This window comes from Episyrphus balteatus, chromosome 4 (genome assembly GCF_945859705.1).
Source record: "Episyrphus balteatus chromosome 4, idEpiBalt1.1, whole genome shotgun sequence".
Classification (NCBI taxonomy): domain Eukaryota; kingdom Metazoa; phylum Arthropoda; class Insecta; order Diptera; family Syrphidae; genus Episyrphus; species Episyrphus balteatus.
In genome coordinates this window covers 14,919,147-14,980,094 of record NC_079137.1, presented here as the reverse complement: position 1 = coordinate 14,980,094, position 60,948 = coordinate 14,919,147, and the positions used below count along the sequence as shown (strand labels likewise).

At 30.4% G+C, this 60,948-nt stretch overlaps 1 protein-coding gene across 2 annotated transcripts; it reads right to left on the bottom strand.

Moving 5' to 3' along the window:
• Positions 1–5,330: 5,330 nt before the first annotated feature.
• Positions 5,331–45,387, bottom strand: LOC129919732 (uncharacterized). Of its 2 annotated transcripts, none has more exons than XM_056000717.1 (19): positions 45,275–45,387; positions 41,805–41,910; positions 41,647–41,737; positions 41,214–41,575; positions 40,279–41,156; positions 40,111–40,214; positions 21,041–21,150; positions 20,694–20,859; positions 19,099–19,318; positions 18,492–18,755; positions 18,261–18,372; positions 8,468–8,660; positions 8,196–8,404; positions 8,007–8,137; positions 7,745–7,926; positions 7,289–7,512; positions 6,506–6,809; positions 6,223–6,438; positions 5,331–6,141 (listed from the first exon to the last, which is right to left on the bottom strand). In XM_056000717.1, the coding sequence occupies exons 1-19, from the start codon at positions 45,307–45,309 to the stop codon at positions 5,534–5,536; spliced, it is 4,515 nt and encodes a 1,504-aa protein (XP_055856692.1). In that variant the 5' UTR covers positions 45,310–45,387; the 3' UTR covers positions 5,331–5,533. The 2 variants fall into 2 exon arrangements, with proteins under 2 accessions (XP_055856692.1, XP_055856693.1); XM_056000718.1 differs by having other exon boundaries at positions 18,492–18,749; positions 45,275–45,386.
• Between the last annotated feature and the right edge of the window lie 15,561 nt (positions 45,388–60,948).

Sequence of the window (60,948 nt, the reverse complement as noted above, 5' to 3'; positions counted from 1 at the left end):
ACGAATGGAAATATAAATCTACTAATAGTATTCGTACAATGTACGCTTGATTTTCTACGAATACTAATAAAATATTCGTAAAAGTACTAATAAACGTCCATTTTACGAATAATATTCGTGGCTGAAAACCACGAATAAAATTCGTAGAATGTACGCAGTTATTAGTACTATTTACACATGAAATTTTTTGAGTGTACTCATCAGGGTTCGGACTTTACTTCGATCGAAGTAGATTTACTTCGATTTTGGGAAAAAAAAAAATCTACTTCACTACTTCTCTTTTTCAGGATCTACTTCTATTTCTTGATTGAAAAATATTTTTCAAATAATAAATTTAGAGAAAGGGATTTAACTTCAATTTTAAATCTGGTCGAGGCATTCAGAAATAAAGCTCAACTGAAATCTCAAATGATGAATGGAGGTCAATTATTCTTAGAATTCAAGATATAAATAAAGTTTATCAAAGTTATTTTGACTGATTTTGGAGAATTCCTGATCAAAAATTTGTTAGATTATGCTGAATTAACCGTTTTACCCTAAAGCACCGTTACAACCACTAAATGAGAAAGGTTTTTTGGAAAAGATCATAATAAAAAAAAGTAAAGAAAAATAATTTTTTTAGAATAAATTTTTGTAAATAAATATTCTGAAAGTTTAATTTTGAAATCTACTTCGGAAATTTGGGATTTACTTCACTTTTTTTCAAATTTGCTTCGAAATTTTGAAACTGAAGTCCGAACCCTGGTACTCATGCTCTTCTTCCCAAATAGATATTGAATTCGTTGAAAGGGCGTTCCATTGAAAATCGCTAGTAAACTACTACTAGTACTTTGCCACCTCCCAAAGGAACAGCAGGGCTTGTGAATCAGGCATTAGTGTTGTAAAAAGTTCATTGAGTGCATTTTTACCGCTTCTAGTGCAACACCATTGCACTTTTACTTGAACATTTTATGGAAAAAGTACATTGAATGCATTTTTAACAAAATATAATATATAAAAACCGTTACAAACTGTCCGAATACATAAATTTTTGAAATTTTGTCTTTCAACTTCTTAAATAAAAGAAAACACATTTTTTTTCTTAAAATTCGTTAGAATTTTTAATTTATACATTTATTTAATCAAGGAACATTATACAAAAACATTAAAATTATTTTATAATAAATCAAAGCACTTTATTTACAGTACCTACACTATATCCTGTGCTAGCATTCTTTGCTGACCATATTTTTGTTTGTGATTAACATTCTGACTCTGAACTGTCCAAAGCACTTGATTAAGGTCGCTTTCGATCAATAAATATCTATTTTATGTTTCATTTAAATGAAGTGAATTAATCTATGTGAAATTTAAGTTGTAAGTTCCCAACTATAAATTTTGCTTCTATAAAGCCTTACAGATAATATTTTATCTTGTTCTAAACTTAACAGTAGCAAAATCGTCAGTTGAGTTTGCAAGTCCACCTTTGCTGACAAAAACTGAAATTTTAAATATGGAAGAATGAATGAATGAGTGTAAACACACTTCAAACGTCAGAATAGGAGATATAAAATTTTAAAAAAGACCTCAAGCTCACATAGAAATATATATTTAAAAAAATGACAAGTTTCAACCAAAGGCCCTTTGAAGGAATTTAAAGTTATTTGAAAAAGATTAGGGTTTCAATTTGATATAAGAAAAAGTGTGGACCTTAGTAAAACAGGCACTGTAATTTAAGTGATAATTTTCTTTATTATAAAAATGTCAACTTTAATCAAGAGCTTCGGAGTTTCTCTTATTTTTAATCTTTTACTATATTTTTTGAAGAAGACTTTTCCAAGAATTTTGAAAAAAATTAATAAGAGGATATAAAAAAAAAAAAAAAAAAAATTAGAGAACATTTCAATATACAAATACATTTATATGCACATAAAGGCGGTCAACAAAATCACTTAACAATCTAAACAGAAAATAATATCAAAAACTTTATAAGAATATTTTTAAAATTAATCAAACAAAAAAAAATATAAAAAGAATATAACATTTCAACTTTTTTATTAAAGCAACAGTTAAGACGATTGATTTATGTTTTATGTACCTACGAGTATATACAAATTTATTTATTTATTTCTGAAGTTTCCGCAGTTAAAAAATAATTCTATCTAAATCTTTTTTTATTTAATAAAACAACCGACTTAACTTTTGCTGAATTAAAGTTGGTATTATGTTCAAACTCAAAAGATGTAATAATTTTTCTTGAAAATGTTTGAACAAAAAAATCAAATGAGATATAAATTTTGATCTGAAGATTTATGTATAAGGAAACTGAATACAAATTTTAAGGTTAGGTGCTCAAGTAGCAATAATTTGTTGCCAGCAACTTTATGTTGTTTTTTTTAAAGGACACTATATATAACCAGCGGACGAGCAAGATCCTTTTATAGATACCTCTTTTGTCAAATGATGATAAGTAGTTTAGAAAATATGTTATACTTAGCTCCTCCCCAAAACTTCTAAGCATGGCTTAGGAACAAGACTTTAATGTCCAGTATGACAAAAACCCAAGGATATCAGGAATTTGAAGACCTTCAACGGAAAAGTATTTGCTTTTAAGAATAGAGGTTAATCTATCAAATTAGACCTTATCAGTGCAACATCAAGTCGAAAAAGACTATATCATTGATTGCGGAGAAGAAGACTTTATCGCTGAAGTGTTGAATCCGTACTGATATATAGATTTATTTCATGAAAGTGCATTCCCAATAAGGTGGAAACGTATGTAAAAGATGTCTACTTAACATCTTCAATCATTTCTAGGCCAATCAATAAAGAAATTAAAAGGAGAACGGATGAAACGTTTCTACGAAGACGTAAATTAAATTGGACACATGCTGCGAAAAGGCCAGGCAAATACAGTAGAACCCGCTCACTTAAGAATGAAGACCATAAGAAGTTCTTGGAGTAGAACAGTCGAAAAAGAGTCAACTTGTGAAGAACTAAATGGAGCTGAAGTACATCTTCGGACCCCTAAGTACCCCCAGGGATCACTCTTAAACTTAAAAGTTGTTACGACATAGGTTAGAAAGTATCAAATTTGATGACAAGACTTTGCAAATGATACACGACAAACCGAAATCGAATAATTTTCAGCTGCCCGGTGAGCATTCATACACAAAATGTGCCCGAAATAAGTTTCTTTTCTCATTAGAATGTTATTTTTAATTTAAAAAATCTTTTCGACAGCACAAAAAAGTGGCTGCAACAAAAATTGCCAAGAAAGCGGCTGTCTTTAAATATTCACACTCGCATGTCAGTTGCGTTAAAATGTTGGTTAAATTTGATCCCTTGATCAGTTTTTGACGCCCTTCCATTCATAAAACAGTTTTGAGTAATTAGCGAAACGAGTCACCAAAAAATATTCATCAAACTAAAATAAACTCAAAATAAAAAAAAGGCTTCCAGCAATTTTTCATAGCCGAAATGCCGATCCTGAAAACATAACTTAAATTATAGTAAAACTCTATATGCATCTCTTTGTGTTAGAGGCTTCTTGAATGTTAAAAGAAAGGGGTCTAACTTAACGATTTTTAAACACAATTGACAGGACTTGATTGAGTTTTCCTTGGAATAAGTTGATTATTCCTTAAGCTCTACAAATAGGTTATTCATTTATGGAAAAATGTGAGTAAATACCTACTCAAAGTAATAGTATCAACAATAACAACATGTCAAACGTACAATTAGACCTTATCTTTGTAAATTCGGTCTAAAACAATATAAAGTCCGTCTAATTTATAGAATTGAAAATATTTTTGTATAAAAGCGAGTATTTTTAGACGATTTTAATAACTAACAAGATAAATAGATAGTTTTTTTTTATGTATACAGGGTGTCCCACAGTCACCGCCCCAAATGAAAACCATGGATTCTTGAGGTCATTTTAAGTCGAAAAACTTAAGAGGTAATTTTCTCGTTTTCGTCCCGTTTTCGAGTTACCACGGTTTTTATGATTTTTGCTCTCTTGTCCTTTAACTGGCCTTATCTTTGCCAAACTGCGTTTGATTTGAATGATTTTTTTTGCAACCAATCAAGAATTTATTGCAATTTAAGTTCGTCTCAAAACATTTTTTTCTGCGGACAACCGTTTCTCCACAATTTTGCATCAAACACAATTTTCTTCGTTTTTTAAGTTGTTTTTTACACTTTCATATCATTTAAGTCAAAAAAACACGTTAATTAGTATTAATTTTTTGTGCTTTTTATTAAACCCCAGTTTATTTTCATAAAAAAAAAATAGGTTTTATTTCATAAAAAAGGCTACTGAAAGTAATTAAAAAAAATAAACAAACTTAGTGTATTAAAAAAAAATAGTTTTTCAATACAAAATTAATTTAAATGAATTAAAACTTTTTCTGAGCTTTATCTATTTGTTCTTTTCTTAACCACAATTGCTCAGAAAAAGTTTTTAATTCATTTAAATTAATTTTTTATTAAAAAATTATTTTTTTTTCATTCACTCAGTTTGTTCATTTTTTTTTTTAATTACTTTCAGTAGCCTTTTTTATGAAATAAAACTTAATTTTTTATGAAAATAAACTGGGCTTTAAAAAAAAGCACAAAAAATTTATACTCATTAACGTGTTTTTTTGACTTAAATGATATGAAAGTGTAAAAAACAACTTAAAAAACGAAGAAAATTGTGTTTGATGCAAAATTGTGGAGAAACGGTTGTCCGCAGAAAAAAATGTTTTGAGACGAACTTAAATTGCAATAAATTCTTGATTGGTTGCAAAAAAAATCTCCCAAATCAAACGTAGTTTGGCAAAGATAAGGCCAGTTAAAGGACAAGAGAGCAAAAATCATAAAAACCGTGGTAACTCGAAAACGGGACGAAAACGAGAAAATTACCTCTTAAGTTTTTCGACTTAAAATGACCTCAGGAATCCATGGTTTTCATTTGGGGCGGTGACTGTGGGACACCCTGTATATAAATACAGACAAGACACTTAAAATTTTGAGCTTAATTTTATAACATGTACTTTTATAGGCCAAGAACTTGGTAGATGAAGTATGAAGATGAAACAAATCTCCCCAAGTGGAACACTAGACCAAAATTTATCCCACAGAAAAGCAAGAGAGATCAAATTGTTTAAGTGATTTTTGTTGAGAAACGCCAAACATACACAAAGTACAAATATTTACATTCTGACCAACAACGTTAAGTTTAATTATTGTTTTTTTTTTTTTTTTTTTTTTTTTATTTTTTGTATTCCATGATTAGATATTTTTAAAAACACCAAAGGATTAAATACGTCACACAGCCTTCATTTTTTCAAAAGACGTCCTTGAAATTGTTTTTTTTTTTTTGGCATTGATAACATTTTAACATTTAAAAAACACAAAAGAATAAATTTGTTTTAAAATAAAAATAATATAAGAAATAGATTTGTGTTTCAAATTCATTGCCTTTTCAATTCAAATCATCATCATCGTCATGTTCAACTTGTTGTAACTTATCGGTCTCATCATCGAAACTAACATTCTTAACCTCATCTCATCCACCTCGATAAACTGTCACATTACCATCGCCACTACATTTCGAGTCTTGACTTCTTATTTGATTTCTGTATTCATCCAATTCTTGCATTCGATAAGTACCAAGGTTAACTTGAATCATCAGAGTTTCCATGATACGTTCGTTCTTCAGTGATTTTGATGGCAGCACAACAGTCAGCAGTTCACTTGGAGAAATACGACACAAGTTCAAGTCTCTTGTTAGCCTTTCCATGATACACTCGAATTCAAATTGTGTATCTTTGTTGGGGAGCATCTTCATTTTGTCAACTTTACTTTGAGCCCATGCTAGCATGGCTTCAAATTTACGAATTTCTGGGGTCTGAAGGTCTCGACACATGATCATTTGAACCATTGATTCTGATAGATTTAAATAGTCGGCTTGCCGGAAGAGGGCGTGTGCTTTATTCTCGACGAAGGTTAGGATCATGTTGACTAGTTCTGAGGCAGAGGTGTAACGCCAGTAGTAGTTTTCTAGGGAAATGAGCATAGGGCAGACGACTTCGATTCGTAGAAATTGCTTACAATGATGGAAGCAGGCTTGAAGTAATTCGGGGAGATCATAATGTTCAGCAGCGCAGAGGAGACCTATGGAAAAATACAAAATTGAACAAAATATAAGAAACCAACTCTCCAAACAACTACCAATATAACTTTTAGAGAACCCACCTGGTATTGAAACACAAGTTAGTGGACATGTCCCCGTATGCAAATAATCCAATAACACTCTAAACGTTTCTGGATCAAACTCAATTATGCTAAATTCTGTCTGGGCTAACTTTGCTCTGTCTACTTTTTGTGCGTCTGCGCAAACTGATAGCCTTGGAACGGCAAGTTGATTGTTTCCAGGCTTATCTTTGCCATCTTTATCTTTACTTTCGCGATCTGTAAACAAAATTTTAAAAGTCAAAAGTTATAAGTTTTATTGAAAAATGTTATCCTAATTTCTTACTCGAACAATCCTGTGAAGAAATCCACTTCTTTTTGTCTTCAGGATTTAATGAAGTGTTTTTATTTCGTATTGATCGACCCCAGCCAGCGGTAATTGTTCCGAGGCGTGAAAATGCTCGCTTCACCATTGGCGATGAGGGTACACTTTTAGGCCGGGCTGACTCAATATCCGGAACAGTGAGATAATTATTACTTTTGGGTTTCTGATTTTGTGGTGAAACTAATGATGGAGCGGGTCGGGCAAAAATTTCAGCAACAGGAATTTGTGGAGAACCAAAACCAGTTTGAATTCCATAGAGCATTTCCTAAAGGGAAATCAAATTTTGATTAAATTTAGATAGAAGGGTCAAGGCTTAAAATTAAATTTTGTAATTCTTTGCGGTGTAATTTCAGTTTTTGTATTTCTTATGAGAATCGGTTGAAATTGGACGATTTTTGAACGAAATCACCTCGTTAGTATTTAAAAAACATATTTTTTTTAAATACTAATACAATTAACATGTTCTGGATATTTCGAAGATAAAAATTAATTTTTAAAGTTCTTATACGTATCTCAAAAAACGTGACTTTATAAATTTTGTTGGCTTCGGATTTGAATTTAAAATATTAAAATCTTTTAGAAAAAATTATTTTGGCTAACGAAAAATTAAAACTTAAAACATTTAAAAAACAATTATAAAACAAACTTATTTTTTTATAAGCGTTTTAAAAATACATATATATATACTTTATGCCTTACTGATAACTTAAAATATAAATTTGTTGAGACATTTAAAAACCTTACCTGAAAAACTCGACTCCGCACTCCAAGTATCGCTCGGACTCCAATAAATCTAGCTTTCTGCTTTGATTGACCAACCAAAAAGACGACATCGAAGAGATGAGCGTTCTGGAGACACAATGGCTCTTCGTTGAGAAAAACGCGTGTAAAGTCTTTAGCTAGTTGATCATAGTCTTCAAATTGATCTCGCACTGAGTCAAGTAGTGGTGATGATGGTCGCATATGGCCTTTGTTAAAATTTTTTATAACAAATACAAATTAGTGATATTAAAAAATTATTAGTTTTAAATATGATGATGAAAATTAAGTTTAGAGCAAATTTTCGACACGTTTTCAGCTTGAGCTAAGGTACTGCCATGTGGAGTCACGTTTTCTAGGCAACTACATATTATTCTTTAGAATTTGATATAAGTATTGTAAAAGAATTTATCAAGTTATAACTCAGGAGCAATTTCTTACCGATGGGCCTCCATGAACCCCTTCGATACGGTTTAGGTATTTGACCAGTTTCCGCATGATTCGAAAGGTTCATAACCAAATCTTCCAACATCTGCGATCGTGTTCTCTCCTGCATGCGGGCAAACTTTGGAGCTGAATACGAGGCACGCTCACCGTTGACAATTTTTGTCAATAACCATTCTCTAAAAAAAAAAAAAAAATAATTTAAAACCAAATTTTGTTGGCATCAGAAAGTTTAAAGAAAAAAATCGTTTAAGCTTACCGAAACATGGGTCCTTTCTCAAAAACAGATTGTTCCCACAAATAAGGCTTATAGGCACCAACTTCATCTCTTGTCACTACAGAAACTTCATACCTGGTGGGCTTGTGTTTAATCCTTGCAGATACTCGAACCTAATTCAATTTAAAGTTTATAAACGTAATGCCACAAGCTTACAGCTTAGCTAGTTACCAAAATAAATGTATGTAGAAAATGACTTTTTATGCAAGCAGGACTAAAACGTGTATTGTCAGCTTCCAGGAATACAACACAAACAATATCGTTACCGATATGACGTTTGCGTTGTAGCTTTTGTGGATCATGCTTTTCATAGGGCAGTAATGTTGACACATGAAACATTATTTCAATATTACGCCAGTTTGTGTAAACTGAATAAAGTCCTACAAAAATATATTTAGATATTTGTAAATGGTTTGACCTTCATAAAAAAAGTTCAAATTTACCTGTTAAATCATGGACAGTATCAAGGCCACCTTTGTACTTATCGAAACCGCGAAGTCTACACCTATCACCTAATAGCTGTAGAAATTCTTCAAATAACGATGAATTTTCATTATTGTCTAATATCTGCTCCTCAGTATATTGATCTTCTTTAACAAAGATTACACCAACTTTAAGTTCAGATTTAATAAAAACCTTTAGAGAAATAAATCAAGAACATTTATTTAATTATGACTGAATTGAAAATTCTTGTCTGATAAAGTATTAGTAATTAGCCACAGTTCACGTTTCATGCAACTTGAACTTTCAATTTTGCCTATCCAAAACTGAAATACTAATTGATTCAGCTCCTTAACTTTTAGGTAGTTTTTTGAGATCTCAGAAAATTGTATCCAAAATCTTGGATGGAACGCAAGCTTATCACCTTACGGTTGATAATTTGTTTACTTATTGGATCCAAAAACAAAATCAACGTTTGGATAAAATTTAATTTTTTAAGCAATGATTTTTCAATCGTGAGTTAGATTTATCAGAGGAATAAATGTCAATACCAAAAAACTTTTATTCCTAGGAAAAAGCTCTATCTGAGGTTTATCTGACTATTGAAAAATTGGCTTTAAATCTCAAAATTTCGTTTGTAGCGTAATTTAATGAACACAAAATTTTTTTATCACAAGAAAGCTTACTCCTATTAGGGCAAGTTTATTGTGAGATGTGTCACTTATGATTGCAAAATCGGCCATTTAAGTGCTACATATTAAACTTATTAAATTGTGAAGCTTGCTTGAACTTCCAGTTTATACATTATTATATTAGAGTTAGAGAATAAAACATTCCAGTTTGGTCGAAAAGTTACGCATACGCCACAGTGACTACAAACTGATCGATTTTTTACTTAAATGACCTGCATAGGCAATTTTCTCAAAATTGAGAATATTTGTGTTACTAATTTCGTTTTTTAACCACCCGGCTATTTGTGATTTGTTTTTTTTTTTATATAATTTTTAAAATCGGGACTAAATACTCGTCAGTTATGTCAAAAATAAGTTTCAAATAAAAAACTTTCAACAAAAAATAGACAGCTCCATTCATATGCAAATCCGAAATGGTAACGGAGTTACGAATACCAGAGTTACGGGCGACAGAATTACGAGCGTCAAAGTTACGCGAAACCGAAGTTACGAAAAACTAGAGTTACGAATTCTAAAGTTATGTTAAGCTATGACATGTGATTTTTGGGTTGGCAACAATTGCGAGGAACGATATGGAATTATGGAAACATAAATAAGAGAATATCGATACGTAGGTGCAATATTAGTTGGACAAATAAGAAGTTAATTTCAATTATGTCCCCCAAACTTACATAGGGTAAGGTGGTATAAGAGTGCGCATTTTAGACAAAACACCAAATAAAACAATAACAAACAGAATTTAACTACTTATTTTATATATAGTTTTAAGTTTATAGTCAAAGCAACGAAAAAAAACTTAAAACTGGTAACAAAAATGTATCAATTCAATAGTTATAAACAAAATACCACATTAGGTCATTTGCACACTCTTATACACACTATTGTGTAAGAGTGCGCGGCTTAGTTTGTAAGAGTGCTAGTCTAAGAGCCAGCGACCTAAAGTTTGCAGGTAATTGCTTAGTATTCACCCCTATGAAATATGTTTAAGGACATCCCCAGGCATGTTACTGCAAAAAAAAAAGTCTCGTGAGACGTGGCAAAAACGGTCTGCCAAGCACTTGAATGTGAAAAAAATATTAAATTAAGAACTCGACCTTAAAACAAAAAAAAATATTTAAAGAGAACGGCAACACTTACAAAACTAAACGATACCTTTTTTTAAAGGTAAAAAGTTATACTACTTTTTGGTTTTTATATAAATGTTTTTTGATGAATAGTTTTTGAAACAAAAAATTTCAAACACAAAATTTTGAAAAAAAATTCAAAAAAAGTTCAAACAGTTTTTTTTTTTCATAAAATTTACCCAATCAAGTATTATTTTTTTTTTGTTTTAATTTCTCTTATATATTTTGAGTCAAACACCGAAAACTAAAAGTCAAAATCTCTTTTACTTTTCGAGAAAACTGAAAATTACCAAACCTTCTATTTTTTCACCAACGCCAAAATTACGGCTATTAATTATGTCTTTCAGAAAGGAAGTAAGATGTTCACGGGTTTTATTGCAGGAATCGTTCAATGGGTTATAAAAAAGATAAAACCGCGGAGTGCTATTAAATGAGAGGGTGGGAACTGGAGATAGGGGTGCAAAAGCCCCCATTTTGGTTTTTTCAATATATCACGTAAACAAAGCATAATTTTGAGATATTGTTCTTAATAAGTTTTGTAGAGAATAAAATTTCCTATAATAATAATGTTTTTTAAAAATTTATAAAAAAAATTTTCTTAACAAAACAGTCAAAACAAACAAAAAAAAAATCAAACAAAATCAATTTTTTTCTTTTTTTTACTTTTTTGGTTGTGTCTCTTATTTGGGCTGAGATAGACATTAACATTGCTCTAATAAAACATAGAAGATTAAATTTTCTTTGAAATGCTGGTCTCATCAAATTTTTTCATTGAAAATTAACCAAAATATGGCCATTTGAACATATCTTTTTTTCGCAGATTTAGTTTTTCTCAAGTAAAAAAGAAAAATTTGAGGGGAAAGTACTATAACTTAGCAACCAAGAATTGATAGCGGTTTTTTGTAGAAGGGTTAAATACAATCATTTTTTACTATGGGAGGGGGTGTCTATCTTCCCCCGTTTAGGCGGAAGGGGTTATTAAAAAAAAGAAAAATACTTAAAATCAAAAAAATTTATTAAAAAACAACGGTAACACTTACAGTTATGAACGATACTTTTTTCAAAAGCTAAAATTATACACTTAATTTAAATTTTTAAGTTAAGTTATTTAAATCAGTTGTTTTCAAAATAAATGAATGAGCCTGGTAAAGAAAGTAGTTTTTGCATTTTTTAATTTTTTAAGGAAAACAAGAAGGCATAGGAACATAATGATTTTCAGTTTTTGATAAGAAATCAATTGAGGTTGTTTACTTTATGGATAAACTTCGTATTGAAACCCAAAGTCATTCTTAAAACAGTAATCAACGTGTTTTTTAAACTTTTTTTTCTAAAATTTTGACTTTGAAATCGTTTATTTCGAAATAGTCGGTTTAAATAACTTAACTTAAAAATTTAAATTTAGTGTATAATGTTAGCTTTTGAAAAAAGTATCGTTCATAACTGTAAGTGTTACCGTTGTTTTTTAATTAATTTTTTTGATTTTAAGTATTTTTCTTTTTTTTAATAACCCCTTCCGCCTAAACGGGGGAAGATAGACACCCCCTCCCATAGTAAAAAATGATTGTATTTAACCCTTCTACAAAAAACCGCTATCAATTCTTGGTTGCTAAGTTATAGTACTTTCCCCTCAAATTTTTCTTTTTTACTTGAGAAAAACTGAATCTGCGAAAAAAAGATAGGTTCAAATGGCCATATTTTGGTTAATTTTCAATGAAAAAATTTGATGAGACCAGCATTTCAAAGAAAATTTAATCTTCTATGTTTTATTAGAGCAATGTTAATGTCTATCTCAGCCCAAATAAGAGACACAACCAAAAAAGTAAAAAAAAGAAAAAAATTGATTTTGTTTGATTTTTTTTTTGTTTGTTTTGACTGTTTTGTTAAGAAAATTTTTTTTATAAATTTTTAAAAAACATTATTATTATAGGAAATTTTATTCTCTACAAAACTTATTAAGAACAATATCTCAAAATTATGCTTTGTTTACGAGATATATTGAAAAAACCAAAATGGGGGCTTTTGCACCCCTATCTCCAGTTCCCACCCTCTCATTTAATAGCACTCCGCGGTTTTATCTTTTTTATAACCCATTGAACGATTCCTGCAATAAAACCCGTGAACATCTTACTTCCTTTCTGAAAGACATAATTAATAGCCGTAATTTTGGCGTTGGTGAAAAAATAGAAGGTTTGGTAATTTTCAGTTTTCTCGAAAAGTAAAAGAGATTTTGACTTTTATTTTTCGGTGTTTGACTCAAAATATATAAGAGAAATTAAAACAAAAAAAAAATAATACTTGATTGGGTAAATTTTATGAAAAAAAAAAACTGTTTGAACTTTTTTTGAATTTTTTTTCAAAATTTTGTGTTTGAAATTTTTTGTTTCAAAAACTATTCATCAAAAAACATTTATATAAAAACCAAAAAGTAGTATAACTTTTTACCTTTAAAAAAAGGTATCGTTTAGTTTTGTAAGTGTTGCCGTTCTCTTTAAATATTTTTTTTTTTGATTTAAGGTCGAGTTCTTAATTTAAAATTTTTTTCACATTCAAGTGCTTGGCAGACCGTTTTTGCCACGTCTCACGAGACTTTTTTTTTTGCAGTAACATGCCTGGGGATGTCCTTAAACATATTTCATAGGGGTGAATACTAAGCAATTACCTGCAAACTTTAGGTCGCTGGCTCTCGGTCTATGCGCAGCTGCGTACAGGTGTAAGTTCGTACAATAGTCGCAAATAAAACTGCCTATCTTTAAATAATCAGAGTATTTTTCAACCCATCACTCCTTGCATGAGGAACAATCAATTTAGTCTTCGATTAATGGTTCCGAGAAAATTTCAATATTTCCTAGTTACTTTCATTCGCTTGTTTTTTGTAAAACCTAGTATTTGGTTTCTTTTTGGTTGGAATTGCTTTTTCTAGCTGCTGTTTGCTGGTATATGGACAAATGCCAGTTATTTTGAAGCCTTGGATAGCATTTACTGCTCTTTTAACCCGCGCACTCTTATACATCATCATGGTGCGCACTCTTACGGCTCGCGTACACCAAATCCGTCATCGGCCGAATTATAGTCGGGCGTTGTCGGCCGAACTCGGCCGATAGAACCAAGCACATAGAAAGAAAAGAGAGTGCGTACACCACTGAAAGTGACATCGTCCGTTGACGTACGTTGACGCCCGATAATAACCGATCAACCGGCATAATCCGAACTTGTTTGGATTTTTCGTCCGTTGTCGGGTTGATTTATACATAGATATTGCTAAAAGCCTTTTCTTTGCAAAAATTGGCGGTATGAATTTTCAAAAATATAAATTTCTTGAAAATATTCCATTGAATACAATTATTATATTCACTTCAAGTTTCACAAAGTCAGAATACAGACCGGCAGCGACGTCCTAGACCGGAAGCAGTGTATGCAGACGATCGTCCGAGAAAGTCGTCCGAGTAGTTCCGACCCGATGTCGGCCGATAATTCGGTTTTAGTGTACGCGAACGGTTACACGTCCAGACATGTAATCGAAGAATATATATGTATTTCACAATGCACTTTATGAACAATCTTACGTGTTCCTTAAATGTTTCTTTTTGTCGACTTTTCAATGTCACATACTTTGTTTATTGTTATTTTTTGTTGTTAAGCGGAAAATTTAATTTGTTTGGCAAGAAAAATTGGAAAAAAAAGTGCTAAAAAACTTAAACTTAACTAGCACCTCTGTTTACAAACACATTTGCATGAAATTTTGACAGCAGATCAAACTCACTTAGATCTTTCCAAAATAAGTGCATTCAGTCGTATATTCCCTTTCAAATCGTAGAAAATCGCTTTGCGCACTCTTATCAACCGCGCACTCTTATACCATCCTACCCTATGTAAGTATTAAGTATACTTATGCTTTTTTTCTATGTCAACGTTCTTGCGATCTTCTCACAAAAACAAAACCATATATGTATATCTATACCTATCCAATCAAAATTTTACAAGATTAAATAACACCCATTTTCGCTTTACTCATTTAGTTCTGACTAATGAGAAAAATGAAATGGTAACGGAGTTACGAATAACAGAGTTACGCGCGACAGAGTTACGGCCGTCAAAGTTACGCGAAACCGAAGTTACGAAAAACTAGAGTTACGAGTTCTAAAGTTATATTAAGCTATGGCATGTGATTTTTGGGTTGGCAACAATTGCGAGGAACGATATGGAATTATGGAAACATAAATAAGAGAATATCGATACGTAGGTGCAATATTAGTTGGACAAATAAGAAGTTAATTTCAATTATGTCCCCCAAACTTACATAAGTATACTTATTTTTTTTTCTATTTCAACGTTTTTGCGATCTTCTCACATAAAAAAAACCATATATCGTCGGTTAAACCAGAAAAGTGTGTAACTCCATTTTAGCAAATTTTATAGGAGAACAAAAAAACAAAATCGTTTTGAAGGCATTTGTATGAGTTTTCATTTTCTAATTTGCTAATAAAATAAAAACTATGAACTTTAAGGGGATTCCCAGTTTAAGGAACGGTAGATATCAGGTTTGTCTAACAGATGGCATTCAAATCTAATTTTCAGAAAATTTGGAGTTACCACTTTTCTGGTTTCACCGACGATATGTATAATTATACTTATCCAATCAAAATTTTACAAGATTAAATAACACCCATTTTCGCTTTACTCATTTAGTTTTGACCAATGAGAAATATGTTAATCTCTTGTTTGTATTTCCATAATTCCATATCGTTCCTCGCAATTGTTGCCAACCCAAAAATCACATGTCATAGCTTAACATAACTTTAGAATTCGTAACTCTAGTTTTTCGTAACTTCGGTTTCGCGTAACTTTGACGCTCGTAATTCTGTCGCCCGTAACTCTGGTATTCGTAACTTCGTCGGTTTCCCGAGAAAAATGTTAATTTCTTGTTTGTATTTCCATAATTCCATATCGTTCCTCGCAATTGTTGCCAACCCAAAAATTACATGTCATAGCTTAACATAACTTTAGAATTCGTAACTCTAGTTTTTCGTAACTTCGGTTTCGCGTAACTTTGACGCTCGTAACTCTGTCGCCCGTAACTCTGGTATTCGTAACTTCGTCGGTTTCCCTGCAAATCCATTTTTAATAAGTTAGAGCTTAAGGACAACTTTTTCAGCTTTTCAATTTATTGGAACAACCGAATTGCCAACAATTACTAAGAAAACATCCCCCTGTGGCATTAAAAAAAGAATAAAAACAAAACTTAAACTTCTTAGGCCGTGTGCGAATTGCGTTAAAATGTTGGTTAAAATTTCTACCACGATTAAAATTTGACGTTTGGGTAAAAAAGGGATCAAATTTATTTTTTTGCTGTGCGAATTGGGTTAAAATGTATTAAATGGGACTTTTTTCTTGGTACTACTTTGAATAAAATTCCCTCAAGATAAAACAAAATTACCCTCAAAAATGGTTTTTCTTATATTCAATTAACTATTTTTTTTAACAAAACCCAGTTGAAAATATATCAAGTTAAATATTCTGTATGAAAATGTAAGAAATTCTCAATTTCACATACTTTTTTTTTATTTTATCGATAAATTCCCATTTCATTATGATCAAAAAGAAATTTATTAATTCAGTCTTCTAACACTAATTCGTAGTTCACCAGCTGCCAACAAAATAGAAATATAAAAAATAAAAAACAAACAAACAATTAGTAGATTTTCAATTTTTCAAGATGAATATTAATTTGTGGAAGTACTTTGTATTAATACTTTTAACATTTCTTAAAATATCAACGCATTATAACAAAAACAATTTCAAATCTATCTTGATCTTTCTATCTTGAGAAACGTCAAATTTTAACCACTAGTGTCAAATTTTACCCTGCTCCGCATCTGGGTAAATTTTAACCCATTTTATTTACCATGCTAGTGTCAAATTTTAACCAAACGTCATATTTTAACCAACATTTTAACGTAATTCGCACACGGCCTTGCCGTGTAAGGGGATAGCTTTTTTATTGAAGATAAAAGCAATGAAACGTTATTTTTATTTTATTTTGTTTTTAATTCTTCTATGTTTTTTTTCTCCACCCCACACGTCCCGACAAACAATTTTGGTTCTATAAAGCTTTACAGATGCAATTGTTGCTTCTGTAAAGCATTATAGAATTGTTAGTAGGGGTATCTTCAACCTGCTTATACATTCAACTAAAAACTGCACTAACTCAATCTCCTCAATTTATATATGGCCTAAAGTTATCAAAAGTTTGGACGTTTTTTGTACAAAAACATAATAATTAGTCGAGTCAAATTAGACATAAAATTTGTAAAATCTCGGAATCCAGGGAAAGTCGATGCATCTGAAAAACGAGTATAGGGCTGCATTATAAAAGGGTCAAATAAGAAAGTTAAAAAAAAAATTTCACCGCTCTCGATTACAACAGTTTTTATGGACCGTTAACTGTCATTCCGTATGCAAGCGTCAATCGGAATTGCTGTCTCATTTTAGATTTTGATCATACTTTGAAGGGATGTTCTCTAGGACTGTAAGGCAGCAAATCCATTATGATTTAATTTTAAGTTGCGTGGTTTCCCCGCTACCCGCATTCGAACTTTTTCAGAAGGTCATTTTTATGTTATTATAGCTTTGCGTCTACTAAAGATATCTTTTTGTTTGAAACGCCATTTTAAAGCTTAAGAGTAGTAATTTTTGAATATATATTAAAAAATTACGTAATAATTATCCCTGAATTAAAAATAATTTTTGAAAAACTGGTAATTTTGCTGATTTTTCATGGTTTTTGACTGGCTCCAGAACCTTGGCTATTATATGTAGGAAGCTTATACTTACCAAATATTAAATATAGATATTTTTCAACAAAATAAATCTAAAATGATTTCGATGGCTGTACTCCTTATGTAAAAATTTTAAGTGTAAAGTATTGAGTATTTTAAAAAAGCTAATTTTTATACTGTCATTTTCTACGATTTGACTAAACGAAGAAATGTGAAACTTACAGTGTGTTAAGCTAAGAGTACGAACTAAATATACTATTAATTTCATGCTTCTATCTTATGTCAAACATAGTGCAATCATAGCCTTAAGTAGGGGTTTTTTTGGCTTTTTAGCATTTTTGCGAATTTTCAAACAATTGGTACACTAAGAAGATATGAAAATAACACAATTTTATTTAGAGGACTTAAAGTTAAAAGTTTCAACTTAACACACTGTTAGTTTCATGTTTCTATCTTTAGTCAAATCGTAAAAAATCATAGTATAAAAAAATATTTTTCAAAAAACTCAAAACTTTGAACTTAAAATTTTTGCATAAGGAGTACAGCCATCGAGTTCGTTTTAGATTTATTTTGTTGAAAAATATCTATATTTAATATTTGGTAAGTATAAGTTTCCTACATATAATAGCCAAGGTTCTGGAGCCAGTCAAAAACCATGAAAAATTAGCAAAATTACCAGTTTTTCAAAAATTATTTTTAATTCAGGGATAATTATTACGTAATTTTTTAATATATATTCAAAAATTACTACTCTTAAGCTTTAAAATGGCGTTTCAAACAAAATGATATCTTTAGTAGACGCAAAGCTATAATAACATAAAAATGACCTTCTGAAAAAGTTCTAATGCGGGTAGCGGGGAAACCACGCAACTTAAAATTAAATCATCATGGATTTGCTGCCTTACAGTCCTAGAGAACATCCCTACAAAGTTTGATCCAAATCTAAAATGAGACAGCAATTCCGATTGACGCTTGCATACGGAATGACAGTTAACGGTCCATAAAAACTGTTGCAATCGAGAGCGGTGAAATTTTTTTTTTTTAACTTTCTTATTTGACCCTTTTATAATGCAGCCCTATACTCGTTTTTCAGATGCATCGACTTTCCCTGGATTCCGAGGTATAAAGCTAATTTGACTCCACTAAATATAATAAATTTAGCTTTAAAAAAAGTTAGTAAAATTTTTATTCAATTATACTTACTTGATCCAACTTTAAAAGTTCTTCTGGAGTATCTGGTAACTGTCCTAAAGTTAAGGGAGGATTTAAATTTACTTCTTTACCTAATGATCTAACTACTTCTTCACGGTTGTACCTGAAAATGAATTTTTAAAAACAAAATGGCTTTAAATATAAGTATCTCATTTTAATATTTAATAAAAAAAAAAATAACAAGTCAATAAGGGTTTAAATCAAGATCGAATTTCAACTAACCTATCAGCAAAAACACATGAAGCCGGTATCAGTCCATGGACAGTATAGGAACCAGCTCTTACTAATATCCGAAACTGGTCACGCCCATTTAATGTCTCTTGTTTAATAGATAATATCACTGGACCAAGATCCTCGTCGCTTGTAAAATAGTTCCAATGTTCTGTGCCAAAGAAATATTTTTCATATGTCTCCTGTTCAACGGATATTAGCTCAAAAGCTCCCTGCTGATCCCACTGCTCCTCGATAGTTGTCTTTTTCCTAGGACTTAAACATTCGTATAAGGTCGTTCAAAATATTGTGTTCAAATAATAACTTAAATGGAACTCGAGTTTTACTTGAAACTATAGGCAACAACTGACGGATCATAGACGCTTTCGAAAGAAAAGGGTAGCTGGAATTTCTTGTGTTTCGCTATGCGATTAGCCAGCCTTTTCCGTCGAAGAAGTCTATAACTATTATAATGTAACGAGGATTCAATATTTAATGCATTCAAAAGAATATATTTCTTTACAGAATTAAAAATATAGGAAAATAATGAAAAAGTCTTTGAACTCTCCATTTAAAATTAAAAGTGTGTACAAGTTAACTTTTTAAGGAACACACATACCTTGGCGTTGCTTCTGAATCTTCATCGTCTTCGTATAGATCACTGCATTCACGTTCCAAATATGCATCTGATGAACTGCCTACCCTTATATCTTCATGCTCTGAGTCACTTTCGTCCCACAAGGAATTCTGGTTGGGCAATGATATTTTTTGCCTGGAACACTCAATCCAATAACCAGGAGTGGGCATAAGATTGTGAGGGTACTCTTCGCAAAATTCATCTATAAGTTAAAACATATTTATGTTTGAATAACCCAAGCAAAAATTGTCAGCTTAAATTGCTAACTTAAAAATAATTTGTTTTTTTAAGACTGATGAATATTGCAGGATCGTCACTCACTGTAAGATATAACACCAAGCTGTTTTAAAAATACGCCTGTTGTGATTCTTACAGTTAGTGACAATAGCAAGTTAAGTTACAAAAACTAATAAAAATAAGTTCCTTCATATTTTGTATTATAAAGTTTATTACCTAAAGTAAAAGTTGTTTTTGTAAATTTTTGTCTTCTGCCACGTCCATTTTTTAGTACACTCCTGCTCAAATTTAACGCACATCCTATTTATTTTAAAGTAAAGTCCTGCTATTACTTTATGCCACAGCATCATGGTTATTTTCTCAAATGAGACAATAGTGATCTTAAATTAAAGGTATGGAATAATATGTTTGTCGGGAAGATTTGGGGAGAGATTTGCTGAAGTCTGTCTGTTAACCCGCGAGCCTTTTAAAGAAGAGTCATAAAATTTCATGGAGTTAAATCTGCTTTACAACACCTACGGAGTTAGCGAGCCTTTCTAGACCTAAGTTAAGTACCCAAAAATACTTGACTGATGCCCTCGAACAGCATCTGGTTCCAATCACCCCTAGATTTGGTCCACAGTTTAGTCTGATGCACGATAATGCATGCTACAGTAGTTTGAGAATATCTTCAATATTTTAATATTCCAGCTTCGGATTAACCACACAGAAATCTGGATTTGAATTCTATAGAACATGTGTAGGAAATATTGAAAAGATGCATTTGCGACCGAAATTCACCTCCAAGCAGTCTTGATCAACTGAAAACTTCAGTGAAAGAAGTAATAAAACAAAACCTTCAAAAGTTAATTAGTGGAATGGACAAACGACTCCAGGTTGTCATATGCGCTAGAGGAGACTATACCAAGTATTGCATACAATTATGGGAAAGAACCGTCACCCGCTTCCATTTTTTTTTAAATTTTTCTTCTTAAAAATAAAAATTATTTTATAATCAGTTTTCAGACCTTGAATTGTTAAATTTGGTTTATCTTTTTTTTGGTTGATAATACTGTTGCAGTTTAGTATTTTTTCGACTTGCTAAACAATAACAAAACACAAAAAAATGCACCAAAGAATTTTAAAGCCTTTTAAAATAAAATGCAGGGGTATAACTTCAGACGAAAAATGTGTGCGTTAATTTTGAGCAGGAGTTTAGATTTGGAGTAATAGTGAAAAAGGTCTAGCATTTTCTCATTTCTATTTAATTAAATTTTTAAAAAGCACTCGTTCATTCCAACTTTACCAATCACATTTACATTTCTATAATACAAAATTTAAAAATATAAAAATTAACACACCTGAACATGCCTGAGGTGGCAGTGGGAAAATTAATGTTGTTGAGCTCTTGCGCCTGGCTACGGCACATCCAAGTGATTGCGGCTTGAAGCTTCTCAGCTGCTGCATAAAATCTGAACACTCCATTAGGGCAACGTCTGCAAAATGCAAGTCGCAGAGAATATGGTTCTGAAAACATAAAACATAAAATAAATAAAAAATGGCACTTATTTTGAAGTATCATTCAAAGACGATAGGGCTTTGCCAAAAATAAAAGTTTCAAATCAGAATATCAAAATATCAAATGATCATACGTACTCGTATTTAAACGTATACCCCTGTTTTTAAAAATAACTCTTTCGTCGCTTACCTTGAACCTTCTTGCTCGTTTCTGGTTGGGGCCGGTCAAATTCAAACCGCATGAGTTGCATCTGAGACATTCCTCGTGATAATGGTTATTATCATAAAGCGGTGATGGTTCTAAAATTAAAAATAGCAAACACACACATTGTAAAAAATTATGTATATGTACCTAATACATATTATGTATATTATAGAAGTTAACGAAAAGACCCAAAAACAAACTAACTGACATTTCCATTACACGTAGAGAATATAACGCAGGGATAACTTTACTTCTGGTGTTATATTTAACTTTATTTCTGGTATATTTAACTAATTTCTGGTAAATTTAACTATAATATGATTGAATACATAAGCACTACAGTTATCTCTGGTGGTATTTTTTCTCCGTGTAGGTGTTGATCGATTTATTCTCTTCTATTATTTAATATTCAAATATCTTGAGAAATTTAAGTAGAGTGTCAAGGAAGATTCGTAAAACGTTAAAAAAATATTAAACAACAACATGAAAATTTGAATATGTAAGTTGTAAGATACCTACAAAAATCATAAACCTGCCATAATAAAGTAAAAACAAAGTACAAATACTTTGATAAGAAAAATTATGTACTTTTATACGTTAGGCATACGAAAGTGGCAAAAGACTGTTTTTTTTTTTTATTAATTTTAAAATCCATTTTTACCCATAGTTTTGTGCAAATTCATAATTTCTTAGGTCGTAAATTCTGAACTTGAACGAAAATCTGTTGAATTTATGAATAAAATGGAGTAACAATTAAAAACTATTCGTCAGCGATTGGATTACTTAACAAACAGGCCCTCTGATATGAGACCTCAATCTTAAAAATGATATGTGAAAGAAAATTTAAACATTGAATTGTATTAATTATGTGCGTATTATCAAATTTGAGTTGGTCACTACGGTGTATGCGTAACGTTTTTTTTTTAATTCATCCAAAAAAAGGGTAAACTTCAAGGGATTTGATCTTTTTCAGCTTGAGTACACCACCGTTGAACTCATAATTTTTATTTTTATTTGCAATTTATTTGCCATTCGTATCGTATCATGTTTGTTAGCATAGCATATGAGAAGCTTTCTCGTGCGGCAATAGGTATACAATTTGCGTGTTTAATATTGATTAAAAAAAAGTTTACAAGATCAATTTCCTTTTTCCTAAGTTTTTATTTCTATTTTTCATAATTTTGTTCAAAAAAAAACTTAAACTAAAATACCTATGATAAAATAATCTTGCAATGAGTATATTGTGAGCAATTTTTTAAGAAACAAAAAGTCGTTACTTTGTCCACTTAAAAATGGTCGTAAAGTGATAAATCAAAAAGAACATGAAAGCATTCTTTCTAATTGAATTACCCTATAACAAAATATTTACTATTTACAAAATATTTTTTACTTCCGATATACATACATACATACATACAAGACAAGTTTTGAATTCGTATACAAAATTGAACTCGAGATAATAATGAAAAATGACATTACGATAGTAGAGAATGCAAAAAATGTGAGTCTAGATTTTCTCTCAAACTACTAATTCCATTTCAAGGAAATTTTTTATACAAATGCATTTTTATAATGTAATATAAGCCAAAAATATGTATGTAGGTATGTACATATGTATTTAGGAAGGTTCTCGGCACTAGTGTATCCTAAAATTTCGGTTTTAGGTGTTAGGTGAATAACGTTTGTATGAACTCAATTCCTTTAAAAGTTTTATTAAATCAATAATTTAACAAGTCAAATAAAATACTGCAATCAAGTAATTTTGATGAAAAATGTTTGTTTAAAATCATATTTTTTTCAACATTTTACGATATTAAAGGCATTTTTAATAATATCTGGTTTTTCTATTATAGGCGTGTTTTTTCTATTACTCAGTTGCTACTCATTTTTGATTTATTCGCAAAACAATAATAAAAATTACACAAGTAAGTATTTGTTTTTATTGTTTTTCGAATAAAATAAAAAAATGAGTAGCTACTGAGTTGTAGAAAAAACACGCCTTATGTTGTACTTTTTGTTTTAACATTAAATCAAAATAACGCTCAAATTATAACACGTAAATTAGGTATTGTAAATTGAGCTCTAGATATTTTTTTTTTGTATATAAAGGGCATCTTTGCAATTTCAATTTGTTTTTCCAATCTAGTAAATATTACAAAAAAAATGTTAACAAAATCATTTTAGCCTTTAACTGTCATCAAAACAACTCATTATACTAAGAAAATTCAAATATATGTGTTCAAAAGAATCCCCTCACGTTTCAGGGGGGATAGATCCAGGACGATTTTTACTTGTTTCGACCACAACTACTCTAGCCTTGTGTCGCACTTTACGCAAGTCACTCTTTAAGATTTTTGTCGAAATGGGTCTCTATGGTGTATGTGTAACATTTTGTTTTTTCTATTAAAAATTTGATTTTATATTTTCTTGGTCGTTTACAAAAAAAAGAATTTTAGTCCTCTTTGCCATTTTAAATATTTTGGGAAGAAAGACGATAGAAAAAAACATTAAAGCTGAAACACAATCACGCTTTGCCGTCGATTTTGACAACTGCCAAAAGTTCAACCATACGAAATCTGTATAACCTCCCACAATGACGCTTTTCTTACGTACGTTTTTTTTGACAAACGTAAGGAAACGTAAGAAAGCGAGCAAAAGTTCAACCAGTATGAACTTTTGCTCGCTTTCTGACATTTATCAGACATAGTTACAGTCACCCACATAATTATTGCGCCAAATGTGAATAAAAAAAAATAAATTATTGCAAACCTAGGTGTGTTTTTTAATTTCTCTATATAGATTTTGCACAAAAAAATGACATCGAGATATTTTAAATCAAAAAAAAATTTACGTATTAAAAACATAAATAATTTAATGATGTTGTAGACTGAGTTTTATTGTTAAAAAAATTTATTTTGATTGGTTTTGCTTTTATAACTATAGGATTAAAGAATAAACTAATTTCTATGCATTTTTTAAACACATTAATATCCTTTTTCATTTTTCCACAATTAAATCAAGATAAGGCCCAATAATTTTGTGAGTGACTGTGTTTTTTTTTTTTTATTTGACAGCAGTTTTTTTTGTTTCAATCAGCTGTCCAAATCAAAGTGACAGAAGCGCGTTTTGAGGATTTCTCAACGTAACGCGATGACGCGTCTGGCAAAGCGTGATCGTGTTTCTGCTTTTAAGGCTTTGGAAAGAATAAGCTCAACATTAATTAACCGTCCATTTGCCCTATTGAGCTTTTATAAAAAAAGTCAAATATATGAAGAACGTCGCAGGGTAAGTATCTACAAATTTTTCAAAATACGAAACCCGTACATTGGTTTATCGTAATCGTAATCAAGAACGTTGGGAAGTTTTGAGTACAAACTTCAAAAAATCTACGCAGGCAATAATACAAAACTACTCGACCAACTATTTGGAGTATGGTACGATTAAGAATATTTATGGCTCAGGAAAATTGTCCTGGGAGCTTTCTTAAATTTGCTTTACAGGAAAATTCCAAAAATAAATAACAACATGACTAACATTTATAAAATTTCCTTGAAGACAGCTTACAAACTGTTAAATTGCAGTGAGATAAATAAAAGATTTGATCTACTAAAAATGACGTTTCTTCATCTGTTTCTGGCTCAAGGACGTATGGCTTCAAAGTAGGAAATATTTGGTTAAATGACCAGAATATACAGTATGCACCAAACTTCCTTCAAAGACAGAGACATACTAATATCACGAAATTTTCACGAGGATACTTGATGGCCTTCATATTAAACCAAATTAACCATGATGCGATCGACTTTAAAGGATCGTGGATACCCGATCAACCAAGTAGCAATCTAAGGCTCGGATCACTCAACGGTAATAGCTTACATTCAGACGGAGGAAAACACTGACTATAAAAAGTACCCCTACTGATATGCTGGGTTTACTACACCACCTGAAGCGAATTTTAATAAAGAATGCAGAGCTCACCCAGCCGATGTTGAGGTTTATAAATTAATCTTTCAAACAATAACCAGAACTACTAATAGAACAGCTCTTGGGCTCTGCGGTCACAAAAGAAATAAGGAACACTGCTTTTTGTAATTAATTTTTCTTTCTATGGTATACATTAATATTCTATCAAAGATTGAAGACTCAAAGAGTTTAACTTGAAATTCGTATGAAACCAGTGAAGAGATCAAACAAAGACCTACCCTTTCTTTCATTTGTATTTCATTTTTTGTTAAGGTCTGAGGTATAAAAATATAACAACTGACTTGATGACGAACCAATTTCCGATAAGACGAAAACCTGGTGGGTTTCCTTGAGAAAAAAAATCAGTACAATGTACTGTGAAAAATTAAGGAGAAAACTCAACAATTAAAATTCATGAAGAAGGTACATGGACAACGAAGTTCCGACGAGTTTTTAAAATTTTACTCGATTGACAAGGGGCTAGAACTCTTATGTTATAACTTATAAGATTGCACGTAGAAGTTAAAATGATCTCAATCTTTTATATTCCTCCTTCAAGGCAAAAAGCTATCTTCGCAAACATAGGCGGATCCAGGGGGGGGGCACGGGGGCACGTGCCCCCCCCCAGAACTTAAAGTTCATACTTAAAGGAAATCAAACTATAAGAGTTTTAAAAATATATGAATAATAACAGAAAGAACTTGAGTGAAACTCTTGTCTATTTCTGGCTGAAAATGCGAATTTTGTTGATTGTTGCATCCCTTTCCCATGAAAAGCTCCACCTCAAAAATTTGCACTTTTTTCGTTGTTTTTTTTTTTTTTTTTTAACATTAGTGTTTTTAAAATAGCGGAACAAGTCACAAAATTGCATAAACTATATATTATAGAACTGCTGGATATGTAGAACAAACTTGCATTTCAGAAATTTGCCCAAGTTTGCACCCCGAAAATAAAGACCCCTTGAAAAAAACTCCTCAAAAGCGACCCTTACTTATAGATTTTTATAAATGTTATTTTATTGAGAAAATTTCTCCAGGGATACCTCTAAAAATATGTAAAAAAAAAATGTTCCAAATTTCAAAAGAATCGGTGCAGTAGTTTTGAAGTTATGAGGAGCACCGGCGTTGAAAACATTAGTTGTGGGGATAACGATTTAAAGTTTTGAACTCTGGACTAAAAGACTAAAACGTTCCTAAGGGAAGTATTAAAATACTCATAACTTGGTCAATTTGGCTCCAAGAGACCCACAATTTGAACACAATATTCTTGAGGTATAAAACAATTTAACCACTTGTAGCCCCATGTGACATTTCTGTAACAAACCGAAAAAGATTGCATAAAAGCTCTACAAACAATTTTTTTTTTTTTTTCTTTTGAAGCTTCTAATATTATAATCTTATAATCTTTAAGTATTGCTTTATCGAAATAGTACTTCAAATTTCTAATAAATAGCACCAATAGTTTTTAATTGACAGTTAATGTTGAAAGTTGGGCTTTTTTGAAAATAAGCAAATTTGTGTAAAAACTACGAAATTCAGAAAAAAAATAGTTTTTGTTAGTAAACCAAACGGGGTTTTATTTTTGGATTTTAGGAAAGTGCCTAAAAATTAATATTAGATATTTTTTTTGCTTGAATTTTTGCATTTTTATATAAAAATAAATTATTTAAACCTTTTTTTTACTCCCAAAATATCGAAATAACTAAGTAAATAATGACTTTATTGAATTTTTAAAAAATACGTGTTTTATTAAAGATAAAGGCCAATCGATTGACTTATTAATTTTTAAATTTACGACCTTGGGTTACAAAAGGTTAATGCAAATTAAAAAAAACAAAACTGGGTTTCCCGGCAAAAAAGTATGATTCAGTTTTTTTTTGTTATTCTGAGGAACTTTTATATTTATTAGAATGAAGTCTTTAGTATTTGACTAAAAACTACTAGGTCATTAACTAATGGTATAATTATGTCCATAATATTGCAAAATTTTATACAAAATCAATTAAAAAACGTAAAAATTTTTTTTTTCAAAATTTCATCTTTAAAACTTAATTTCTCAAAAACTATTTGGTGAAACAACTTAAGTCATAAAATTAAATAAAGAATAGATTACTAACTTTAATATAGCACAGAATTGTACGTGCATTTTCTGATTTTTTATATTTTTTTTCTTCCGTCTAATCCAGGAGTAAGAGGGTTAGCACTTAAGTGGCTTTTACTGTAACAAGAAAATGAAAATTTTTCCTTCCGAATAACTTTTTGGTCATTTGGTACCTATTTTATGTGGGAAATGTGCCTAAATATTTTTGTCCAGGTTTTAGACCACTGTGGGTCGTTAAAATTTTCTGCTTGTTAGTCAGTCGTATGGTACTTCACTTTATTTCGAACTGTTATTGCTGTTTTTTTTTGCCAATCCGTCCCTTGTGCCCCCCCCAGAAAAAAAATCCTGGATCCGCCCCTGTTCGCAAATGATTTTATCGTAGTAATACAGAATTCCTTGGGTCCGGGTTTGTAGGTCGACGTTTTATATAGTCAAAGATGTTTGCATAAAATGTAAGCCCGTTTGTATTCATTGAATTCCAGCATTAGTTTCTCTAGTTTTGATGACATCACATAGGTATGTACTGGCACGTATTAAAACACTGCACATACACATCTTATTGTCAATGTCATTCCATTATCAACCTTATTGAATTTCACCTGTTATTTTCAACTCATTCGATCTCAATTTTTTTTAAGACAAAGCAATCAAATATCAAGAAATTCCTTTGTTCAAAAAAAAAAAAAAAATGTTTAACATTCAGGATAAAATTGTGAGTTCTTCTTTGGAAATTTTCCATATCGTCGATCGAATTAACAGAAAGAAAAAAACCAACTTCCATTGTATTGAAAATCAAAACAGAAGAAAAAAAATTGATTACCGTAGAGAGGTATTCTACTCACGGTGTGTATAGAAAGTAGCTGCTATTAAACAAGTCGAAATAAGTTATCCTTTCAAATCAATTGTTGCATAGTATGATGATGTGATGGCATCTCTCGTTCTCACTTTACGGATACGCCACACAAACACACACATAAAAGTTATATGAGGACCACGACACCACTCTCACTTTATACAATACACGCTCTTTTAATAATATATCGTTTGTTAGCTTGTCTAAGCATCAGAGGTTACACATTGATATGATGTTCGCATTGTTTAATTGGAAGAAGAGAAAAAACAAAAAAAAAACAAAGATTTTTTTACTTATACACAATTAAATAAAACACCACTTTGCACTTTATTATATTATATTTTGATGATTGCTTTTCGTGACCGTTACAAATCAAATCTGAAATGGACAGAGGACAGGACATCACTCCATTGAGTGCACCACTACTGCCATACAAGGCACTAAAAGCAAACTGTTGAATATGTCAAAAAATAAAGGAGTTTTGGCCAAAAGCACACACACAATCACAAAAGGTTGTACTTATATATCTTTAAGAAAAAAATGAGAACTTTAGGACGAACAAAAAGGAAAACTATCAACTATAGGGAAAAAATAAGTAAAATAAGGATGAAAAAGGATTAAAAAAACACAACATGGACACAAAATAAACGAAAAAAAGCTTTTCCGCTTTTTTTCTTTAATTTTTTTTTAAATTTTTTAATTTGTTTGATGTGGTAGTTTGAAACTTCTTGTTTACAAGAGCAATTTTGTAGTTACGTAGGCACAAAAGGATTCACTAAAAAATATTTAAGGATTTCATGTTTCACTTGAAATTGTAGAAAAATGGTTTCTTTTTTTTTCCTTTGAGAAATAATATAGAAAGTAGAACCACGAAAAAGGACTATAATTACAAAGGAATGTTAACTTTTTTCACTGTTTTTTTTTTTTCATACTCGTTTCATATTTCTGGGGAGTGCTTATTTCTTTTTCACCAAAATATATTTTTTGGTGGTGTCTCACTATGTAATATTATGATGACGTCGCCGTTGTTCTATTCCTTTTGAGTAAGGTTAGAATATTTGAGTGATTTCGATTAAAATTCCCGTTCGACTAAATCGGTTATGCATGCTCTATCCTCTATCTAAAGGAATAATATAGGAGTTTACAAGAATGAACTTTCTTTTTTTTTTCTTTGTGATTTAGATTCTTCAAATGTTTAAAGAATGAATTTGAAGAGAAGAACTTTTGGCTCTAAACTTGTGATGATGTTTCTAGTTGGAAAAAAAAACTGACAATTGTTTATTGCTAAGCTTTTGTTTTATCCTATGAGCCAGTAGTTTGAATGTATGTGTGCGAGTTTGACACCTGCGCATCGCGCAAGGCATTGGTAATAAAGTTTAGAGAGGATTCACGTTTCTGTGTTGATTTTTCGTTTTTTATCATAGAAAAGAAAAAGGATATGGAGTTGCATGCGTGTTGTTAATGGAAATAGTTGAAGGTTATTCAGTTGCAAAATTTTTCAAGGTTTGGTAGGTAAATGCAGAATTTATTAATTTTAGAAATGAACCATTATCTAAAAACGCTGATTTCCAATGAAATTATGTGTGAATACGGACAAAAAAAAGACAAAGTAACTTTACAATCAGTATAAGAAACTTTTTCAAAACTTTAAGAAAATTAAATAATTTACATAATTTTCATTCAATGTTTTAAGCGTTATTTTTCTATTGTCTCTTATGAAAATTATAATTCCTTGACACCGTAGATGTTATTTTTAATTAAAGGCGCTCAAAAGTGTATATCACTAGATAACTTGATACCGCAGTATTTTGAACAATGGATTTTTGAATTTCGTTTAAAATGCAACATTCGTGCCAAAGGACCATGGGCATTTTGGGTCCATTTTCAACATTGCTCAACAGTAATGAAACGTATGTCAAATAAAAGGTCTTGAAGAGTACTTTATTTTACTATTTAGCGGTTAAGTCAAAATCGAGTGCAAACGTGGTGTTTTTGAGCATTTTATAAAAAAGTACTCAAAATGAAACAAAAAATATATGTATTTAAAAAAGTGGCAGCACATACATTTCATTACTGTTGTGCCCATGGTCCTTAATCACTTTTTCATTGATTGTAACTTAGTTTTGGATACACAAGATTTAATTAATGTGTTGCGCCACAAATGTTTTTATTTTCTACTGCGACCGAGTTATTTTACGTATTAAAATGCACTTTTGTGCATTCTTAATTCAAAAGTCTTAAAGCTCTCATTGAAAATATAACCGTAAACAAAACTCCCATCGATCAAAAATGTTCACTAAAGCAAAGTATAGGAATAAAATCGGTAGAAATATGGGTTTCGCATACTGTATGCATACTGTAAGGCCTTGTATGTGCTGCATATCAAATTATATCAAAATTCATATCAAACAATTTCACTGTTCGAAAAAACAACTTTTAGTACATGAAAGATAGAACTTAAGTCCTGTTTTTCGGAAACCCTACACAATAGTGCCTTTTATGGATATTAATATATGGATAATACGAAAAGACTGCCAAGTTTTTTTTTATTCAAAATGGTGGCTATAAATTTGCGGGTAGAATCAGTTTAAAAAATCTAAATAGATATCAAAAAGGTATTCCGTCTTGAGTTTATGTATCACTCATATTCATGTATGTTCATATTCAATGAAATAAAATTGTAAACAAGGTCCAAAAATGCCAAATTAGTACTAAGTACTTAGTACTTTTAGACCTTTTTACTAAGCAATGGATTTTATTTAATTAGGAACAATTTGGAATTAACTATTTATTTTGTTAAATTGACTATTTTGGCGTTCTTTTATTGCCCATTTTTTTAAAGTAAGGAGTAAGGCCGTGTGAGAAATAGGTTAAATATTTAGGATACATTTTTGACACTATCAAGGTGAACAGCTATCACCTGGAGTCGAAACACGGCACACGATTACGATAATACGTTAACGTTTTGACTATTGCTATTTAATCAGTAGAAAAAGAAAGGGACACATAGCAACCATACGTTATCGAACGTATGTCGTAGTTCGACCCCTGCTCTAGCTCTTTAGCTGTGTGAATTGGCATACATTTTTGACGTGACTAATAATAATTAGTTCTTTTTAAGCTGCAACCTGCAAAGCAAAAGAATTAATTACTTTAAAAACATTATTTATAAATCTTTACAATTAACAAAATTTCCCAAACGCGTTGTCCTGTGAATTTAATTTTTGTCAAAAAATTTTTTTTTAACATCAATATAGTGAAATATAAAAAACATGATTTTTCCTTCAATGCACGCACATAGTACTCTTAAAAATCAAAATTTGTTTTTTTTTGTCATATTTTTGGACTAAGGATCCAAAATTTGTTAGAAGTACCATTGTTAATTGAGAAATACACTGAAAAAAACAAATTTTGATTTTTAAGAGGTTGGTAATTTGAAAAAAGGCCAAGGATGGCCTAGCGATAAAAGTGATGGAATTTCTTACCATTGTTAGTTGAAAAAGTACTAAAAAATTACTATTCATCATATCACCTCAGACGCCATTTTATATTTGTTACTTCTGAAAAAAGTTTGGATAGATTATGCTAAGCATGCAGCATTTCTAGGTGCTTATAATATGGCAAACCAAAAAATCAATTACTTTTACACTTGAAAAAGTACTTGTATTTTGTGGTTTTTAAGTGAAATAAAAGTCAAATAAAAAACATTTGAAGCACAAGTTGATTTACCTTATCTAAATGATAAATTTAAACGGTCACTGTGGTGTATGCGTACTATTTTTCTTTTTTTTAGTTGAATAAAAAATAATGCTTCTTTAATTTTTAAACTAAGGTTAGGATGACAAAAATTAAAGTTGGCCTATCCTGGGCTAACAAACAACGGTTTTAAACTAACGATTTTCTTACAGGAATAAAAATCATAATTTTTTCGGTTTGTGATATGAAAAAAAGTTTCTTATTGTATTTCATGAAAAAATAGTGGAATAAAGAAAAAAAGTTGGGCTATCTTACGTTGGTGCAAAACCAAAAATTTTTAAACTGAATTAAAAAATATTTTTCGTTTTGAAAAGTGGTGTTTTGAGGTGGAAAAATAATTCTGGTATAATTTTAGAAAAAATCTTGGGCTATTCTGGACTAACCTTGGGCAATCGAACCAGATAGGTTAAAAAAAAAAGTTAGCATTTGGGGGTGCCAAGTTCACATAGCCTTCTTGTTGTGTAGTCTGGTGATTCTTTCATAGTATACATCAACAAATTGTAAAAAACTTTAAAAATAAAATAGTCCAAAAACATTGAAGTTTTTCAAGGTGCAACTTGGTTTTACAATACTGGTATATGTACTTAAAACCTTTCGAAAAAACCGTACCACGAAAGTATAAATCTATCCTCTTAAGTGCATGATGTAAATTATTCTTAATGTTTGTTCTATCTCGTTCTTCTCACTGAATTTTTTTGAGTGAACAAAGTTGAACGTAACAAAGTAAAAAACATTAGATTCTACCAGAAACGTAGATTTTTGTTTAATCAGTCCCTTATTATTGAATTTTTCAAAGTTTTCCTGAAAATTATTGTATAACTTCATATTGTTGTGCAGCACTGCACAAAAACAATCATTTTTTAAAGCATTATGTGAAAATCACTACACACTTATGTATGTAGGTTTCACAACTGATTTGACCCGAACTATATTCATGGTTTTATGTCCCTAAGGTTTATGTGAACATTTTTAAGGTGCAAAAACATAAAAGCTAACCGTGTCATCGTCGTGTATCGTAGTCGTCGTGTATCTGAGACGAAAAGTTAATTTAATTTTTTTTTCCATTCATATAAAACCGAGAAGCTTATACAAATTTAATAAGCTTTATTTGTGTACCTACAAATTTCTATAACATAGTAATGCTTATGTTATAGAATTTTGTTTAAATTAGTTCCAAGGTTTAACATATTAATTTTTAAATTTATCTTGGTTTACTGATTTTTTTTTATAAATAACAATTTTATTTATGATGTTTTTAACACGAGCGCGTATCTATTTATATAAAGCGTATACACAGTAAGAATTTGATAAAATTCCATGTCATTGCATACTTGCTAAAAAATTGTGTGGAATTTTTGTTAATTCTCAATGATATGAAATTGGGAGATAAATCAAGTTTTATAGAAAGCATTTTAACCTCGTAGTGTGAAGGATTTAGATGACTTTTGATGATTATGCCCTTCACCACATTTTGTGTGTGTCCTTAATTACAAACAATGGATTTGATTAATTTAAAGAAAGGTGGTTAGAAATTCGTATTTTAGTTTGAAAAAAGATTTAAACGGTTGGATAAGGGTCTCGCAGATTGGTCGGGGTTTTTGCTGATGACGGTTTTTCTTTGACCTTTGTTGCTCAGTGCAAATAAAGTTTTAATTTTCACAAGTTTGCTTGGTACTCAAACAGATTATAATTAACTGATACAGTCAAAAAGATGAACCTTTATAATTTTGTGGATTCATAAGGTCATTAAGATTTTTTTAAATCTTTGTGAGGCCTTTGGACATTTTTCAGTATTCTCAGGGTATTCTGTGCAGAAATGCCTTACAAAATTCTCTAGATATGTATGAGAATTGACTTTGATTTGAAACGCAATGTGTTCGTTTAATTTTTGAACTTAGACCAACAACGCAACTGCTTGTCCAGTACCTAAAGTAATTAGTTAGAATCCCTAAATAATAAAGAAAATTAATTAACAAGTGAAAGCTCATTATATGTTCTCTTTATGACGAATCTACAATCTACTCTTTTGGACATGTAAGAAAAAAACAAACAAATAAATAAGTCAAGTTTGTACATACATGTGTAAATATTTTTTTTTACTTCTAGACTGTTTAATTAATAAAAAAAAACATGAATTAAGAGACTTGTCTTCCGCATATAGAATATTTGATATACTATCCATTTGCATAATTATGGTGGATAAGGGCCAAACGTTAGGTTTTACAAGTATTGGTTTTCGAAATTCTCCTTCTTTTACATAGAAATATTTTTCTTAAGTCTAAGAACGAAGGAAGAATTGAGTTATTGATGCTCAAAAATCGTTTGACTTTAGATTTAAATTTTTATTAGATAAACTGTATACACGGATAAAAAAGACATGGATGGTTTAAGTAAAAAAAGATGAAAAATAAAAACTAGAGATCGAAACAAAAAAAAAACAAAAAATACAATGTTATTGCATAAACAAATTGTAAAAAACAATGTTAATTGTAAAATTTTTTTTAAACTTTTGGGTTCACGCAATAGCCTATAAGATATCTAGTATGTAATTTGCACTTAATTTAAAGTATAAATAAGTTTTTTTTACGTTTTTGAGCTAATTGGATGGCGTGGAAAAAAACGCGTTTCGCTTTTAAATTTTTTGAAGTTATACTTCTTATGGGAGGGTGGGTATGAAAATTTACTTTTTGACAAGAATGTCAAAGGGATTATGACGCGATCAGCCTGGGTAGCAGGGCTGTCGTTTCACCTTTAGAGTAGGCAGTACTTTAGTATTTAAAAATGCAGTACGCCGCAGTACGGCAAACATAAAACACACAACACGTTGCAAGTTACATGTTTCATGTGGCAAGTTGCATGTGGCAAGTCGTATGTGGCAAGTTGCATGTGGCAAGTTGTATGTGGGAAGTTGCGTGTGGCAAGTTGCATGTGGTAATTTCCATGTGGCAAGTTGCCAGGGTTGCAAAAAGCTCACATTTCAGCTCAGCTCACAGCTCAGCTCAAATTTAAGCTAGGTACCATAGCTTAGCATATTTGAGCTGAGCTGAAAGTGAGCTGAGCTGAAAGTGAGCGCCCCAACTTCCAACGCCTATATCTCGGAATTTTGAAAAAAAATGAAAAAAATGTTTTGATGCCAAAAGGTAGCGAGGACTCTAACCTACATTTGGGTACAACTCCCATCCCTGTAGGTGCACGCGTTCTCAAACCAGGTGAACTTAAAGGTAAAAAAAAAGTTAAGCCCGATTCTAAAAAAATAGGTATGATGTGGCGGTTTAACATGGAAGATGATTTTTTAAAAATCTGAGAATGTGCAAAGCGTAGGCCCATGACACAAGCTATCATTGGGCATCACTCCCAAAAATTGCTCTCAAGCGGTTTAGCTTCCAGGAGCCTTCAAAGATTCGGGGATTTTTCGAAAAAAAATTTTACCCCAACTTTCAAACGCGATTTTCTCGGAATTTTGAAAAAAATCGAAAAACCGGATTATACCACTATCGGCTAGCTGAGAATATAAGCTTACATATGGCATCACTCCCCTGTCTCTAGATCAAAGCGTTCCAACGCCTATATCGCGGAATTTTGAAGAAAATGAAAATAAAATTTTTGATGCCAAAAGATAGCGGGGACTCTAACCTACATTTGGGTACAACTCCCATTCCTGTAGGTCCACGCGTTCTCAAACCGGGAGAACTTAAAAGTAAAAAAAAATAGGCGCGATTCTGAAAAAAAAGGCATGATGTGGTGGTTTAACATGGAAGGCGATTTTTTAAAAATCTGATAATGTGCAAAGCGTAGGCCCATGACACAAGCTATCATTTGGCATCACTCCCAAAAATTGCTCTAAAGCGGTTTAGCTTCCAGGAGCGTTTAAAGATTCGGGGATTTTTCGAAAAAAAAATTTACCCCAACTTTCAAAACCGATTTTCTCGGAATTTTGAAAAAAGTCGAAAAACCGGATTGTACCGGAATTTTTTTTTTATGATAAAAAAAGAAATATTTTACTAAAAAAATAGAAATATATTTACTATCAAAAACACCAAGAGAAAAGATCACGAAAAATTATCTGTCTTATTTATAAAAATATCTATGTGTTAAAATAATTCCATTAATAACTAGAACCAAACATCTTAAGCTATGGTGTTTTATAAAAGTTTAAAATATCTTCATATTTCATTATACTTTCCAAATAAAAATCAATGTATCCTCTCACCCATCACAGCTCAGCTCAGCTCACTTTACCTTAGCTCACCCAACAGCTCAGCTCAACCATCAGCTCAGCTCACTTTCAGCTCATCTCAAATGAGCTGAGCTATGGTACATATCTCAAAAGTGAGCTAGCTCAAAATTTGAGCTGAGCTGCGAGCTGAGCTCACTTTTGAGCTTTGTAGCAACCCTGCAAGTTGCATATTGCTACTACTAGTGCTGAAGCACACACAATTCTCATAAAATTACCGTATCGCACATTTTATGCGCAATCATTTACTTTCGTTAACCATATATAGTACGTTCTGAACCGCACAACATGAGTAAAGTTCACAGATTAAATTGAAAACTACATGGACGCAAGGAGGATGAAAGAATTAATTTATTGTTCACTTGATAAAAATGTAAAAAACGAAGTGTGGATTAATTAATTTAATAATAGAAATTAAAAATATCAAATGAAATTCATTTATATATGTATACTGAATGAGAAGTATAACTTCAGTCGAGTGTACATGTGTACACACACTCTTTTTTTTTTACAAATATTAAACTTAATCATTGATTAGTTAAGCAAAATAAACTCAGTAAAAAATGCTTGTATTGCAATTGCAGTTTTTGAAGCAGAACTTAGAATTAAAAATATTGCGATTTATGTTTGAATTTTATTTTGGCGAACTTTATTTTTGTTGAATTTAAATTGTAATATCTTTCGTTTTAAGCTTAATTTGTATAAGTCTTTGAATAAATATTTTTTTTTTATTTTCCAATCGCAAGTATCCTATATACATATATCGCCAGGAAAATGGATCTGAACCATTTTAATGCGAATTATTATTTTTTTTTAGAATGCACTGAAAATGGTAGCTCTATTACTTATAATTAAAAATATTGCGATTTGTGTTTGTATTTTATTTTGTTGAATTTAAATTGTAATATCTTTCTTTTTAAGCTCAATTTGTATAAGTCTTTGAAAACTGCAATAACAAAAAAAAAAAAAAACAAGATGTTTAAATAATAAACCAGTGATAAGCCAAAAAATTTTTCATTGTGCTGAAAAATATGTTATGGCATTCTGAGGAGATTAAGAATTCGTTAATCCGTTTTGAAAAAAATGATTTTTCAAAAATAAATATTTTTTTTTATTTTCCAATCGCAAGTATCCTATATCGCAAGTAAAATCGATCTGCACTACCATTTTATTGCGAATTATTTTTAACTTGCTCTATAGGGCAAGTATTGGTTTCGTGTCGAAAAAAAAAATTGAGGTTTTAATCAAAACCAACATTACGATGATGGAGAATTCCGAAAAAGTGGGTCCCGCAATTCCGTCTGTGCGTCTGTGCGTCCATCTGTACACATTTCCACAACCTAAACGGGTGGATGAATTTTCTTCAAATTTGGTACAGATGATTTTTATGGAATTCTCAAAGTTGGTTTGTTTTTGTTTTCTTATATCTCGTTTAGAACGTATACCTCCCATACAAAAAAATACGATATTACGAATTTCTCGAAAACAGCTGTAACGATTTTGATTAAACTTTGTATACGTAATATTTAAAGCAGTGGCAATAAAACTGCATTTTAATTTTTTCTCAAAAAAAGTCAAATAACAGAAAAAATTTTTTTTTCATTTAACAAAATTTTGCCCTAAATATCGGCTCTTCCCCAATATCAATTTTTTTTAAATTTAAATCCAGCTTTTAAAATCTACAAGTAGACTAACATAAAAGTGCTTTGAACTGCAAGAGCAAGTACGTGCGACCCTAGTAGTGCATTTTATTTTTTTTTTAGAATGCACTGAAAATGGTAGCTCATTGCTACATGACATAAAGATTTACCTATACTTATACAAAAAAAAAGGAAACTGTGAGTCCCGTGACACGAAACCACCCATTCTTCTTTGACCATTATTTTTTGAAGACACATTATTTTTGATCGAGCTTAGAAAATACTTATCTATTATAGGATTAATAGAAAAAACTGATTTTTAGAAATAAACTCTTCCCTTCATATCATCTTCTCATCTGACTACACCGAAAAAAAAATTTGATAATAACAGCTATCAAATTAACATTTTTCAGTGACAGTCGTCCAACAATTAAAATATCAATTTTGATATTTTATCATATCATTTTGACATTTTTTAATTTCAGGTGGGATAGTGAAAATTTCACTTTGACAATTAAAATATCATTTTGACATTTTTTTTAGTTTAAGTGGATAGTGAAAATTTCACTTTGACAATTAAAATATCAATGTTGACTAGATTTTACGTTTTAGTTTATTAAAATGAAACCTATTTCTTTCCTTTTCATTTTTATTATTTTAAGAATTTTCTTTCTTTTTTCAAAACATTACTGAAAGGGAATATTCTTTACAAAATAATGGTGATATTATTTTTTCTATTATAGGTGATTATAATTGTTTTGTTATTTTATCCCAAACTATGTGAAGTAAAATCTTAGTGCCGATCAAATTTTCTCAGTAAATCATACATTTTACTTCGAAAAAACACAAAGCGCCTTTAAATTAGTACACTTTAAGAATTTTTTATTTAATATTTTTCAATAATTTGGAATGAGAAATTGATATGAAAAAATGATAATAAAATATCAAAAAAAAATTCCAAAATGTGACATTTAAATATCATCCTGATAATAAAAATGTTGTTTTAACATTTTAAATATCATAAAACACATTTTATAGAGCATTTTTGGCTGATATTTAAAAAATGTTAATTTGATATTTAAAAAATGTTAAATTGATATTGGTTTTTTTTTTTCGGTGTACGGCAAAGCCAAAAAAGTCTTATGTTTCATAACTAATTAACTACTTATCATAAATTGAAAAATGAGATATCGTCAGAAGCATCATGTCCGCTGGGCATTATAGGGTAATATGACTTCAAATGAAATTCGATATGATACTCTCTAGAGGCAAAAGTCAGGAACTTATTTTTTTTTAATTTTCAGTCGTTCCGCGAATACTTTAATTAAAAAACAGGTAATTTAAAGAAAAAATAAGTTCAAACACTAAAATTCGATCATGGAGGTGGAAAAATTCAGGTCCAGGCATTTTCTTTTTAATCAGAATCCCATATACATCATACATGCTTACAAAATCAAGGAAAACCCTTCAAATATTTGTTGTAAATGTGTTTAAAATAAAAATTAACTTAAAAAACAAATATTTGTTCTTAGTTTTTTAACATTAAAGTAATAATCCAGTCAAATAAGGGTTTAACCTCGGAATGAATGTTAATAGAAATTTTTTTTGCATGATAAGTAAGGTCATTCCAAAGCAAGGATTTTCTTAAATCATTGCTAAGTGGTATCAATTTTGCAGATAGAACGTTATTTGGACCATTTTTTTTTTCCTTAAAGAATCACTCCTTAAATTTTCCTTATCTCATTCCGGGACACCCTATATAATATAATATATTTAATTTTTGTGTGTTGAAAAAAAAAATTTCAATTTGTAGAATATAAATTTTAACAGAAAAGAATGAAAAATCTTTTGAAGCAATTTTCTCAAATTTGTACATTACTTTGCACGGGAATTTCTTGTTAACCATTTTATATATTTTTTTCATTACTTACTTACTTATTTTTTTCATAGCTTATCTTCAAATTAATAACTGAAATATTTTAATATTGATATTTAGTGTTCAAACATGTTGTTCATTTATTTTAAATTCACACCCTTGACACTTGAATTAGCTTTGTTTGTCTTTGAAATACTCCATTCTTTGTCTTATTTCAGCAAATCTCTTAAAATACCCTGTACATTTTCTATTACCTCGGAAATGCTTTTTTTTAATAGGAAAATAAAATTTGCTACGAAATCTTTCTTTGTTTAACACTATTGATGTTTATTTTGCGGTTTTCAAAGTTAATCTTCTCCTTAATTTTCTTCCCATAAATCCGAGTTTAACTTTGATGGAAATGTGCGCCTTTGAACTTTCAATAGTTGCGGTTTATGTTATTTTAGTTTAATGAATTCCTTGAACGAATGCAAAACTTTGAAAATCTTTTAAGCTTTTTCCTTTACTTAATTTTAAGTGGGTTTTAACTCTAAAATTATAACTTAACTTGCTTATAATGTCTTAGAAAATCCTACTTGCCTCAAAAGAACAAAATGAATACATATTATTTATTTTCAAAAGAAAAGAACTTACCAGTTTGTGTGCTTGAATCAAAAAAAGTACTCGTAGTCTCAACGGTCATTGTGCCTATGGTTCCATCAATGATTTGTGCTGATGAATCCCGTCTGCCACGATATCTTTTTATAGAAAAAAAAAATAACAATAAACTTGGAACTTTAGACTTATAAGCTTTAGCCTTACCTGCTGCAAACATCATCGCTTTGTGAGCTCTGACGTCGAAAATTCCTGCAACGAATCATTTCCTCTGTAGTTGATTGACGTCGAAATCCTCGGGCAATTAGAATTTCCTCGGTTGTAGATTGACGTCGAATAGCTGGGCGTGAGTTGCCATCAGATGTTGCAGGTGGTCCACGTGCACATGGACTTGGCTCTCGTGAAGAGCAACAACTACTTGAATCTGGAGATCGAGAGGCTCTAACAGCCGATGATGATTGACGACGCAATGTGCGGGTTCTTCGCCGAGGGCTACCTTCACGTTCATGACTACGGTCGGGCGATAGATGTGCCTTCGAGTCCCGACGACCTCTTGAAGCACTATCAGGACTAAGGCTGTCCCGACGAGCCCGCCGTTCACAATCATCAGGTGGATCAGGGCTCAAGGCTGGCTGCGAACCACGACGACTGTTGCCGCCTGGAATGCATGATTCATCAAATGCAGTTGCTTGACGTTGTAAGCGCTGCATTCGTGGTGTCTTCTCGGGGCTAACGACTTTTGAATCACGTCTATTGATGCGACCACATTGAGTTGTAGAATCTCGTCGACCTCGAGGTGCTGTTGGCGATGTTGCTGGAGGAGTCACCGAACTTGTAATGATTGTTGGCGGTGGCAGAGCCTGACATGCTGTGTCAACGTGGTATGGTGTAGAATCAGAGGCTGTGGAGCTTGTCGAAGGACGCTGTTCTTGTCTATAATTTGGAAATTCAGGAGCTGCCAGTGAGTCACGGCGCTTTTTCGTAGCTCCAACTACTTTTGGAGGTGGTGGTGTAGTTGCCCGCCCAACTACGCTGTCTCGTCGATGATTAGATGGATAGCTTTCATTAGATCCTCGACGGGAGTCCTATAAAAATCATATTTTTTGAAAGGCTTGGAAAAACTTAGGCTTTTTGATACTTACATCTTTTGCACTTTCAAATGAAATAACGGGTGTTGGATCCTCCTTCTCTCCGGGGCTTTCACGTCTATTCCAATTTTTTACAAACTCTGATGTATGTGATGAGTCACGACGAGTTCTCATACTCCTGGCGCCAGAATCAGCACTTGATTCACGCCTCTTCTTCAAAGGGGGATTATGGCTGTTGCATGTCCCAGTACCAACATCAGTTGTTGAAGTTCGCCATGGCAAGCTGCGAGCTAGATCAGCTAAGGTTTCACGACGACTTAGAGGTGCTTTTGTAGTTCTCTTCGAACCACCACCACTCCATTCACGAAGGATATCAGTGAGTTGCGCTAATGAACTTCTTCGGCGACGCTGAAGGCCTAATAATAAAGTCAAGATAGGTAGAAATAGTTTAGACGAATTAAGAAAAATGCCTCTAAAAAATAGATACCTGGAGGAGGAGAAGTACTCGGAGGAGTGTTGATTTGAGCTGCTGAATCCCTTCGGCCACCTAAACGTTGACGAATTGTTGACTCTTCAAGCTTTATAAAAGAGGTGATAGTTTAAATGAAAAAGAGTTCAGGGGTTATTTTTTAACCGAAAAATTACCTGTTCTCTGACAAAATCATCCCAACCATTACCACCTTGCCATACCAAACCAACTTGGTATGACAAAATTGGCAAATTGCAAACAAAGCAGATCGATGTTATCGTCCTGCAAAAAGTGTCAATAAATTTGTAAGTAATTGTTTCTAAATTGTTTAACGAGAAAAAAACAATGTTTTTCAAAGCTAAAAAAGCAATTTTCGTAACAGCCAGCAACTAATATGTCTAAGACATAATGTAATGCAGGCATTATAGCAAAGCCTTTTAAATCGTGCAAATCTGTTTGGTGTGCCATTAAATTTTGGTGCCAAATTAATATAATTTGTTGTAATGTGTTGTTTAATTTTTTATTAAAAACTGATATAAGTTTCTGTTAAAGTCTTAAAGCTTACGCCTGTGGTGAGTACACAAATTAAAAACCAAAATTCAAAAAGCCACTTTTGAAAGCATGATGTGTTTAGAGGATGACTATTTTAAACATATTTTTATTTTTAATTAAATAATCATCCTAACTTAAAACCAAACATACCAACATTTACCGTTTTGAATTTTTGATTTCACCAAATTTCCAAATTCATTTTAGTTTGTGCAAAGACCTTATGTATATATAAAAACTTTAAACTTAAATTTTAATTGATATTTTAAGAGTTTCAGAGTAAAACTATAAAGTAATATGATTAAGCTGAATTAATATTAAATCAAGGCCAAGTCTAATCAAGTAAATATATTCTTAAAATTATTAATTATTGCTTAAAATTAATAAAATCATATTTATTTAAAAATATAATAAACTAAATTATAGTTACAATTTTAAAATTGAAACATTATTTTATCCTCAACATTAATCAAACTAAAATTTTTTTTATTGTATCCACTTCAGTCGTAGAAGTTAGAATTTTTTTCTTGTCTAAAGCCTGGTACGCAGCTCGCGCTAAATTTTAGCTCCCATACAAATTATCGAAAAATTTTAGCCGAGCTTAAATGAGTTCCATACAAATCGATAACTTGAATGGGAATTTTATCTCGGCTAAAATTTAGCGCGAGCAGCGTACCAGGATTTTTTTTCACTTCAAATTCTTTGATGTGGTCAGCTTAGAGCAAACTGTATACTACTAAGGCTTAAGGAATAAAAATAGAGATTGACGTATCCCTTCCCACGCTTCTCTCCTATTTCCCTTCTCAATTTTTTAGAACAATTTATTTCAGTTCCTAAAAATAAGTCATAGGGAAAATGTGAGAGCGAAAATATTATTTTTAAAATTTTGAAAATTGTATGTCAAAGATTGTACGCTCTGCAACAAAGTTCCGAAATTCAGTTTTATTTTAATAAAATCTATTTTTTAGTTTTTGAGAAAACTGTAAATTACGAAAGCTACTTTTTTTCACAAACGCCAACATTACAGTGTTTTATATCTACACTTTTTTTTCCTATTTTCTTGACGAAACTATCATAATCTAAGGAATTCAAAATTAATTTTCACACCAAAATTAATGTGATGAAAAATTGTCTTTCCGTGCCAGTTTTGAGTTGAACTAGGCTTGACCGATTTTAACGATTTTGTTGTTGATTATTTTGAAAATATTTCAACATAATTTTCAATAAAAAAATCAATACAAAATATACAATTAAAGTGATTCGACTAAGCGTTTCCTCAAATTGTTATAAGGAGAGAGCGGTACACAGAGGATTTCTTTTTTAAAACAGTAACTAAGAAATTTTGCTAAAAAAATAAATGAATTAATTTTTTTTTTTAATTTTCTTGTTGTTGTTAATTTAAATTGTTATTTATTTCTCTGGAGAGCAACCGCGCAAACAATACCAGTTTGACATTGGCGATTTAGCAAAACTGCTGAGAAAATAAGAAATTGATACACTTAATTTTTTTTAAGAAGAAAATTCTTATTAAAATGATATAAAGATCATTTTGATTTTAACAGTGTTTAAACGGATTCCATTTATTTTTATTAGAAATGTTATTATTTTAAATGAGATGGGATTTTTATTCGAACTGCCTTATTTTTCTCAAACATGTAATGCTAATTGATTTTTTTTTTTATTTAAGTGGTATTCAAAAACCTTATAGAATTTTAAGTCGTACCATCAAGACTGATATTTAAATTGTTATTTTGATTGACTTTGTCTTTAACAAATAGTTTTTAAAAATCTCCCTTATTAATCCTTCCTTAAAGTACCTGGCATAAACAAAAAATCCTGCTCATATTTTGACCATGAGTTACAAGTTACAAATCTAGATACAAAATTATGTTTTCTTTGTAAATGACCCCATTTAAGTTTTAATTTATTTACTAAATGTAATTTTGTTTAGAGGTTAAGTATTTCTGAGTTATCAGTTTCTTAACCAATATATGGCATCGTCTGGGCCTCCAAAGAGATTAGTCTGCCACATTAAATTTAAATCTGCCATTAAAGAACAAAAAATTATATGAAAATCAAATATTCACCTTCCCTTTTACTTAATTCAAAATCGATTTTAGTCAAAACAGAAAAAATCCTTATTTTAAGAGGAATTTTAAATGTGTGTGAATGGAGTTTTTATGTCGAGTTTGGTTTTATTCACTTTTCATTAGCCTTGACATTTGTCAGTCAATTTTATGCTTGTTTATTGGTTTTGTTTTTTTTTTTTTTGAAAAGAGCGATACCTACACTGAGGGAAATAAACAAATTAAAGTGATGGAAAATGGTTTGTTGTAATGATTTATAGAAGGAAATCACTAAAAACTAATTTTTTTCCACGCTGATTTTAAAATCTTCATCTTCAACGCTAAATGATTTCAAATAATATTTAAATCAATAAGGTTTTCATTGACTTTACACGTTATTCTGCTGTCGCGTTTTACCTCAGTGTACATCCAATTAAAGGAAATACAATTGTATTTGATTTCTTCTGTGTGTGCATTAACAGAAAGCATACAAAATTACTTAGCAGAGTTTTTGTGGTCGTTCGAAAATTAATTATATCAGCAGACTTATGCCACAGGTATTAATAAATCTTATACATTGTTATTGTTGGTATGAATTTTACTTTTTCGTGTTTTAAGTAAATTGTCTTTTGTAATCAAATGATATTGGTCACTTCGATTTTCACTTAAAAAAAAAAAAACATAGTAAGGATTGCTTATCAAAAGTTCACATATGTATGTACATAATTGTTACCATAATGTTTGTTGTTAAGGTACCTTTGCTACAACAAAGTAGCTTAGTTGATAAATCACAAAAGTGCAGATTCGAAATAATTTAACTAATGCATAGTGAATAAGAAAATAGAATTTATTGATAGTTCTCAAAACAAATTATACAGCAGGCAAAAAATCTTGGAAACAAAATTTTGAAAAAAGAAATCTAATCGAAACAAATCTCAAACAAAAACTAAAAAGCATACAATCCTTTGCTGATATTCACGTGCATCACAGATGTGCGAATCGCACATTCGATTTCCTTTCAATCAATCTACCTTTTCATTCTGCTATCCATTTGCTGGATTCTCATAACTTCATTTGATATTTACTAAGTATACTGCTGCAGTTTATTAAATTTGAAAAATCTTGTAAATAGATTATTCAAAAGAATCTTTCTAAAAATAAAAAAAATAAAAATAACCAATTACATACCAGTAAATAAATAAAAGTTTATAAATAAATTGGTGTTACGATAGTGAAATTCAAGCTGCACTTCTAATACTCAGTTGAGAGAGAAATGTAACTCTTTTGTTTTTCTTACAACGTGTGAATAAATTTGTGACCTTTTTAGATTCTAGGCTAATAAAATTGCTGGTGGTATTTCTATCTAAACCAATTATTGCAGTGTTTTTTTGGTAGGTATATGTATGTGCCTGTAGATTAATACAATTTGCCACGGTAAACAACAACAAAAGTAAAAGTAAATTAGGACTTGCGGACATGAGCTTTTTTTAGATTTTTGACATAAGTTATAGAATATCCAAACAAAGATAGAAACCAAAAAATTAGCCTATTAGCACTAATTCCAAGATTGTACCAGGATGTTTTTTAGTGCATTCCTGAAATTTCCCCTTTTCTCATAAAATACAATTTTTTCATAAATGTTTTATTTATTGCATTATTTTGACTCTTTATGATAATGGATATTTATTTATTTAATAATTAATATTAAATTTATATACTACAAAAACATAAAAAAAAAAACATTAAATACATATGAAAACCTTCATGCAAAACTTGGTTCCTCTACCATAACTTTTAAGGGTTTTTCGGTAATAAGTTTGCAACTGTTATAATAATATGGGTTGAAAGATGAAAAATAGATATAACTTTGATTTTAGATTTTGGAATCAGCATTAAAAAATACCTTGAAATCATGTCTATTTTATTGCTAATTTTGAAAATCTCCATTTCGCGCTTTGACCTTGAAAATCACGCTTTGCGGACATGAGATTTTTCTAGACTTTTGAGGTAAGTTATAAAATGCTAAAACGAAGGTTTTGAGCAAAAAAATTTCTATTAACATTCATTGCGAGATTTACAACTTTTACCGCATGGCACGGTAGTGCCCAGCCAAGTTCTCTAGCAACTTTGGCACTACACCCTTATTTACAGGAAACAACAACTCAGGCCATTTTCGACCCCCCTCTAACTTCCACACCAAAGACGCCAGAATATTCAAACTCACTACATTTGTTGAACTGGCCGAACCCAAATTCCTCACAAAATTTCAGCTTTCTACGATGAGTAGTTTCTGAGATATAGGACTTCAAAAATCGGGAAAACCGTAACTGACTCACTGACTCACTGACAGATCATCAAAATTATGGAGAACTTCCCGCTATCGTAGAAACTTAAAATTTTACATGGTGATAGGACTTGTATACAAATCGTAGAATCTTGAAATTTGGTAGAATGGTAGAGCTGGTAGTTTATATAAAGGAAAAAATTTAAAATCTGAGAATTTCAGCCAGGGGGCGTGGCAACCGCCCATTTCCGCTGAATTTTCATCAAATATTATAGAGCACTTCTGATTATCGTAGAATCTTGAAATTAGGTAGAATGGTTGAGCTGGTGGTTTATATAAAGGAAACAATTTTATATTTGAGAACTTTAGCCAGCGGGCGTGGTAGCCCATTTTCACTGAATTTTATCAAATTTCTTAGAGCACTTCTGATTATCGTATAATCTTGAAACTTGGTAGAATGGTAAAGCTAGTAAGTAATACCAAATAAAAAATTTAAAATTTGAGAATTTTGGATAGGGGGTGTGGCAACCGCCCATTTCTGCTGAATTTTCATCAAATATTATAGAGCATTTCTAACTGTCGTAGAACCTTAAAATTTGGTAGAATGGTTGACCTGGTAGTTTAAACAAAAAAAATTGAATTTAAGACAAGGGGCGTGGTAACCGCTCATTTTCTCTGAGTGTTCATCAATTATAGAGATTTTAAGTTCTATAGCAATACCTTGCAAAAAGTAGTGAAATCACAACAAAAACATTACTGTTAAAAAAAGAGCCAAGTTCTCCTATGTTGAAGTTATGCTGGCACAAAAAGTACTGAAATGTAAAAGTGTACCAAGTTCTAAAGCTTGCCTTTAAATTTGTATACATAAAATGTTGATTGTGCTCTTGACAATTTTTCTTAAAATTACCGATTTTTAAAGCTAATTGAAAAATTGCCAAGCAAACAATAAACATTTTGTTTATACAAATTTAAAGCCAAGCTTTAGAACTTGGTACACTTTTACATTTCAGTACTTTTTGTGCCAGCATAACTTCAACATATAGGAGAACTTGGCTCTTTTTTTAACAGTGATTTTTTTGTTGTGATTAATATTAGAGTATAACACTTAAAGTATGAATATATTTTACACTATCGATTTCAATACACACGACTGATCGACTCACCTGTGTTCATAAAATACATCATTATTGGTTGTCGTACACACGAAAATACTATCTCTATGCGTTCTCAGAAATACAAAGAAGAGGATCGTATTGAATCTTGACCATTTTTTTGTGACAGAGAAGAGAAAAGAGCATACAAACAGACAAAACCATATTTGGCTTCGTATGTAGTAGAGGGTTAACGTAATGTGACTTTAATTCAGGAATAATGTCTATGTTTACATTGTTTAACTATGTAAACTACATAATCATCCAACATCTTTAAAAAAAATCAATAACGTTAATGTTTAAAATCTATCAATAGATATCCCTACGCATTTAATTTTACGGAAACCTATTCAAAAAAAAAAGAAGAATCAATTCCACCATATTGCCTCTCCTCTGTAACCATCACTTGATCCTAGCAATTAGAATCAGGATAAAAAGTAACGATAAATCTATTCAAATGAGGAGATTAAATAAGTATGTTCAACGAACATTAACATATTTTTTTCCTATACAGTGTCTCAGTGGGTTTATCTTATAGCTCTTTAAAAAAGAGGGTATTTTCTGATTTAACACTTTCATGACCAACTTTATTGTTTTGACGAAAAAACTTTATCTCCTTGCTCACGGTTTATCAATGGAAATAATGTATATTTACCTATTTCCTTTACATTTCTTCTGATTTCCTCGATACCTACTTCAAACGAGGTCCTCGTATTGATTTATGTAAGTTCAATAGTGTTACATTCTATTTTGAAAACAACATCGTGTAGCTTTTCATCTTTTAGTTTCATATTAGATGGAGGGCGTTTTATGGGAAGAAATGTGTCTTCGAAAGGTAAAATTAATAATTATCGTTGCGGCACGATGATGGTTTTGTTTGTGTTCGTGGTGTCGAAAATATTGCGTGTGTTTTTGCATAATGTAGTGTTTGAAGTACGCGTAAATGGGTTTTTGTGTGTGTTAAGGTTAGATAAGGGTTGGTTTTATCAATTTTTTGTTTGGGGATGTTATAGATACCTTTTAAACTTTCACTTCAAGACTTAAGAAAAAAAAACACTACATTTGATTTACACTACACTAGATTTGGTAATAATGTCGTATAATATGCATCTGCTCTTGGGTCTTTTTGGAAAGTCTCCATTAAAAACGTTAGTTATCGAGTTTGAAGAAAGTAGGTCCATCCGATTAGCTGTGACACTTATAAAACCAACTTCTTAATCCTTTCTTTCATCAAAGGTATTGTTATAAACTTGATACTGCAGAACATTCAGTCGTAGATATTTGTATTATAAAAGAATATCACAATAAAAGAGAATTTCTAAAACGAACTTTTCTTTGTTTAACCAAAGATAAATTAAATTAAAACCGTCGGAATACATAGCTTGACTTTCTAAATGAATAAGCGTTCCTTAGAGATTTATAAACAAAACTAAAAGCAATGTTCTTCTGAAATATTTATTTTTATTTAAAATAAAGGTACAAAGACGAATAATGCCCCCTGGAGACACATGGAGTATTTTAAACTGGTTTTTTTTGTTTATTTAGGAGGAATTAAATTTGTTTGAGATATTGACGTACTTAACTTTAGTCCTTGGACACGTCATTGACGACATTATGATTATAATAAACTAAAACAAAAAAAAAAAAAACTAATTAAGTACAAAGCTTGAAATTCATACCCATAAGGCTTTTACAAATACACATTGTGTAAATTCTATCATGAAGAAAAAAAAAAAAAATTACCAATATAGGTAAATTGGCTGTCAAAATCATTAGAAAAATAAAAACGAAACGAAGTGCATGACTGATTTGCACAACTTGCTCTTAAATTTCTTTCCCAATCTTCTTTTTAAATGATCTCTTTTTGTGTATAATTATAAATTAATTATATTCGAAAAAAGCATATCTCCTGATTTTTAACTCTTCTTTCATAAATGTTTATCATTGGAACATATAAGATGCTGTGAAAATCGTATGGATTACATTTCTATGGAAAAGTGAATTTGGAGTTGTGACCTTTTCGAAATTGCATATTCAATGATTTTTAAATATTGACATTTCAGAAAAAAATATCCTTTTTTTCATAAAAATCAGGATAAATAGAAAAAAAGAATAAAAAAGGTCTTTTTTACTCTAAAACGACTTCTAAAAGATTTAAACAAAGAAAATCCTACCATTCCTTGAATGACAAAACCGATCTCAACGAATTTTAGTCTACAAAACATTTAAAAGAATATAATCTAATATTAAAAAAAAACTAAGAAATGTCTTGGTAGTCGAAATCAAACAATGACAAAAATGTTTCTAAGTCTCCAAATGGACAGTAAAAATGCTAACAACCCAAAAAAATTCTATATACAATATTCTTTGACACAGAATTTTCTGATGTTTTTTTAATCACTCATTTATAAATTATTTTTTTTTTTGTATTTATGAATAAAATTTAAAAAAAAAAAATTGTTATGCCGTTCCACAAAAATCCTCATATAAAAACAATTTTTCAAAAAAATTGACTGACCTCTTAAAAAAAAATTGAAAGTTTATTTTAAGAATATCCTTTTGTATATTATAACAATAAATTTTTAATTAAAAAATGCAACATTTTAATATTATGATTAATAAATGCTTTCGTAAAAAAAATATCGTTGAAATCGATAATGAAAAAATTAAAAACCAAGAAATCGGTCCAAAAAGGAAATTAAATAGTGAAAGAAATAGCTTGAAATACTTATAATCAAAAAATAAAATTACCGTGAGCATGTTATAAAATTTTGTCAACATTTTTCATAAATATTTTTTAACTAATTTTTGAATAACTACTTCAAATAATTTTTTTCAATTTCTTTATACAAATGTAACTGAAGGCATGATTAAAACTTTGGCATGAAAAATAATAATTGTTAATGAGCAGATACTGTTAATACTGGTCCTCTCAAAAGAATCATCTAAATTCTAGCAACAGACAAAAAAAATTAATAGAGTAAAAATTACTTTATAAATAATAAATTAAAAAAAAATCTTGCATCTCATTTTGTAGTAGGTAGGTTATTATAATTTTCATTATTTTAGTTTTCTGTTTTCTTTCTTCTTACAAACCAAGACCTACATAATTCTTAAATTTAAAAAAAAAATAAATGTTCCGTGAAATTAAAGTTGTTATTGGACTAGTCGTTTAAGATATAATCAGAAATTAAAGGTAACCTAGAAGGTACCATTAATAATAATTTTCAAAAAAAAAAGACTTTTTTCAACAAAAGATAGACCTTGTAAAAATAACTCTTGAATTTGATTTATCAAAATCGTTTGAATCGTTTTCGAGGAATCTGAAATGCCTCGAAAAGATTATAATTGGATGTTATACGTTCTAAGCGTTTAACAAAAATCAACAGAGCTCCATAAAAAACATCTATACCAAATTTGAAAATAATCCTTCGGCCCGTGAAAATGGTAAAAACCTTTTAATTAAGGATAAGACCTTGAATTTTTTTTTAAACCCATACAGCAAGTACAAAAGCTATTGACGTTCGTTGAGGAGAAACATTCTAATAACTATTTTTTCCATACAATTATTCAAATTATTTTTCTTATCTTAGGTTTTCTTGCATTCCTGAAGTATCATTTTACTTTGAAAATTAACTCAAAAAGATTTTCAAATTCTATTAGGTAAGTTAACCTGTTTTTATAAATCCAAAAAATTGAACTTCTAAGTCTAAAGGTAAAAGAAAAAATCCCAAACCCTTTTTATAATCATTGTTTTTTTATATTACCATTTGTTAACTTTTCTAATCGTTAATGTAGTAAAAAAAAACAGCTCACTTTAACCATCATGAAAAGCATCTTCTTTTATTTCATACAAATAGTCCTTAGAGACTAAACTTATTGCAGAGAGAAAATGTAAAAGTTCCTTTACTTCGGCGGGGATAGAAGGTAAACTTTTATATAGGCTTTTTCTCTGTAATCAAATGATATAATTGATTCAAATTTAATTATAAAAACTTCAATTGTCATGAGATTTCAACGCAAAAAAAGGCAAACAAAAATAAAAACAACCCAATTTATAATTAAATTCTTAAATAATTAATTTCGAGAAAAAAACTTTTTTTTTTTCAAAATAAATCTGATATTTTATTCAAATTGACAAACAACTACAAACAACAAATAAAAAAAAAACATAGAACATTCATACACTTACTCCCACACACGACCAACACGACACCCACATACATTCAACACTTGGCGGACTTTTTTTTTCTCCAAGACCTTCCTTTTTTTCCTTTTTTTTATCATATCTCAGATTTACCCTTGTTACTCGCAAATGCAACAGGAAACAATTTCTAATTTTCTTAATCCAATTGAAACAAAAAAATAAAAATCTCAAGCATGCTTATACGACTTACATATATGTACATTACAATTATATTTCTTTTAATTAAACTCAAAAGAATATATACATATAACACTCGTCGTATCGTTGTGTCGTATATCTCTCGTACATTAGTGGAAAATCATGACAAAGTTAAAAACTCTCATTTGAGATGATTAACTTGACACAAATCTCGTGCACAATTAAATACAAGGATATATCGTATATAGAACGGATAAAAAAACATGTTACATTTGATAGCAACACGTCTCTATTCAATAATCCTGGAAATCTCTTCCAAACAGCAACAGACTTTCACAAGGATAACACACAAATGAAGGCTAAACGAACGCCCACCATAGTCAATTATAATTTTTTTTTTTTTTAAATTTTTCATTACATTAATGGATTTTTGTTTTTAAATATTACTTACATTCTGTATCTTGATTTGTGTATAATTAATAAATTTAACACTAGTTAAATTGTTTTTAAAAATATTTTTTTAAAAATTTTTCACTTAAGAGAGTGAGACAGCACAATTTTATTTTATTTTTAGATTTTAATTTTGTAATTGAAACTTTTTTTTTGTTTTTTATTAAAATTTTATTAAATTTATAAATATTTGTATTTAATTATTCTAAATTCAACAGGTAACAATTTAATTTTATTATATATAATTTTAATTGATTCAAACACAACTCTTTGACAATTGTTTTTTGTTTTGTATTTAAGTTCATTTTCTTTTTTTTTTTAAATCTCTTAAATATGAATAAATTTAAATTTTTTTTAAATTGTGATATAAAACATCACTTAAAGTTTAAAAATAAAAAAAAAAGAAAAAAAAATCATTCCAAGAACACTTTGTTTGCTGTATAACTTTTTTTTAGTGTGTGTATGTCACTTATTCGATTATATCCAGGAAATTGAATTGCGAACGATGGCCGGGGATGACTGAAACAGCGCGCCTTCAGACTTTTTCTTATATATATTATCTAAAAAGGAACTCTCGCTCTCTCTGTTAGTCTCTTTCGAAATTCTCTGTCAAATTCTCGCATATTCTACATTAGGATCAGAAGTGGGGTAAACTCAACTTGGCATAGTAATAATAATTATACTCTCGCACGCGCAACGCAACGCAACATGTGGTGGTCAGGCCTACAATATTCTTCTCAGCAGAGGGTTAAAATCGTCCTGATGATGATAATGGGAGCAAGGAGGAGGGGGATGTTCGAAAATATTGTGTGTTATCAGTCAACCTTGAATCCCATAAAGGACTGACTCCTCTTTTGGTTTGGTTTGGTTTCGAAGTTGTATCAGTTCTCTGCGATGCTGGCTGATGATTATTGCAACACCTGCTGCTCACCCTGTTGCTGCTGCTAGCTCTAAGCAAAAGCAATATGGAATAGAGGAAGAAGAACAACTTTAAAGGAGACCAGACAAGAGAGAGTAATTTATGTATTTTTGTTTTGTATAGGCAATAGGCCTTCATAAAACCCAACTACTATAGAGATAGAGATGATGACGTGTTCAGTATCCTTGCCTTGGCGTTGCGTCTGTCTGTCTCGAGAGTCGATTCCTCGTGGGATCCGTGTGCCGAAGTCGAGTCGAGGCATAGCATAAAAAAAGGGGGTCATGTTATTTGAATATGTGTATCAACAAGCATTCCATTTTCTCCCTATAAACATACATACATGATGGTTTTATGTATATATGTATGCAGAACAAATTTTTAAGCCATGAAGTTGGGGTTTTTAGCCAAAATTCAATTTGATATTTTATTTCTTCTATAAATAGAGGAGGCAAATTGTGTTGTATTATACGGTTGATGGTGGTGTACCCTTGGAGTCCTGTCTACCAGCCAACAACAACAAGTGGAATGGTTTATTTTTTTGTGCAAACCTGTCATATTCAGGGTTGTTGTTTCCCTTTTTTTTTTGCACATTTTCATCAAGTGAAATAATATTTTGCTGCTGTTTTATGTATGTTGTTGGTATGCTCAACATATACGAGTAAGGTACGTACATGTAAGTTTAAAATAATTAACATGCAAAGTAACCATCAATCATAAAAAAAAGAAGAAAAAATGTTGACAGTAAAAGAGACACATAAACTATCTACCTTTATACCTTGAAGGAGAGAGTACAGTATCTATTTATGTTTTCTTTTTTTTTTATATATGAAAAACCATCAAATGTGTCCTAGCCATCAGTTTTTCCCGCATGGAAATTGGATTTTGGTAAGCTTATGGCTGAGACATTGTACACACAAAAAAAAAAAAATACATAGGGTAACTTCGGGCATTATGGCGCACCGGGCATTATGGCGCACCTCTCAACTACCAAACTTCCAATACTCGCATTTAAATAAAACCAATGCAGAAACTTTGACCTTCGTCGAACACTAGCCTTGTGACGATCGCAGGTCAGTGCTTTTATTTTTGTGCCAAACAAAAAAGAAAACAAAAAAAATATACCGGTTCTGGGTTCCAATATAATATCGCTTTGTTTTTGTTTGTGTGTATCTCGGTAAGTATACAGTGCACGTGTTTGTTGTAAAGAGTGAAACGCAGAGTACAGTTTTGGTTTGGTTATATCACTTGTTATATTTTAACTGAAGTAAGAATTGTGTTTAGTTTTTGGAGTTTTGTGAATATGTGTATATTTTGCAATATGGCGCAGATGTAATAAGGGCATTATGGCGCTATATTATACCCGACTGCGCCATAATGCCCTTATGTAAAACTAATTTCAAAAGTAACTCTGCATTTTTTTAAATTTGAAAATAACCTCAATTTAACGTTAATTTTATGAAACTTATTTACAATTATATTTCAGAAATGCTGAATATACGTAAAAAAAGTAAAGGGTTCCGAAGTAAATGGGGTTCGCCATATTGCCCGTACATAGGGCAATATGGTTTTTTTTGGACTATTTTTAATTTAATTTATTTTTTGTTAAAAAGCTTGAATTTTTATTCTTAAATAATTTATTTATGTTACGTTTTTATGAAATTTAATAAAAAAAAATGATTGAAGTAAAAATTGTAGTCCGTAGTAAAGTTATTTGAGTTTGTGCTTAGGTATGCCATAATGCCCTAATTTACCCTAAGTAGAAAAAAGAGAAGTAATTTTAAAAGGATGCTGATCAAAAATTCTCATAAGCCAAACCCTTTTAATTTAAAAACTTCGACCTTCGTTTCGCACGCACCAGACCAGGTAGGTAGGTAAGGAAAGAGAATGGATTAAATTGTTGATGAAACTCTTTTAAGCTCATTTTTTTTTCATTTAAAATAGTCAGTTTAACAGTTTTGGTAAAGTAACATATTCTCCAGGAATAGATCTTTTTGCCACACTGTGGAATAAGTAATCTGTTTAATTCTAACTAAAGGATAAGGATAAAAGAGAGACACGATTATTTCGTAATTGGAGAAGAAAATGTTAACAGTTCGGAATATTTAGACCATTTTTAATTAAAATAAAATAGACGTGTGGATGGGACAGGTCGAGTTGTTTGATCTGTATGGGCTTTAAGTACCTATTAGGAAAAAAAAATAAAATTGGGGGAAAAAAGGAACAGAAATTGTTTTTAAAGGGTCGTTTTATTTAATGTCACATTAAGTGGTAATAAATTCACACTTGGGGGTTTGAAGAGATTGGTCATATTGGGGATTTGGGAATATATTTCATATTCTTAGAAATTGAAGTCGAATTTGGAAAGGGCACTTAAGTATTTTTATAAATGGTATGTTTATTGAACTTTATATTGAAATTGATGGGTTTAAATTTTTAATAATTGATTTAAGAAAAATAAATAAAAAAAAAACACAAGCCGAAATCAATCAGATCAGAGTGAAAAGTGTTGATTGAACTATATTTGCAAAGATTCCTTTATGTTGTTGAGGGTTTAACCCAAATTCTGAAGTTATCCCACCAAATATCAAAAAAGTAAATAAGAGAGGATAGTGATAAGACCCAAAATGGAAATACTCTACTGAATCGCACGTACTTAAATTTAAGGTCAAACTTGCTTATTTTTATAAAACTTGCATATGTTATCACATTAAATATTTTGATAAGAATAATATTTATAATTTTTGTAGAAAAAAACTATATATTTTTGATATAAATTTTGATAATGGAAAATAATTGAAATAGGTAATGGAAAATAAGTGAAAAACTCAAAAAAACTTTTTTTGCCGCTTATTTTGTAAATGCTTATAGAGATACGAAAACACGTATAAAAGCTATTGTTTATAAAATTTAATAAGCTTCATTTTTGTGGATGTCGATGTTCATAGGTATATGGGCTAGATTTCGTTGTTAAATTTTCATCCTTCTCATCAGTTGATGCAATACTTCTGACAAGTTTCTTTGCAGTAGATACTTGTTCAAGGTCATTATATTTGCTTCCTCGTAGAATCGCTCGATTCTCAAGTTTTTTGCCATTGTCGGTTGAAGAAAAGTCCGGTGCAAAAAATTTCACACCAAAGAATTTTATCATTGGTTCTTTCTCTGAAATTTTAAAGAACCGCTTATTTTGTAAATGCTTATAGAGATACGAAAACACGTATAAAAGCTATTGTTTATAAAATTTAATAAGCTTCATTTTTGTGGATGTCGATTTTCATAGGTATATGGGCTAGATTTCGTTGTTAAATTTTCATCCTTCTCATCAGTTGATGCAATACATCTGACAAGTTTCTTTGCAGTAGATACTTGTTCAAGGTCATTATATTTGCTTCCTCGTAGAATCGCTCGATTCTCAAGTTTTTTGCCATTGTCGGTTGAAGAAAAGTCCGGTGCAAAAAATTTCACACCAAAGAATTTTATCATTGGTTCTTTCTCTGAAATTTTAAAGAACCAATAAATGAAATAACTCAGCAAATCTTAAAAAGCTTTGTTTTTTTTCTTCTCTTTGCCTGTATGCAAATATAGTCTAAGTCTGTCCAAAAAGAAAAAAAATCCTCATACGTAGTTAAAAATACAATTGGAGTATCGAAATGAAATTTTAAATGAATCTTAGTAAAAATTCGATAAAACGAACACGGCTTAGAATAGTAGAAAAGTTTTCTTTGTGGCTTGGCATTATTTGATTTAAAATTAAAAAAAGAAACTTTAAAATTGAACCAAAAAATCAAAATCCACTATTTTATAGTTTTGTTTAAAAAAAGAATTAAAACTTTTTGAATGGAAAAACAAAACAAATTTAAATCCGTTTATTTATAATGAGAATGTTGGAAATTTAAAATCTAAATCTATGACAGATAAGGCTTTCCTTAGCTGAAGTTAATTTTTTTTTGCTCTTTAAGTGCGACAACGCAATTGTAAAATTTAAAATGACTTATTTTTAAAATATCATAGAATGGTTTACTCCTTTAATTAATTTTACAAGAATAGAATAATCTTCATTAACTGTTATAAAATATATCAATAATAAAAAAAATACACATACGCCACAGTGACCCTTTTTTTTTTATTGATAAATAATTAACTGATTGTTAAGCTAACACGTTTGTGCACAAGATTTCATAGATCTCTGAAGCCTTAAGAAGCAATATCGAAAACGAGTTATGGTAGTTTTTACCAAACTATACGTGTGAAAAATAAATTATAAAAAAGAATGGAAACAATGCCTTTTATTTGCTTCACCTGTAGCGGTGAAAATACCTAGCCTATTTTAAAGAATTTTTTTTTAACTTTCTCCCAAAATATTAATTAACAAATTGTTATTTAAAAGTCCATGTAGATTTTATACAGTTGTGCGTAAAATTTTAAATGGAAACAATTAATTTACTTTATAAATCTACTGGAGCAAAGTTAAGTTCATCATTGAATAATGAAATATTAGTTTAAGCTAATGAAAAAAGGCACTTAACAATAAAATTGTCAACATGCAAATTGTCAAATATTCAACTCTCTAAAGTTGAATTATTTGAAAAGGAAACTTTGTTGCCTTGGATTGGACTTGTGGTATTACGTTTAAAATAGGGAAGAACTGAACTGAAGTGTTTTTCCACTTCACTTAATATTTATTAATTCTTTTTATATCTGCAACATTGCACTACTTTTATGATATTTCTGATGTTTAAAAAATGAACTTTATCCCCCTCTATCTTCATGACGAACACTTTTGATATAAAACAACCAATCAAAAAAAGGAAAGATTATGTTGAAGGTTTGAATTAAACAACAACTTGTGTGTATTATATATTACCAACTTAATAGGTTTGCATTTATAGCTTTAACAAGGGGACCATCCCGATCATCCACTTTCCTTTAGAGGTGCTATATCGCTTAATGTTCAATTTATTTGAAGAACTATTCGACCAAGCAAGGGTTGAATATTTGACAAGATATGCTCAATATTATATACTAAATATTTTTTACCTTCACATTTTTTTTTCTCCGATTCATACAATTTTAATATGTATTTAGGTTAATAAATAAAAAAAAAAGAAACAATACAATTCAAAGACAAGTTATAAAAATTTAGTGATGTGAAAACCTAGTTTGACTGTACTATAAGCGTCATTTAAATTAGACTTGTTGAATAATTAATTCAATTAGCTTTTGTTTGGTAAAAGGTATCTTGTTGTTTTTTACTCACTTTGACAAATATTAAGGCATTATTGCACGCAATCTATATGGTCTATGGTATATTTTGAAAAATTAAGTGAAATTGAATTTGAGGACTTGGTGTGTAAAAATGTTCTCGTCTTCTATTTTTTCTTTTTCTCTTCTTTTTTTTGGAATGATTTTTCTGGCGTCAAGTCAGAAAAATCATTTATATTGATGATGATTACAAAATCAGCTCTCAATCAATTAGTGGTATATTCCACTATCAATGCAAAAAAAAGTTTTGTTTATCTTGCCTATCGCCTATACAGATGTATTTTCTATTAATCATTGGAATTGGGAAAAAAATATATAACAAAAGAAGAAATCTCCCTTCGTCCATCAACAAAAACTAATAACGCCTCTGGCCTCTTACTCCAACCAATAATTCTCCATTAAAACCGACAGAACGTTTATTTAATGAGACACAACAGCAGAAACAACAAGAACAAGTAGAAATGTTTTTGCAGAGATACATATTTTGGTTTAAGGGAAACGACAATTTCCTGTTTCCTGAAATTCAGGATATTTTACCCTTCATTCAAGATATTTTAACTTCAAACCACGGTCGTATACTATAACGTGGCTACCAAATTAACACAAATTAAGAAGAATCTCTATCAGATCCTGAACTATGTGTCGAGTTTGATTAACTAATTTCAGAACGACAATCAAATTATACTTCCACTCGTAATACCCATCATCGTAGCCAAAAGAGGCGTGATTTTGGGAAGACTTTTCAGCTTTATGGCTCTTTTACAAAAAAATTTATTTCGTGCTGTGTAATATAAAATAAAAACAAAAAGCAAATTAAAAATAAATTATGGGATTATAGAACAAAGTTTGTTTAAGAAGACTTTCAATTGTTTTGTGTGATTTTTTTCACTTAAAACTTTAACTTAAATGTTTCTTAGCTTGTTAATGTTTTTAATGATGTGGGCAGCTAATGAAAGGAAGAAGAAATTGTTTGAAAACTGCTAGACATCTACTTTCTTTCTTAAAGGATCTAAAAGGAGAAGATATGATGCACATTTTTTTTAAGTTCTGAACATTAAAATGACAGGGAAAAACAGGGGCGGGTATTATATTCCATATTCGTTTAGTGCGGCTAAAGAAGGAACCTCTGTACTTGACGGAACGTCCAAAGATGGACTCAAAGGTGAACTGGTGAGCATTCCTAGAAGTGCGAGTATTACGGTTGAACTGTTTCAGGGGAGGAATGCAACTAGATATTTCATCTGAACATAATTTATAAAAATAGCGATGACACTGGTCGGCAACGAAAATAGAGCTTGAACCAAACCATAACCATACTAAAAGATTTTTCTGTGCTGATTCCGAATCCGAAGTCTAAATTTCACTATACGTTGGACACATTCCCACTGGATAAATTATCCCTCTTTTCCGACCTCGGAATTATTCTTGACCAAAAACTGGCTTTCATTGATCACTACAATTATATCGTAAAAAAAGCAAATAGAATTTTAGGATTTATTAAACGATTTGCTCGTGAGTTCCAGGATCCTTACGTCGTAAAACTACTTTATGTGTCTTTTGTGAGACCAGTTCTAGAATACGGCTGTGTAATATGGGCACCATACTACACAGTTCACATAGACCGCCTTGAGAGCATCCAAAGAAGGTTCATGCGTTTTTGTCTACGTTTTCTCCCGTGGTCTCCAGGATATACACTTCCCCCATACGCAAATAGATTGAGGTTAATCAATCTTCCGTTATTATCGTGCCATAGACAATATTTACAGTTATGTTTTATTTTAAAATTAATAAATGGGTCAATAACATCTCCATCAGCTCTGGATCGTCTTAATTTCAGCTACAGTCAAGCTAATTTACGCAGACAAATTATTTTAAGTCCAATATTTAGCAGAACAAATTATGATGTAAATAGTCCCTTAAATCAACTGATTTCAGTCTTCAACAGATACTATTTTATAATTTCTTCATTTAATGTTAATTTTAAGAGTAAGAGTTTCAAACAAAGTTTTTTTAATGCACAATTTTAATGTACATACCTATTTATAATATTGTATTTAATATTTTTTTTTCTTTTTTTAGTTTATAAATTTAGTATTAAGATGTAACGTTAGTATTTAACGAATTAAATAAATAGATATATTTATTCACTGGCACGTCACGTTTTCGAAATATTTTAATATTCAAAAACGCGTTTTTTTAACTTTTGGCGATGAATTTCATCAGCTTTAAATTTTTTTGCAAAACTACTTATGCAATCTCTAAAAAACATATTTTATCGTCTTAAATATGTATTTTTT

What these genes read in the sequence shown, in the direction of transcription:
- LOC129919732 (XM_056000717.1), bottom strand. Translation starts at nt 45,309, where the DNA reads ATGAGAATCCAGCAAATGGATAGCAGAATGAAAAG. An exon ending in CATTTGAAAGTGCAAAAGAT is followed by an intron (nt 41,157 to 41,213) that starts GTAAGTATCAAA and finishes TGATTTTTATAG; the next exon opens with GACTCCCGTCGAGGATCTAA. An exon ending in TTCTACATACATTTATTTTG is followed by an intron (nt 8,138 to 8,195) that starts GTAACTAGCTAA and finishes AAATTGAATTAG; the next exon opens with GTTCGAGTATCTGCAAGGAT.